This window comes from Hippoglossus stenolepis, chromosome 8 (assembly GCF_022539355.2).
Source record: "Hippoglossus stenolepis isolate QCI-W04-F060 chromosome 8, HSTE1.2, whole genome shotgun sequence".
Taxonomy (NCBI): domain Eukaryota; kingdom Metazoa; phylum Chordata; class Actinopteri; order Pleuronectiformes; family Pleuronectidae; genus Hippoglossus; species Hippoglossus stenolepis.
The window spans coordinates 16,345,231-16,399,070 of NC_061490.1; the positions used below are offsets into that span (position 1 = coordinate 16,345,231).

General features: G+C 42.4%; 7 protein-coding genes across 11 annotated transcripts; 6 read left to right on the forward strand and 1 right to left on the reverse strand.

Moving 5' to 3' along the window:
- Positions 1–268: 268 nt before the first annotated feature.
- Positions 269–11,172, forward strand: efna1b (ephrin-A1b). The gene is made up of 4 exons (XM_035164229.2): positions 269–545; positions 9,194–9,489; positions 9,590–9,781; positions 9,902–11,172. Exons 1-4 carry the CDS (start codon positions 448–450, stop codon positions 10,021–10,023), a joined length of 708 nt encoding a protein of 235 aa, XP_035020120.1. The 5' UTR covers positions 269–447; the 3' UTR covers positions 10,024–11,172.
- A 2,240-nt stretch (positions 11,173–13,412) lies between these two features.
- On the forward strand, positions 13,413–18,643 carry slc50a1 (solute carrier family 50 member 1). Its single transcript, XM_035164836.2, has 6 exons — positions 13,413–13,645; positions 14,013–14,090; positions 14,615–14,738; positions 14,848–15,009; positions 17,375–17,494; positions 17,595–18,643. Exons 1-6 carry the CDS (start codon positions 13,578–13,580, stop codon positions 17,700–17,702), a joined length of 660 nt encoding a protein of 219 aa, XP_035020727.2. The 5' UTR covers positions 13,413–13,577; the 3' UTR covers positions 17,703–18,643.
- Positions 18,644–24,991: 6,348 nt separating this feature from the next.
- trim46a (tripartite motif containing 46a) lies at positions 24,992–33,186 on the reverse strand. Of its 4 annotated transcripts, XM_035162449.2 has the most exons (12): positions 32,990–33,186; positions 31,896–32,154; positions 31,227–31,377; positions 30,310–30,508; positions 30,079–30,225; positions 29,897–29,992; positions 29,236–29,489; positions 29,027–29,148; positions 28,587–28,916; positions 27,699–27,928; positions 27,527–27,594; positions 24,992–26,849 (listed from the first exon to the last, which is right to left on the reverse strand). In XM_035162449.2, exons 1-12 carry the CDS (start codon positions 33,047–33,049, stop codon positions 26,402–26,404), a joined length of 2,364 nt encoding a protein of 787 aa, XP_035018340.1. In that variant the 5' UTR covers positions 33,050–33,186; the 3' UTR covers positions 24,992–26,401. The 4 variants fall into 4 exon arrangements, with proteins under 4 accessions (XP_035018340.1, XP_035018343.1, XP_035018342.1 ...); XM_035162452.2 differs by lacking the exons at positions 24,992–26,849; positions 27,527–27,594 and adding an exon at positions 28,264–28,343 and having other exon boundaries at positions 27,791–27,928; XM_035162451.2 differs by lacking the exons at positions 24,992–26,849; positions 27,527–27,594 and adding an exon at positions 28,264–28,343 and having other exon boundaries at positions 27,861–28,057.
- A 438-nt stretch (positions 33,187–33,624) lies between these two features.
- Positions 33,625–35,922, forward strand: tmem107l (transmembrane protein 107 like). 2 transcript variants are annotated; one of them, XM_035162822.2, is made up of 5 exons: positions 33,625–34,093; positions 34,204–34,271; positions 34,350–34,450; positions 35,073–35,169; positions 35,507–35,922. In XM_035162822.2, exons 1-5 carry the CDS (start codon positions 34,007–34,009, stop codon positions 35,574–35,576), a joined length of 423 nt encoding a protein of 140 aa, XP_035018713.1. In that variant the 5' UTR covers positions 33,625–34,006; the 3' UTR covers positions 35,577–35,922. The 2 variants fall into 2 exon arrangements, with proteins under 2 accessions (XP_035018713.1, XP_035018714.1); XM_035162823.2 differs by lacking the exon at positions 35,073–35,169 and adding an exon at positions 35,244–35,340.
- Positions 35,923–36,720: 798 nt separating this feature from the next.
- krtcap2 (keratinocyte associated protein 2) lies at positions 36,721–39,342 on the forward strand. Its single transcript, XM_035164383.2, has 5 exons — positions 36,721–36,871; positions 38,100–38,254; positions 38,439–38,502; positions 38,672–38,738; positions 38,839–39,342. The coding sequence occupies exons 1-5, from the start codon at positions 36,868–36,870 to the stop codon at positions 38,957–38,959; spliced, it is 411 nt and encodes a 136-aa protein (XP_035020274.1). The 5' UTR covers positions 36,721–36,867; the 3' UTR covers positions 38,960–39,342.
- A 1,228-nt stretch (positions 39,343–40,570) lies between these two features.
- s100a10b (S100 calcium binding protein A10b) lies at positions 40,571–42,346 on the forward strand. Its single transcript, XM_035164384.2, has 3 exons — positions 40,571–40,729; positions 41,867–42,021; positions 42,118–42,346. Exons 2-3 carry the CDS (start codon positions 41,884–41,886, stop codon positions 42,268–42,270), a joined length of 291 nt encoding a protein of 96 aa, XP_035020275.1. The 5' UTR covers positions 40,571–40,729; positions 41,867–41,883; the 3' UTR covers positions 42,271–42,346.
- A 4,053-nt stretch (positions 42,347–46,399) lies between these two features.
- s100w (S100 calcium binding protein W) lies at positions 46,400–47,649 on the forward strand. Its single transcript, XM_035163880.2, has 3 exons — positions 46,400–46,547; positions 46,911–47,059; positions 47,203–47,649. The coding sequence occupies exons 2-3, from the start codon at positions 46,919–46,921 to the stop codon at positions 47,389–47,391; spliced, it is 330 nt and encodes a 109-aa protein (XP_035019771.1). The 5' UTR covers positions 46,400–46,547; positions 46,911–46,918; the 3' UTR covers positions 47,392–47,649.
- Positions 47,650–53,840: the final 6,191 nt, after the last annotated feature.

The following is a 53,840-nucleotide window of genomic DNA, read 5'->3' on the forward strand; positions in this document are numbered from 1 at the left end:
ACGTTGAGTTGTTTATAGCTTTTTATCTTATCGACCCAATATTCCGCTTTGACCCGTATTTGTTTATTACGCTCATACATTGATCATCATGTGTAGTGGTGAGGTTGTTTTTGTGTTTCTCTGTTGTAAAGCGCGAGCAGCTGGAGCGCGCGTCTCCTGTGGCTGCGGTGGGCGGGGTATGCAGATTACCTCGCTGCTGTTGGCTGGCACCGCTTTGAGGGGTGGAGCCAGTGCCATACAAAGTACACAAGTTGCGCCCCAGTGGATCAGTCAGGAGTTGAACAGTGTTGGGTGACATTCATCAGGTTGAATTGCATTTGCTGCCACATCAGAAGCGTTCGAATCCACGTTTTGGTGCCCGTGCTTGTATTTACGCATCCAGATCTTCGGTAACAGAAGCTGTTCACCTTCCGAACTTGTTGTCGGTTCCTGCGGAGAAGAGAAGCGATGGAATTGGCGTGTGTGGTGTGTTTGGTGCTGTGCGTCGGCGCCTGGTTCGCCTCAGCGGAGAGACACAGCGTCTATTGGAACAGCTCAAATCCAAAGTAAGTGCCGACCTGTGCTTTTTACGCACGAGTGTATCTCTATGTATTTGTGTACCTGCCGCGGGCTGCGGGCGTAATGTGTGTGTAGATGAAGAGTGTGAAGCAAACACTGTTCTCACTGTGTGTTTGAGTGTTTCCTGGTGCGCCCAGAGGCGAGTGGATCTCATTTTCACGTTCACACATGTTAAGTTCTCACCCTAAAGGGCGCATTGTCCATGAGTGGCCCCGAGGCTGCCCACGCTCTTAATCCGCTTAATTCAGCTTTTTTGTTTTGAATTCGTGTGACAATTAAAAGGTTGCTGTGACGGCTGAAAGCAGCTGGAGTGTGTTCAGAGTCTGAGCGCAGAGCAGCAGGAGGCAGTAAAAGCAAGACGGGATTGGGAGCGAATGCCCAGACAGATGGACAGATTCACCACTATATTTAACCGCAACGCATAGACACAGACATACTGTAGTAGAAAATAGACTGACGAGTATGAACTTGGCCAGGGACGCTGTCTGCACCTGTGTTTGTGTGTGTGTGTGTGTGTGTGTGTGTGTGTGTGTGTGTGTGTGTGTGTGTGTGTGTGTGTGTGCGTGTGTGTGTGTGTGTGTGTGTGCGTGCGTGCGTGTCATCAAAAGTCTATTAAAGAAAATGACTCGCAGCAGAATAATTTCATTATCACTTTCATATAGGTGCCAAATCCAAGTCAGTGTGTTGAAGTGGTTTTTCATTAGAGGGGGGGGTATATTGAGAGATAGTGAGTGTGAGTCAGATGAGAGAGGCGCATATTGCTGTGTGTTTTGTTTTGAGGTCAGAAATGTAATGCTATCCGACCACTCAGTGCGGATCGATGGAGCTTGACAGACGCGCAATAGCGCAGCGCGATTTATTGAGCTTTTAGCGTGGAGCGGCTGATCCCGCCGCTTGAAGGACAGTATTATTTTATAACGAGGCTGAAACACAAGGACCCGCGTCCTCGCTCTCCTGCTGCTCACAGGGATCGATTAAACCCCAACACCGAGACAGAAAAAAAGGAGCAAAAGCCATTATGGCCCTTTAGTCTTGTCTTGATTACATTACTGGCTCTCTAATTGCCCTTTAACAATGACAATGGATGGCTTAAAAAAGACCCCCTGCACCAAGGGAAACAATTGCCCTGATAATTGGATAAGGAGTCTAATGGAAAGTCTTGTTCCTAATGAGCAGTGCTTGTGTCATGGGTAAGTCCATGTGTGACTCAGAGACCTGGGTTGGGTTCACCTGAGTTTTACACCTGAGTCACTACAGACAGAGGGAGGAGGAAGTAGACCAGGTGAGACAGAAGGGAAAGGAGGCTTCACAGAAGGAAACAGTGAAACCAGAGTGTTTCTGGTCAAGCCTGGGTGGGAAAAAAGAGGGAACAGGAGCTTTAGGTCTGAGCTCTTTAGAAAAAGGCTGATAAGCACAAAAAGAAAGCAGAGAGAGAGAAAGAGAACTGGGGTGGTCTAATACAAAGTCAGATCTTAAAGTCTGCTGTCTGTAATCCAGCCCCTGGACAGTTTCTGCTGTTGAATGGAAGTTGCGTAACGAGAAGGAATATAAGACTAATGCCTTTTGCTTGATGGCTAGAGCCTGACACAGACACAAACTTCACACATCATGAAACATTTATAACAAACGTGTGACATGTGAATTAATGTATTCTGTAGAGGCCTTTTCCTTCTCTGCTACATGTCAATTATCTCATATCCTATATTGCTTTTCTATTTCTCTGTCATTTTAATACCCACACACACTTAGAGGGATTCGAGGAAATACTCAAATTTGTAATGGGGGGGGGATAAAGGCAGCTAAAAGCCAAAAGTGACTCCATAATCGTCTGACCCCCACATGCCACTGGTAGAGTATTCAATGTTTAGCCACACATTACACTTTAATCGTTGTTACTCTCATATAATCCCTTCCTCCCCCTCCACCTGCCCCTGAAACCATCCCCAGTGATCAATCAGTCACCTGCTCGGAGGATTACACGGATCTATCGGAGGCCTTTGGCGGCAGATGACTGTGGATAATTGATGCTAATTGATTCTTGGTGTGATTGTGTGGAGCAGTGATTAGTCTTAAGGTGCAGGACAGTGAGCAGATGGCAGCAGTCTGTCCGTTCACAAAGGGGACTGTAGAAGTGTGTGGCACTGGCAGGACGTGTGCGTGTTTGTAGCATATGTGGATGTTCAGGAACTTGTCAGGTAGTGATTTTGGCTCAAGCCTCTGTTTTTAAATCAGAGTAAGTGCGTGTGTGGGTGAGTGTGCATGTCTATGGGTGTTTAATAACATAATGATTCTGGCACATTTCCAGTTGTGTGTGTGTGTGTGTGTGTGTGTGTGTGTGTGTGTGTGTGTGTGTGTGTGTGTGTGTGTGTGTGTGTGTGTGTGTGTGTGTGTGTGTGTGTGTGTGTGTGTGTGTGTGTGTGTGTGTGTGTGTGTGTGTGTGTGTGTGTGTTTTTCCACATGACAGGTGGAGAGACAGTTTTTCTCAGTCTGGTCCGGTCTTGTCATTTTAACTACGTGTCTCTGCCTGTGTCCTCTTAATGAGTTTGTGTGTGTGTGTGTGTTTGTGAGACAGAGAGTTTGAACTTGTGATGCCCTTTACCAGCTTTTAACTGGAAGGGCTTTTTATTTTTGTTATGGACTGAGAGTACGTGATTGTGTGTGCGTGTGTGCGCCTCCACGTCAGAGTCCAACAGGGAGTGGCTGTTACCGTAGGTAGTCTTACCGAGACGTGATAAATGTGTGACTCACACTTCCATACACTGGGGGGGCGAGAGGGAGGACTTGGATGTTAATATTAGTTACAGCCAGCATTCTACCCCACTGTTACTATACTCAACTCCGTCAGCTGTGTGTGTGTGTGTGTGTGTGTGTGTGTGTGTGTGTGTGTGTGTGTGTGTGTGTGTGTGTGTGTGTGTGTGTGTGTGTGTGTGTGTGTGTGTGTGTGTGTGTGTGTGTGTGTGTGTGTGTGTGTGTGTGTGTGTGTGTGTGTGTGTCTCTGAACCTGTCTCTTCCTCTTTCCATCTTCACTCCTTTTCCTCTGGGTCTCCTCCCAGGCTGACCACCGGCCACAACCCCTCCACCTCTTCACCAACTGATTCAAGCACATTCAACGTCTATTCTTTTCCGCACAGATATTGATGCTGTTAACACTCTACTTCACTGCCTCTTTTCTCCTTGTTATCTCTGTGTTATTTATCTGCTGTCGTCCATCCCCGATAACCTCTTCTTTTTTTTTTTCTCATGCTCCCAGATACAGATTTGTATCTGTACAAATATCTTTATCAGGAGTTTGGTGTAACGTACGCGAGGCCTAAAGGATGAGTTTAGGGTGAGAGGGGGTTAACCCACCCCCTTCAATTCATACATTTTATACATTTTGTTCCCTCTTTCCGTCTCATTTTCCACCCATGTTTTTTGTACATCTCACCTCTACCCCAACCTGTCTGTTGTAATCTCTCTCACACACACACACATACATTCTAACATAGATTATAGAAGGTTCATAATCTGACCATCTGACCCATAGACACAAAACCATAATCCCACTGGCTTAATTGTACATATATTTATGCTTCTGTGATGACTGTTCCATCACATTATGTCCTCTACAGTGTGTGTGTGTGGGTGTGTATCTGGGTAGGGGGGGGGGTTATTGTGTAAGTATTATAATATTGGTCAACCTGTAATTGTCACAGTGTTCCATTTCCACCATAATCCCTCAGATGGGATCAATCCTACCGATCCTATCAGAACAATCAATTCCGAGCACCGCAGGATATCTCCGTTCATCTTCCTTTGTGAATCCTGTCATTCAATATAGGGACAGACTTTGTGTTGATTCCCTGCTGATGTAACTGTCGTCTTACCTACCATACGAAGGAGGATGTACCTGCGCGCATCACAGCACACAGCAGCACTTGGGGGGGAACTTTTACTGCAGTTTATAAACCACAGTCTTCACTTTATATATCTGCGTTTCGGCTCTGTAGACCTCCTCCTCCCTCGTCCCAGTATCCATGCACCCCTGTTTTCTCTCTGCTCTTCCTCTCGCTTCCTTATCTGTGGTCCAGACTTCCTCCCTCCCTCCCTCCCCTCTCTCCACCAGTCCCCCCTCGTTTCTCACAGACCTTCCTCTGTTTTTTTGCCCCAGTAGTTTTCCACCGGAGGAGGACAGAAAACCTCTCAGGCCCGGCTCTGCTAACACTAGGGTCCTGCGTTATCGTAGTATGTGTGGGCATGCATGTGTGAGTGTGTGTGTGTGTGTGTGCGTACAGTGCTCATTCATAGCATTTCAGGCATACTTTGGTATTGCTGTCCACTTCTAGCCCAGCATCGCCCCCTAAAGGGCAGTATTATCAGCAGGTGGACTTCTGCTCTACTATGAGGATGTGTTTTTTTTTCCATCAATTAATTCACAAATTTATTCCAAATAAAAACTTTTAACATTCTATTTAAATTCTTCCTGAACTTTCCCCCCCATCTATCAGTTAGACGGACATACACAGGCGCACAGATTAACTCCCCCCCCAGCATATTAAACCCTCTATTCATCGCAGACAGAATGGGAGGCTACGAAACGGGGCACGGGGTGAAAAGATTTTAGGGGCAGGCGAGAAGGAGGGGCCCCCGGGCGCAGGGTGAGAGAAGGGTGAACTAGAGAAAGGGAAAGTGTTGAGAAATTAGCCCTGGATGAAGAGCTCCGGTATATTATGTCAGCGTTAAGAGACAGGGCAAAATAGAGGAGTGGGAAAAGGGGGATGGGCTGATTTTGGAGGAATAAAGAAGAGGCAGACGGAGGGAGGAGAGAGTGGACAGTGATGGATGGAGGGAGGGGACAAGTTTGGAATTGAATAAGTGAGAAACGACAGCATTGACGTTTTTTTAAAGCTTTCCTCCTGCAAGGGGAAGAATGGAAGTTGAATATCTCGGAAGCTAATATGGAAAGACCTTTCAGATTGCAAATTAGATTGGCTTTTATGAAGCATCCCACTAGTGAGCAGCTAAATGCATTAGAGCTAGTGACAGCTCCTCGGCCTGTGTGAAAGGAGGTGTGAATCTGCCATACCACAGGAAATTAATAGGGTATTGAGTGTGTGAAGCTGCGACTGGAAATCTGATGAGTGCGCCTTGTTAGAACACAGTAAAACATCCAAAACCGCAGCCCCCCGTCGTGACATTCCAGCGCGTGCACACTTACTACTGATTACCTGTGGAGCAAATGGTGGTGGTGGGGGGGGGGGTGCATCTGTTCAGTGTGTCAGTGGCGCTGACTCGCTCCGTGTGTGTGTGAAACAAATATCTGCAGCGCTGACTAAGATGGTAGTGTGTGTGAGAAGTTACGACTCTGAACCCCGACCCCTTGACCTGGCTGCCAGTTTGAAATGCTCCCAGGAGAGGGAGTGAAGGACAGAGTTCCAGTGTCAGTGGTTTGACTGAAGCCAGTGTAAGCTCAGGGGACAAATGGAGGAACAACAGGGTTCTCAGGGAGAGCGAGGGGGGAAAGGAAAAAGGGATGGGAGGAAAGTAGAAAAGGAGAAGTACAAGGACAATGGTTGGACTTCAAAGTTCCAGTGAGGAGAGCAAAGTGTTGAACAAACCACCTACTGTCATGACCAGCAAGACTACAACTATCGTACTTGTTTAGGCCCTAACACACACACACACACACACACACACACACACACACACACACACACACACACACACACACACACACACACACACACACACACTGACGCAAAAGCTAGAGTAGCTCCATAGTGAGAAACATCCACCTTCAACCTTGGCTGTTTACCCACACCTCACTCACATGTAAGAAATCGACACACACACACACACACACACACTCCAACACACAAGAGGCTCCAGTAGGCCTTGATAAACAGATGTGCTCCTCAGCCTGAGGCGTGAGACGCCCTCAATAAGGGTCTTCAGAGAATCCCTCTCCCATGAAAACATGCACATACACACAGAGACAAACCAACACACGGGGAAGAGGAGGAAGCTGCGTGGAAAGTAGGTTTGCAGCAAACTTACACACCTGGCTCTCAGTCTCGCATACAACACAACTATCACGTCGACGCGACTCTCACTCTCCTGAGAACTGCCAGTCGGGAGGAGAGGGGAGACGCAGAGGAGTCTCCAGCGTTTGGGAGCTTTGATGAGTGAAGATTTAAAGGTAGATAGTGTGAGGAGGAGTGGAAGACATTTGTGGGTTTGCACTTAAACTCTGACCGAGTCCAAAACGGGGCTAGATTTTTCCTTCTTACTTTACTGTTGCGCGAATGAACAGGATATAAGCAAAAACATCCATAAAAAAACATGGACAGTCATATGAGCACACTCATTACACACATCCACAGCAGCCAGGGCAGTGAAAGCTCCACAGGGGGTAAGGTACAGGGGTTGAAGGGGTTCTGTAGCCTGCAGCCATTCTGTCTTTGGGGAGGGAACGGGTATAATTACACCCCCATTCATTCCTCCTCCCTAACTTTTCTACAGAACACATTGGCCCCAGACCCCTAACAGCTTTTAATTAGCCAGACCAATGGAGGGCAGGAGGAGGAGGAGGTGAGGAGACGGATAAAAGGGGAGGGGTGGGAGGGGGGTTCTTAAACGTGTGAGACATGAATGAAATTAGCAACAGAATCTGTTACTGGTAGCTTTTGACAAGCCTGTTTTTTGTCATACCGAGAGGGGACCAGGCCACTAACAAGGACGTGGGGTGTCTGATGCCATACAATTTAAAACTACTCTTTACATCAGAGGGAACCACTAGAGATCCTCCAGCGATTTGTTTTCTCTGACTCTGTTATTACTGGTTCTGCTCAAAGAAAACACAGACGAGAGGAACAAGGTGAAAGCCGAGATTATTTTTAGCCAATTAGGTTGCAACAGATATTTTCTTTTTTACTTTCAATGAAGTACTTAGCCGAGCGCACACACACGCACACACACACCCACAGACACACACCCATGAATACCTACATAGGACTGTGCACGCACTTTCAAAGAAGCTTTTCTTAGAGGGAGCAGCGGTTGTAAGTGGAGGATGGTGATCAGCTTATTAGCCCTGGATAACAAGTGTAGAGTTGTGCTCGACTAACAAAGCGTGTTTTGACAAGCAGGTTAGCGCTAAATGACACACACACACACACACACACACACACACACACACACACACACACACACACACACACACTGGCAGGAAGGAGGGGTCAGAGGCCCACATTTGGAGCCAGTGTGTCTGTGACTCGACCAGGGGGTCCGAACAGAGGCCACAACAACAGGAGCCACAACATGCTTTGATGCCGGGCTCACACACACACACACACACACACACACACACACACACACACACACACACACACACACACACACACACTTGCAACACACATTAACAATGGCTGACACAGGAGGTGTTTTGCTGTCACTTTCACTCTCTAAAACGACGCTCTCACACCAAAACACAAGCAGTCATTCGTTTCAACCAAGTTTTTTTACCCCCTTAAGGATGTTATGGGCGTCGCACAAAAATAAAAAATATGTCTTCACCTCCCAGCTCTTGGCCGATCGCCCAGGATGTCAGCCAGCCGCGCATCACATGAGGACAGCCTCACCTGCATCGTGTTTACTTTCAAGGAGAAACATAGTCGTAACGTGGGAGTAAAAGTGAATTTTACAGGGTTAGAGTTCATTCATTGCTGTTTATTAACAATAAGTAAAAGTTCTACTTGACACAACCCCCCCCGAATCCGCTTTATTTGTTCTCACTGGGCAACATTACCATAAATGTGCATCCATGCAGCAGGACTGTACCGGATTTATCATTATTTTTCACCATCTCGGCTTCATTAGGACACAGGGGGGAAATAAGGATGGGAAGTGAGCGAAGAGGAGACAGGAAGGCTGAAAAAGAGCCATAAAACTAAATGAAGGGTAAAGATGAAAAGAGAGAAGGGGAGCAGCAGTCTGGCTGTCTCCACCCACTGTGTCTCTGTCTTTGATGAAATTGGAGAGAGATTGAGAGACAGAGATGCAGATAGAGACGGCAAATTAGAGAAATTACAGTTGTGCAGTCACAAATAGAAGAAACAAGAAAGTAGAGACAGCTGTAAAAGACTTGGCAGAAAGAGTCACATAGTTGTACGGACAGAAAAGTGGATGTATGGAAGAAGTGAAGAAATGTGTTTTGGGCTCGGGGGTTGCTCCTTTCATTTACAATGTTTTCTGCCGGTAAGCAGGTGAGAAGTGAGTTTCTGCTGAAGGCTAAATTGTCGGAGAGAGAGAGAGATGGTGTGTGAGTGGGATGGTGCAAGTGGCTGAAGTAGATCCTGGGTGTGTTCTCTTACCCAAAAACAAAAGTGAACAAGTCCGACCTGCTAATTCTGTCTCAGTGGCGGGTTTGCACAAGCACACACGCCTTGTTTGTGTGAGGGAGTCTGTTTTCTGTTGCTGCACGTTTCTATTCGTGATTAGCCCTCATTATTATTCCCTGTTTTCTCCATGAGCCTGGGCGTGTGTTGTACACGTGTGCGAAGAAACAGACGATATCTGCCCATGTAATTCATGTGTTATGTGAATTAAAAAACGAGGACATCTGTCACTAACCTCCTCTCTTCCTGTTTCCCTGCAGCTTCCTGTCGGACGAGTACGCAGTGGAAGTGCGCATCAATGACTATTTGGACATCGTCTGCCCCCACTACGCCCACGGTGAGGTGTCATCGCATGCAGCTGAGCGCTATGTTCTGTACATGGTGGAGAAGGAGGACTACGACGTGTGCAAACCTCACTCCTTCGACCAGCTCCGTTGGGAGTGCTCACGGCCCTTCGCTCCCCACGCGCCTGAGAAATTCTCTGAGAAGTTCCAGCGCTTCACGCCCTTCACCCTGGGCAAGGAGTTCAGACAGGGAGAGAGCTACTATTATATCTGTAAGTATCAATAATCATGTACCACTGGCTTTTTATCTGCTTGTTGTGCTTTCGGAGGTTTCTGGTATTCAAACATTTTCCTCTCTCCGTCCTTCTTCAGCCAAGCCGATGCATCACCACGGACAGGACTGTCTGAGGCTGCGAGTGGATGTAGCCGGAAACAAAGGCGCTGTGAAATCTCACATCGACAAATCCAAGGCGGCGGAGGAGGTGGGAAAAAGTTTAGATGGAGGAAAAGTCAAGTTTCCTGCCACCGGAGGAGTGCACAACCCCTCGAACCGGCTCCCAGCAGGTGAGGATTCGCATACAAAATACCAGACAGATGCGAAATAGTCACAGCAGGGCCGCGTCTCAGATGAGCTCAGCTGGGTAAGTTCTGAAACTGAACCTCACCTCCCTTTTCTCTCCTCAGATGACCCTGCTGTGCTGGAGCCAAACGTCCAGAGGAGCGTCGGCAGCTCAGGCGTGCAGCTGGTTTCCTTCTCACTCCTCCTCACCATGATCCCAGTCTTATTAGTCCCGATGCTGCACTAAAGCTGAGCATAACAGAGACTATACCACACCAATGCAGGTCATTGGGACCATGAACACTCAGAGATTTCTTTTTTATACAGATTTTTTTATACAAGCATGGACAAAGCTTTCAGAGTGTGTGTGTGTGTGAGTGTGTTTGATGTGTTGGTTTGTGTGCATGTGGAACGTGGATCGTTCCAAAGAAGAAGACCTCAAAGACGTTTTTTTTTTTCTTACTTTATTACGAGGATGGAATTCTCGTTAACGACCATTTAAGATCATCTTCAGCCATTATGGACAAAACGGATCAACACACTTGAATAACACGGATCAAAGTTGGATTGAAAACAAAAGGAACACGTTATTCTCATTCTCATTTCAGATCTTCATACCTGTTGGTACAGCTGTGCATGTATTACTGGTCTCAAACTACCAATAATGTCATTTTTTTTCCCTTCTTCGTGTGGAGAAAATATTGATCATGTACTGGAAATGTTGTTGGCTACACTGCCAGCGTGTTATACAATACATTATGTAGTATTTTAGTTTTGTCATGTAGCACTCAGCTCCCTGTTGTATCCCTGGAAGCAGACAGGTTCTACAGTTTAGTACAGAAAGTGTCACATCGCACATTTTTCACTTGTAACTCAACACAAGTAAACAAATTAATGACTCGTGTGCAAACTAGAAGTTCTCAGTCAACATTTTACACATTGCACTCAATATGAAGTAAAATGATTTATATGTTTCACACAAAGTACATCTGAATTAATTTGGATCCTTTTGTAAGTAATGAATCATAATCCATAATGTGGATGATGAAGTGATTTGGAGCCGCGGATCAAGAAAACAAACCAGATTAAAACCTAAACGATAGCAGGATTGTCAGGGAGCTGAGCCTCTTCCGTACTCGTCGGTTCTTCACTCATGTCTGCGCTCTCGACAGTATCATGGTATGGTACACTGGCGGATGTTTGCAGATGTGATCCCACTTGCACGTTGTCAAACCTCAAACTGAAGAGACTTCCTGCGTTTTATTTACAGTTGTTTTTTTATCTATCATTTTGTAAATGTTTATATGTAAATTTGTACATAGAGAAAACTCTAAGAAACTGTTTTAAAATGTAAAAAAATCTTTAGTGAAATAAAGAAATTGTGATGTTATAAAAATATCTCTCTGACTTCTTTTTTAAAATCAATTTATGTATCAACCTACATTGGATCTTGAAATCCCACTGAGCTTATTGAGATTTTGACGGATGGCAATTTGCCAAAGGCTCCTACCCGATGAAATCTCTCCAGCCAGCTTCAGATTTCCACCCCCAGGTCTTCCCCAGCCTCTATTTTCTCAGCCCCCTCTCCTCTGCCCTCTACGTCTTTCATCCCGGGTGACACAGCTTGCCCTGGCTTAGATTTCACAGTCTGAAAACCAAACATGAGAACCGAGAGGGGGACGATGAAGGGGAGATAGCGCGGGATAGTGCGGGGAGAGAGGCCCACAAGCAAACTGACAACCGGGTGCGAAGGTGTCACTCTCACCTCTTTCGCGCACTCTCTTTTTTTTTTGTTTGCCCTTTACATCCTCTGTTGAGGGAAAGCTGAACATCCGTCCACACAGTGGTACGTTGGAATGAAAAGGAGCAGAGGGCTTAAACCTCAGAGCTGACTGAAAAATGTAAAATGTCACCATGTCCTGTAAAACCATGCAACATATATACGTTTCAAAAACCAGAGCATAAAATAGAACTGTTTGTTTTTCCATAATCGCGTCATAGTTTAAATTCCCTGTAGTGATCACACGCTCTTAGATATCTTGTTGCAATGCAGCACAATATATCACTACACGACAGCGTTCTATTGAAGGAAGAGACCAAACATGGAAGTAGTTATTATTCAGTTCTATATGATGTCATATAGAAATGTTCAAAATTTAAAATCCTTAACTCGCATGCATTGTTGCTCAGTTACAAACGCACGTCCATTAATTATTTGCCATTGAATAAATGGAACAAGATGGATTGATATAACCTTAAAGAGCTTCATTTAAAAATCATCTTCACAAAAATGAAATAAATAACAATGTGATAGACAAAGCAATCCAGTATAATACACAGGAAAACACTGGAAAATGAAATGTCAAACAGATGCAATCTCATAAAGGACTGAGGGGAAATGGAGGAGAAGAGGTGAAAAATTACACATTACACATAATTACAGTTAAAGGCCAAATCCAAGAGATGTTCTGAGAGATGAAACTGGAAAAAAAAGGTCTGTGGCAAAGGATTCACAGTGTTTACAGTGTGTGTGTGTGTGTGGGGGGCGTTTCAGGTACTGTGTGTTAAAAATACCTGAACTTTGCTGATTGGGAAGGCAGCAGTAGTTCTATGTTTTGATTCACATGATTAAAATGAATCCTTATTTTAATTTCGATGTGATATTAATGAAATGACAGATACCAGCTCAAATCTACTACAAATAGAATGAAATTAATCAAATTATAGTTGTGCACCCCTGTTAATTTTTTATTCAAATTTTGAAGCCATCAATATATACCTGCTTTTATGGAAACTATGGGTCCAAAAGTTTACGGCTTTTTCTACTTGTGACCGCTCGTTATAATATAATTTGTTGCAGCATAAATATAAATATATATAAAATGATATCAACTGGTTCAAGATGCTACATCAAGAGTTTGAACTAGGTCATAAAGGGGGAACGCCTCTCTACACTGGTTCCCTGTCAGCTACAGGATTCTTAAGATTGTGTAGAATGCACTAAATGGTCTCACCCCGTCCTATATGTCAAAACACCATGAAGTCGATGAGGGACTAAGAGTTTGGGGAACATGGCCTTCTCCACCGCTGTCCCCAAAACTCTGGAACTCTCTCCCTCAATAGAAATTTTCAAAAAAAACATCTGAGAACAGATTTTTAATCATCAGCCTTTCAATGTGCCTTAATTGTTGTGTTGCTAGTATTATTGTTGTTACTGTTATGATTGTTATTACTGTTATTGGTGATGGCAGTGATAATAATTGTCTCCTTTTTAATGTCACTGTTATTTGTGTGTTGTAACCGGTTTCTTCTTGTCCAACACCTTTCATTGGACTGTTAACCCTGTGTTAACCTGCATATGACATTAACCTGCATATAAATTTTCATTTATTTTGCACAAATATCAAACAGCCTCTGTCTTTCTATCCTTCTCTTCTCTATTTGTGGAGTGATGCTTATTCATCCACTTCATCCTCTGCTCAAATCCAACATCTTTTTTATTCATTTATTTTCTTCAAATCCAACATCCTTTTAACAAATTCTCTCTACGTGATGACGTGGCGCTAAACGTACACTCGCGTTGCAGTATCCCATTGGACCAAATCCACCCCACCGGCTTCAGCAGGGAGCCAATCACCGGGCAGAGATCTTCGGCACACTGATTGCAAACACGGAAATACAGCGAGAGGCGAGAAACGACAGCGGAGTTAGTTTATCTGTGGTTTCAAGCAAATTAAGCTTTCGTGAGTGAAAGAATACGAAGCAGAGCTGGTTGTGTGCTGGACGTTTCTCTGTCGTCCCATGGATTTGCTGCAGCTTCTGTCATGGGCCTGCATCGTGTTCACGGTCGGGATGTTCTCGACTGGACTGTAAGTTTGTCCTGGTGATTGATGGCTGCTCCACATCCTGGTTTACTCCTGTTTGCTTTAGTGAGGCTGCTGGGAAACACGACAGCGGTGACGTGGGTGTTGGTGGTGGCTGCTGCATGAAGTTGTGTTGTTGTTGTTGTTGTACCACACAGATACAAGTGTTTCTTTAAAGTCACAAGTAAACCAAACGTGTATCTCTGAATATGTTTCGTTCTTTATTTCTCTCTGTTCAGACGAGTGCTCTATAAATCAAGTTTATTATGATTGTGTGTGTGTGTGTGTGTGTGTGTGTGTGTGTGTGTGTGTGTGTGTGTGTGTGTGTGTGTGTGTGTGTGTGTGTGTGTGTGTGTGTGTGTGTGTTTTCCAGGAGCGACCTAAAGAAGATGCGAGCATCCAAAAGTACTGACAACATCCAGTTTCTCCCTTTCCTCACCACATGTCTAAAGTGAGTGTGTTTTTGCACAACCCTGAATCGTTCTCTGGTCCTGTTCAGACGTGGTATCAACATCTGATCCAATCACATCAGGAGATGGTCTGCAACAACTTACTTTTAAGCTTCTCTCCCCCACCTTAATATCAAATCTGACCACAACACAATGACTGACACTTTTCTACATAGCTGCGTGCATTCATCCATTCAGCCCCTCCTGACTCTGCTTTCCCTCTCTCTCTGTCTCCCTCTGTCTCCCTGCACAACACTCACAAACTAGGTTAAAACAACATTTGTTTTTTTGCGAACACAAGTGACATAAGTGACTATTTGCATTTGGGGCTGGGAAGTGAGATCCGATCACAAGTGTTCACAGGTGCCACATGCAGGACGCATTTTAATTTCAGGTGTTAACACATTTGCATAAAGTTGTCCAAGTGTGATCTGATCTCTCAGGATGGATGTTAATACCAGGTCTGAACATTAGCTGCTGTCATCAGTTCAGTGCCACAGGTGTCATGCTTGTCTTGTTTCCATAGTAACCTAGGTTGGTTGTATTATGGGATTCTGAAGCGGGATCAGACGATTATCCTGGTCAACGTTATCGGAGCTTTCCTCCAGGTCGTTTACATCATCATGTACTTAAAATACACCAACCAAAAGGTCAGTGTTGCTCTGCAGAAAACACCCAAGTGAGGGGAGATCCAACTTGTTTGAGCTGTGAAAGTCCTGCACATCTGTCTCTCAGCATCTCCCTGCGCGTCTCTTTCAGAGGTTGGTGATGTCCGAGACGCTTGCAGCAGGTGTGGTGCTGGTCGGCGGTTGGTTCTACTTCAGCGTGTTCCTCCCCGAGGGAGAGACTCAGCTCAGCCGGCTGGGCTTGACCTGCAGCGTGGTCACCGTGAGCATGTACCTGTCCCCGCTCACCGACCTGGTACGACTCGCGTGCATCACAGACAAACACCGCCAACAGACAAAGTCGGATAAACAATCCAAAGATAACAGTCTGTTATCTGGAATACACAGTGGGATGGTGGGGTGGAGAAAAGTATCAAACAAAATCTGCTAATATGCACAAAGTGAAATTAGTTTATGTAAAGAAAAGTAACTGTCAACACTTGGAATATATATAATAATAAGACTTTTATAAAACAACAAATGCCAAATATGTGTTTGTGCCAGGCTCTCAGATTTGAGAATTAACTTTTTGACTTCCCTGTTTTACATCACAGTCAGATATTAGAGGACAAAGCGAACCCATTTATCGCTTAAATGTGGGCTTTGGGAAATTATGATTTTCTTCTTCTTTGTCTTATTTTTTACTTTTAAATAGCTGCATGAGTATTTTTTTCCCATTACATCTAGTCAGTAACAACCATAACAAATTGGAGTTCATAGCATAGTAACATCAAGATAATGTTGTTTGACTTTGATATAATTGTTCCCTAATTATTTTCATATCTTATTTTGCATTAGATTGAGTTATTTTAAGTATCTTTCATTTTAAAACGATACTGAAAGTAGTTCTTCATTGCACGATGAATCTTGTCTCAGTCTCAGTCAGCTCATGTCTCAGTGGAAGCTGTTTTTCATGGGAACTAGTCACGGCTGCTTTAATGCTCAATAAAACCCAGAAGAATCAGTCAAATGACGACTGGCTGCTTTTCAAAGTGCAGCCATAACATTGTATGGTCCATAATCTTCAGACCTTTGAAATGTGTTGTTCATGCTCTTAAGTAGCTAAGTAGCCGACTAAAGGAGTAACTTTTAATGATTTATAAATATAGAGTTAATGTTTCCAGTAAAAGTACAGACTTTCTCAGAAGGAAGTCATTCTGTTCACAATCCAGTAAATCATGTCTAGGGCTGTAATTCCACATACTGAATGTCAAGCTTCACAGTATTCACCCAGCACTCTCTGTATACAACTGTAAGCAGCACATTATTTCCCCTCTTCTTCATGTCAACTCTGCACGTGCAGCCATTTACCGGTGAAGGAATAAATCCCTTGTTCTCTCTCTTTCCTTTTTTGTCTACGTATCATCTTTTGGGTCCGTCCACCATCCTGTTTGTCTCCTTCCCTCCATCTGCCTCAGACTTCCAAATGACCCACAGAGAGTTTCCTGCCTTTCTTTTCCTCATCTGTGTCTTCCTGTTATTGCCCCTCTGACTGTTTGTTCCTCATCCCCTTGGTTACATTTAGTTTTCTTTTTACAGTTTACATAATGTAATGCTGGTACTACACCTAATGACTAAACCCTAAGCCATCCTCATACAGGTTATTCCAGCTCACTGCAGATGTGCTTTTGATTTTTTAAAGGGAAATTCCATGTTAAGACAATATTCATAAAAAATCATACCTGTTGATAATAGAGTTGTAACGACCAGATGTGAGAACATCAGATGGAAGAATAAACCGTCATAGAATTACTGTATGTGGGATTTAAACAAATGCATTTAAAAAACTTGTATCAGACTGTACAAACCAGCTTCTCAGGCTTTAACCCTCCAGTCTTGCCGGTAGGCTTGAACATTCCTGGTTTTCCTTTGCATATCAGTGCCATAAATAGGGCAGACTTTTTTTTTAAAATCTAGATCCATGAATAATTTTCTCTGAAATTGGTTAAAATGTCCAAAAAAAAGCTCAATCTCACGTTGTTAAAGAATGTGATGAAAAGTTCCTAGATCTGCTCCTCTGTCTGGATCTGCCCAAAATTAAAAAGGTTCTTTCATGGCCCGAGTCCCATCTTTAAACCTGGTTTTGTGAAAATATGTTCAGTATTTTTTTGCGTAATTCTGCTGACAAACAAACAGACAGACAGGAAAAAACACGATTAGACTTCTAGCAGACAGACATCATCATTAAAATGAATTTGGATTCATTATTCTGGGCATCACAGATGTGGAAGTCTAATATTCACATTTCTTCTTTTAGCTCCGTTTTAGTTTTTCACCAGATCATGAGGAGAAATAAGTTTCTCTTTGTCTGCTAAATGCTCCACTTTTTGCCAAAAACAACCTTGTACAGCATCTGGAAACAGGATTGATGAGACAAAACCCCCCAAAATATAAATGTGGGCTGGAAAACCTAAATCTTAAAAACAATAAAACGCTCAGAGTGGCAGTGAAATGCAGAGCTATGCTATAGTTGTATTTGCTTGTTACTACAAATGATTCTTTTCACATTGCACATTGCAGTCATTTGATTCTCTGTAAATACAAACACATAAATGAATGCAGCATTTAAATAAAGTTTCATTGTTAACTAATTGTCACTGTGCTGCTCTCCTCTCCTTCAGGTGCAGATAGTGCGTAGTGGTGACGTGCAGTGCTTGTCCTTCCCCCTGGCTGTGGCCACCTTCTTCACTTCAACCTCCTGGGTCCTTTACGGCCTGCAGCTAAACGATAACTATATTGTGGTAAGACGCTTGTGAACGCAGCTTTCATCATTGTTTGATTTAAAGGAAAACTGCCATTGTTTATGTCTTTTCTTTTTCTCCCCGTTTGTGCTCATCCCAGGTTCCAAACACTCCAGGAATCTTCACCAGCCTCCTCAGATTGTATCTGTTTTGGAAATTCGCGTCAGTCAATCAAAGCTCGCCTTCCTATAAGTCAATGCACATATGAGAGCAACATGTGAGACGACACATTTGTAGGTTGCAGCGAGGCTCTTGTCGATAGTGAGACAGGGTCACATGATGAGAAACAATCATTCCGCGTGTGACTCCACTTATGAAGTGGAGATAATGTCTTGCTTTTGTTGTCTTAGTCATTTTGGGGATTGATATGAAGGAGTACAGTTACGTGGTTTGATGAAAAAATCATGATGTTTTCAAATATGTTTTTTATTTGGGGTTTTTCTGCATCTATTTGTTAAACTTGTGACCTGTGTCTCCTCTTCACGTCTTTCAAGTGCCTTCTGTTAGGTCATGTTTGCCATCAGTGTCCAATGGCATTTATTGATCTATAAAAAAAACTATCTGTTCACAATCCAGTGAATTGGACCCAATCTTCGTCACCTTGTATGAGCCAAAGATCTTTTGGAGTTGCAACTTGTTGGCTGCTATTTTTATACAAAATATAGTTTCCCTGTTAAATGGTACACATGTAGTATCAAACGATGTACTGTACAGTTTCATATTTCTCACCAGCGCCGGGTGTGGAGATCCGTATGTCTCTCTGAGTTGTTACTTTGCATCACCATGTAGACTGAAGTCAGTAAGCTATATTTGTCCAGAAATGTTTTCTATATATTTAGTTTCTGAGTCTTTTTGATACTGGATGTGTATGTTGGGCTCAAGTCCAAGATCAGATATTATCTAGTTTTTTTGTTAATTCTATTTTTTATATATATTCTAATGAGATTAAATCAAATGCAGGATGAGATTAACACTATGAGATATGTTTACAAAAAATAATCATACTTATCTTTCTTGTGGCTTTCATGGGTACTTACATTGTGTCTGTTTCCTTATTATTATCAGTAGTAAGGACGTGTGTCACGCAAATTCTTCTAAGGGACGAAATATCTTTAAGGTGTTGTGTAAATAAATGTTTATCATAACCATTAATGACTACGTTTCTGTTTTGAAGATGGTCAAAAGGAGAAAATCGGTGAAGCATGAAGGCTGCACTTGACCCTTGAAGTACAAAGATTCATGCTGCAGTCTGAGGGTTTTTGTTTTGAACGCAGTAATGAGCTTACATGCAGATGTGTGGAGATAACTCTCTGTGTGTGTGTGTGTGTGTGTGTGTGTGTAGTAGGCTGGTTGTGTAAGAGACAAAAAGCCTCGTTTGATGGTGCAGCAGTGTGAATGAGTTTGTTTGTGTGAGTATGTTGATACAGAGAGGGCAGTGGTGGGAAAGCCCATGCCAGAGGTTCTCATCCCGTGTGTGTGTGTGTGTGTTACACTGGCCTCTCTTCCTGAGCTCAGAGAGCCTGCCCCTGAAAGAGCATAGTACAGACACAACACAGCATTGTGCTGGAATCGAATGTTATGCAGGAGAGGAGCTAAGCTGAGAAAAGACTGCGAGTCGGAGATAAATGAGTTACAGTTGAAAGACAACAAGAAAGAAAAGGGGAAAACTTTGAGCAGGAGATGGAGGAGGCAGAGAGGCAGCGTGCACAAATGAGATAGAAGTAGGGAACAGTAAAACCAGGGAGAAGAATCAAAGGATATCAGCTGGAAATTTCCATTTGGTGTGTTTTATTGTATTTGTAAAGTTTAGTAAAAAGTCAAACAATATTGTACAGCTATGCTAAAAACTAGCTGTTGAAGTACGGTCATGTGTGACCGGGCCCTTGTATCTAAAATGGATGACACATTTCCAACTCCTCCCACTATCCAGAAATGAAGCCAACATATCATGGATAGGAATGCTGCCATCTTGGGTCAAAGAAGTCATTTGGAGCTAGAGTCTGATGAGGGATGGAGCCGCGATAGCGAGGACACGCCTATATACATGTGCTCGACCAATCGTGAGTCAGTCTCAGCTGTCTATCATGAAGGTTCACCGTCTTTATATAATCAAAGGAACTACCTAAAAACACTTTTGGCGAGCCATCATGTCGTCCATCTTTACAGTCTACGGTAGGGACAGTGCTGCTTTGAGTTATGTCACCATGTTAACATGCTCACAGTGACACTGCCAACTGCTTAGCATGCAATGTTTACCATATTATCTTAACATCTGCTATTTAGTACTACACACAAAATACACCCAGATGTCATTAGGTGTAGTCATGAACAACAGTAGGCTACAGGGTGAATAAAGGACAAATGGACTTAACTGGACAAATTGTTAAATTTCATAATCCGATGAAAAAGCTAAAATTTCAGCTAGTGGCTAATTGGCTAAACCAATCTAGGTAGCCACTATCTCTCTAATGGAAAAGTCACAGTATCACCATGGTCAGTGGGTTTATCCCCTGGGTGCCACGAATATCTTTTCAAAATGTGTTGCCTCCCAAGAATAGATGTTCAGATTTCAGTCTGGACTGAAAGTGGTGAACAGACAAAACAAGTCCGAGTCATCACGTCTGCTTTTGACTAAAAACCAGTGAGTTGGGCTAAACAACCCAGATTCAGTCCCAGATAACGTGGAGACAGGAGGAAAAGGGAGGGTGTGGAGGTTTTAGCAGGAGGACACATGAGTAGCTGAGGAGTCCAGGAGAAGAGAAGGGAGTGTTAGGTGTTGTCTTCTGCTGAAAAGAGACAGACATCAATAAGGTTGCAGGGACAATGCATTGGAGTCAGTCTGGCCCGACACACCCCTCATTAGGAACTATGGCTGCATTGTGAAGAGACACTGTGTTAAATGTTGGACGGGAAAATCAAAGCCCGGCCGTGCTGATGTGTACAGGACTTTGGTCGACGGCCAAGTAGTAACACGAGGCCTGTGTCTTGTGTATGAGTGTGTGTGTGGTGGAGTAAGGGTGAAGGGCCGGTAATCAGCCGAACAATGAGAACAGCTCACAAACAGGATCCCTCTGTTTCCTGGAGTAGAGACTGTCTCCTTGAACAACACACACACACACACACATCGCACACATCCTTTATGCACATTGTATACACACTATGTTGCCTCTTACACAGACACTCTTGCAGTCCCTCCCCAACAAACACCATGTGTGCATTCAGATGTCTATTTTGGTCATTATGGGCGAATTCTGTTCTTTGGGGTTTTGTTTCCGCCGTAATTATACACAACTAAGTCTCCGCTTGCATGCAGTCGGCAGCCAGACATTGTGCACACTCAGCATATAAACACACACACACACACACACACACACACACACACACACACACACACACACACGGAGCACACTGGGAGGCAGTCAGCAGCATGTGCACTTTCTGCCATCAGTAAAAGCACACCTGTCCCAGCTGCTGTTTTGAAGAGAACAAGAGAGAAAGAAGGAATGTGCTTCTCTCAGTTTTCCAGACGACCTCTCACCCATTCCAGTCGTCTCTGCTGCACTCCTCCCTCGACTTATTTATCTAATTATTACCATGAACACTATCTCCCCTCCCCCCCCCCTCCACACTGACATCTCATTATTCTCCTTCTCATTGTTGTTTTTTCTTCGCCTTTCCCTGAAACATATCTCTTACTCATGTCATCTTGCTCAGTTTATCAGTCTCGTCCTTCACCTTTTGTACCTTAAAGAAAATACTGAGTTATTCCACATTCTTGCTCTTGCCTTGATGGAATAGTCTCTGAGTTGACGTCCATGTTTTGTAACCTTACACTCAGATCCTCGGCGGTGATAATCAGGCCTGCCTAGTGAAACTGTCAGCCCAAGATTTATGTCGTTTTTATAAGCAGAAGGGCTGTCTCACCTGAGACCCAAAACAAAGCTCCTCAGGTTTGTTTGATATGCAAGAGATTTTACTGATTGACAAACTGCTGCACATAAAAGCCTCTCTAACACAGGAGCTTTGAGTCATAACTTTTTCATTGCATGCATATGTATGCACTGCCTTGTTTGTAAATGCAGTTGGCGCCGTTGGTATTTATAGGGCAACCATGTGCAGGGAGCAGCAAGTGACTTTCTATCCCCAGTTCTACCTGGTTCTCCGCCTTTGTTTTGGTTTTATAATCAGCACTTTTCTCCTCAGAGCCCGGAGGTGGCACAGCTGAGGGGCTCACACAAGAACTCAACGCATGCATTGCAGGTTACGCACAGGGACCACCTTCCCTTTTTATCATACAAACACAACCACACATGCAAAAATGTGACTCCTCGGCTCTTTCAGCGGGGACAGTTGGTGCTAACAGATCCGTGCTGGGTACTTCTGCCACGGAAATAGATTAACAGGCCAAACCTGCAGGGTGTCCTGGGGGTCTGAGTGTGCTTCACTATGTCCTGTCCTGTCTCAGTCTTCCAAATTGTTTTGCTCCCCTAGCCTTCCTCCTCTTCCTCTTCCTGCCTCTGCTGACCTTCAGAATGGGAGCAGCGAGCGAAGTGATATGTGGACAGCCAGTTATTAAGCTGTCAGCAGACAGACCATGGACCAAAACACTGTCAGCGAGGATGAACTTACACATTTTACCTTAAATCACTTGTCAGGTATCCTTCTGTTTTGCCAGCAGAGCCCATCAGAGATTTAATAACTGTGCTTGACACCAATGAATCTGACAACAGCAGCATTACGTTTTTTCAAACACAATATTTAATTTAACTGGTATCAATAAAAAGTTAACACTGTGTTTTGCTGGTTCAAATGATTATTTTATCTCACAGACTTCTCATTCTTATTGTGTAAGCGATTATTATACTCAAGTGCAAACGGCCACAGCTCAGCTTGTAGTTTAAAAAAAAGATGGAGCCAAACAGGTGTTACAGTACAGTTAAGGACTTTATGAACAGCTAATATTTTTCCAGTCTAAAAATGACACTCACTCACACATAAATACTCCCAGAGCCTGCGGGGGCTTTGGCCCTGTCTGAGCACGCTCGCTCCATCCATCCATCCAGGACACACACATGAGGCAGATTTGTGTCTGTGTTTGTGTGCTGAAGTATTTTTGAAAGGCAACCGTATAATGTGGATTTGCGTGTGTGTGTGTGTGTGTGTGTGTGTGTGTGTGTGCTCATAGCTGCAGACAAAAACAGTTTTGTTTTGATGTTATTTACAGATTGGCTCCATTAGGGGAGATGCATTTTGTTTGACAATCACTGTTGGAACAAAGTATTGTGGGCAAACAGTGTACATGTTTGTGTCGTGCGTGCATGTGTGCAGCAGAACACACTTGTCCGTTAATGTGCAGCGGTGCTGGGGAAAGATGGAAGACACAGCTGTTCAGGGGACTGGGACTCAACATTTCTGCAGCTTCCTGCACTGTTTGCACATTTGAAAGTTCGCTGCACCATATTCAGCTTAGAACTTATTCTGCATGGCACTCAGCATTTTTACCATTTTGCTCCAGTCACGCGTTTAACTTTGTGATACAGGAAACATTCAAAGACAAACAAAACAGGTTAGTCTTATTATTGTTACATAATACAGTTGAGCTGCTTACTCATCCCCATCATCTGCTCATCTGACACGGCAATGACACAACGACACACAGTTGAATACTCAGGTATTTCACACACCTACTGGTTTGCGTGCAAACACACAGAAAAACATGGCTTCACCTTTGTGGGGAGGAGTTCTGTCATGTAAACACAGGTAAACTAAACTTGGCTGTAGCTAAGATGAAGTGATGCAACCACACTGGGATCGGAGCCCTGAAGAGGCAGGAATCGAGACGAGAGCGAAAACATATTGTTTTTATACACAATCAGGTTTAATGGTGCCAGAGTGTTAATGAACAATCACTGGCGACTGATTTCGATTTTTATAGATTTTATATTTTATAGGTTTTCTTTCAATTTGTTGTCGTGTTATGGCATTTTTGGTATGTGTCGTGTAAATACAATGGCGCTAATTAAGATATGAAACTGCCTGCAAATGAAAATACTATTAAAAAACGATTAAATAAGGAGGCTCCAGGGGGAAACCGGGAGAGTGAGGGAGCCATTGTATTATTCCAGGTGTAACCTCTTCATGTTCAGTCTGTGAGTGGAACACAGCGGCTCCAGGAAGAAGCTGAAAACTCTTCAGTGTCTGACATGTCAACACAGATCTGTGGTCAGACGAGTCCGTGTTGACACATCGTACACCTGTTGCTGACTTTACAACCTCCCCACACCCACTCCACCACCACCACCACCACCACCCGTTTCACTTCAGTGTTTGCTATAGTAGACAGAGGGAATCAAAGCACAATCAATGTCGACCCCTATTGGCAAAGTTTTGAACTGCACACCCCTGAAGCGGACAGATCACACTAAGAAAAGCTCCATTCGATGGTTTGGTCGCAACAATTTGCTGCGAAGGTCAAAAGGTTAATGACAAATATGCAGCAGCTCTGTATCTATATCTTTCTGGAACATCCCATAGTTGAATAAATCATGGAAGGAGCTGCAAGGCATATTTGTATTGGCACTTTCATCCACTGTTGACATGTTTAAAAATATTTTGAAATCTCTCTTTTTAAATATAGAATCATGTCTTTGCTTTTCACATAAGCTATTGTTTGCCTCAATTCTTCTTAGTCCCCAGTATTTGTGTGTTTTGTCTCTGTTTTCTGCGTTTTTGGTTTGTTCTTGCGGGTAAATCTGTTCACATCTCTACTATGAATCTTTTGTTTGCAATATTGACCTAAGACTTATTGACAGAACAGATGTTTTATCCCAATAGGACTTCCCAGGTTTAATAAAGGTTCAAGTAAATGAAATTAGAAAAAAGATAGATCAATAACAACCAGTCACACTGGCTCAGTAGTTGTGTGTCAGGTGTTGTAAGGTGTGCCATGGTTCTAAAAAAAATAGGATTATTATATTTAAACCCTGTGGCACACAAGATCCACTTTACCTGTTCAAGCAGCTCTGGAACATTGGAGTGATTAAGGGAACACTCATATGCAGGGGCGGCACCACACGATCATTGGTGTTTGCGTGACATTCGAACAAAGAGAGTCTATTTTTAATGAACTCAAGCTGAATACGTTTCATGTGTTTCCAGTGAGTAGAAAAGCGTGCGACAATCGAACCGACGTTTGTGTTTGACATGTTTGTAACTTCGGTGGTGGGCGTTAGCAGGGCGGTGACATGACAGGTGTAAGAGGTTCACAACAAAGAATATGATGCTAGTGAGGATTAACATTGAAAGGTTTGTCTGTATAGGACGGCATAGACTAAAGATAAAGTTTCTGGCAAGTGATGTAACAGTAAAATGCCACTAATTTTTTCCTACTGTTTTTGTTTTTGCAAGAGCAACATTTACTCATCATACATTAAATACAAATACAATTCACTTTAGAGCTTCTAGTTTGCTCATTCATCGACACAAAGTGACTCCATGTTAGTTTTCAGTCATTTATTGTGTTTGTCGTGACATGATAGAAACATTCTGCAAAGTCTAAATTTGTAGATTCTGATTTCTGAGATGCTACAGTCTAAAGTCATTCAAGTGCTGCGCTGTAACGTGAGAAGAGGAGTCGACATGAGTTGTTCAAGACAGGATACACACACACAAACACACACACACACATACACACACACACACACACACACACACACACATACATACAAACACACACATCAGAAAGCATGAAAGTCACAGCCAGAGCTCTCCCTCTCTCAGTCAGACACACACACACACACCAGAAAATCATATTATATATTAAAATACAGTCAGAGCCAGTTGATTTGAAAATATTAGAATAAAGACAATCTCTTGCATTGAAATAAAACATAACTCGACTCTTACATTCCCTCAACGTAACTGGGAGTCAGTCAGTTAGTAAATGAGCGACTGTCAGTTGCGGTAGGGAAACGCTGTAAGAAACCAGAGCTCTTAAATTAGACCTTCTTCAGCTGGTTGTCATCCATCCACTTCCTCCAGCTGATCATTAACATGTATGTGCAAATCAGTCAGACTCCATATACGGAACGAGGAGGCCATCTACATTTTCGACTTTTCCCAAAACGTAAAACAATGAAACGCATTCACAGGTTTGTGAGTAAACCAGCGTGACGAGAACATTATTCTTCACAACCTTGTTTTTACAACTCTGATCTCTGTAAATCTGAAAACGCAGAGGCAACAGTGAGACGTTTACTCAGCCGAAATGTCACGCACATCCTTCTGAAATGCAAAACTGTGACTGTAAAAAAGTTGTCAATGTCCTGACACGAGCCAGCAGGGGTTTACCAATCACCGACCAAAACATATTCACACTCTGTAACTCTGCACTATTTACACATTGTTGACACATGTTGAGGCTACATACGAATTGAGATAGAAAATTAGACATACAGTTCATCTGAGGTGCTTTTACAAGGTGACAGTTACCTGCATTTCTGTAAGTTACGTATCCAAGTTACACTTGCATGCAATTTTTTTGATGTCTGGGAAAAACTAAGACAAGTGTAAATGGACGGCAGATTTTCTTACAATGCAAGTCATTGTTCTAATCTGTTAGAAAGGTGCTTGACTCACCCTGTCCACAGAATTCTGCATAGTCGGATATCACTTCAGCCACAATGTCCATAGTCAAGGAAAAAAAACATTATCAAGCAAGAAAGAGAGATTTGATATTTTCAGGTGCAAATGCAAAACAATATCAGATATTTCTCGTGGGATCTCCCTATCATTGACAGTTCATTTAAGTATCAAAGGCTGTCAATTATGAACTCACACACCTTCTCGTCCTCCAACAATATGATGAGTGATCTCTGAGTGAACTGTGTCCATAAACTGCCTCCTTCTTTACTTGCTCACATTTGTTGCCCGTGTCTGGATGGTCACCCTCCGTGGCGGCGGCTCCTCGACGCTCCGACTGGCCACGAGGTCCTGAAGCTGCAGGGCTCCCCCGCCGATGAAGCAGAAGGCCGGACACACCGGAGCTGAGCAATCCACGTGTGTCTCCCACAGCATCCGCAACGAGTGGGCGTCGTAGAAGGTGACCCGTCCTTTATCGCAGTCCAGACACACTCCCAGTCGGGGCGGCAGAGGAGCCGTGTGAGGGTGAGGCAGGTTGCTGTGGCTGCTGCCGTGGGAGTGCACTCCTCCGTGGCTCTGGCTGTCCGCCTGGCTCTGGCTCTGACCGTGCCCTTGTGGGAGCAGGATCTTGCCCATGCCTATGGTGAGGAAGCAGAAGGGAGGGGAGTCCTGGCCGTCTTCTGCTCCACTGTCATGGCCACTGTCTGGGTCACAGCTGAGGGAGGAAGAAGGGAGGAAGAAATTAGGCTGAACAAGAGAAAAGCTGAGTGACGGATGAATATGGTCATTATGTATTTAAAACAAAACACAGAAAGACCTGAGGATCAATCACGCTTGACCTGAGGATGTGAAATACTCCACCTGCAATGCTTCTGTCTTATCAGAAAATTGTCTGGCTTTATACCCACTTAAAATCTATTAACAGTGCTCTTAATACCTTATATTAGACTGTACATTTATAATATTGTTGTCCAAATTTAATATGGATTTGTAAAAAAGGTTGTGATAAGAAATGATTTAGCATTGCAAAAAAAAAAGCTGAATTGGAAAGTAAGTTATCTGATGATATCAAGGCTTAATGCTCCTTGTTTTAGTTTTACAACTCTTAACTTCACCGTTTGGATTCAGCCTCTCCACTCTCATTTACAAGCTCGTGTTTACAAGTTGTTCCACTGCCCCCAAGTGGCCAAAACATCAAATAAAACTCCAATAATCCTGATGTAAACGTGCGTTAAGCGACAGTTCTGGCGTGGCTCGTAATCCCCCTGTATGTCAGTGAATGTGCTACCAATAAATATGAGGTCCCAAGAAATCCCATTCATATCTGCTGTTCTTTTCCAGGGCATGAGAAACAAGGTCTCGTGTATATTTAGGAAGGAGAGCTTTAGTTACCGAGGACTGGCCATGTCCTGAGGGAGGTGGAACCACTCCTGTAGCTTCGTCTCCTGGCCTACTCCCACCTGCAAGAGAGAGACACACAGAAAGATTCAGTCGCATCCACTTTGAGTCGGTATGTAAGGTAAAGCTGAGGCCGATATAACTAACAAACAAGATTTCCTCTCACCTTTACCAGGTAGGACCCAGGCTCCACAGAGCACGCCCAGTAGTGTCGGCCCTGAGTGACGGCCAGGTCAGCCACCAGCAGGTCCGACGTCAGGTGGCAAGAAGTGAGCGTGCGGTCAGCGACCTGCAGGAGGGAGAGGCCCGGCACGCTGCGGGCGTAGGTTTGGCCTCTACCCAGCGCCAGCCTGTCAGAGTGCAAACCCCAGCGAGAGTCCAAGGAGAAACTCAGCACTGGGAGGAGGTGAGAGAAGAAGGAGTGAGGAGGGAGAGACATGGCGAGGTAAGTACGAAGGAAAGGAGTCAAGGAGGGAGGAAGGATTTAGATCCTATAGCTGGGACAGATTCAAAACTACAACAAGTCTGAACACATCATGGGACAAGAGGTGAAGAAGAGTAAAAGGCAGATCAAGAGAGAAAGATGCATTAAAGAGGGAAATAGAAAGTGACCTAACAGTTAACATGAGAGACAGAGTAGAGATTTTTTTTACCATATGTAGAACCAACAAGATCGAACGATGGATAAACTGTATAAATAAAAGTATAGTTGAAAGTGCAATGAAACAGACCTGCAGCAAGAAAGACAGAAGCACAAAGAGTCGCACCAGGATGAAACTGGAATGACGAACACAAAAAAGAGGGTTTGGAGCTAAAATGAAAATTGGGAATGGAGGAAATCAAGGGATGGAGAGAAAAGAATGATCAAGATTAGTCAATCAATTAATGGCAATACTGGAAAATATGGAAGTTCAAATCTTCAAATCATGAAGCATACTACTTATTCTTGTGTCAACAGTTTTTACAACGTGCAAAGATGAAGAGTTTTTTGTAGTGTATGAAATGTAAAAAATGTAAAAGTGATGATACGATGTAATACGTCTGCATATCTCACCAGGTGCGGGGGGTGTGTGGAGGTACACCTCTTCGCTGTACTCTCCGAACCCGGCCTTGTTGCATCCTCTCACCCTGAGCACGTACACGCTGTCAATCTGCAGCCGCTCGATCACGGCACTGGTCCCTCTCACTTCATCCAGGCGCTGCCATGACGTTGCAGAGTTGGGGGATCTGGTGCCGCCCCACGTGGCTGCGGCTCCTCCCGCTCGTCGCTGGTATTCAACAGAGAAGTGCCAAGCTGGGGCCGAGTCCTGAGGGAGGCGCCAGCACAAGAACAGCTGGTCGTAAGCCAATGTCTTCTGAGTGTCGATGACTGGAGCCACTGGAGCTGCGGATGAGCCAAAGGCAATGGAGAGATTTCATTAATTGGTTTATAAACAAAGCGTGATTTCACTTTTTGGCAGAATTAATATCATGGGGACAAAGAACTTGGCGCACCACGGATGAATTCCAAGCTGTTGATGAGTTTGACCTCTTTGGACGCATCCAGGTGAAAATGTCTGAAGGAGGAATCTGCAGCGAAGGTGAAACACTGCAGGTTTTCGATGGCCTTCACCAGCCTGGAGGGGGACAGACACAGGGACGAATGAAGAAGAGAGAAAAGGAGACAAAACGGTCAAAAAGCTGGTGTGTTACAGTTACAATACCTGCTGTGAGTGACTCTGGCAGCCTGTACAAAGCAGGGTGCGTCAGTCTCCTTGAGCAGCTCCTGTGTGTAGGCCATCAGGCCCGCGTGCTCCATCAGTCCACGCCTCTCTGAGACCTGAGCAGACAGGGCCTCCTCCCTCCTGCTGCGAGATCCCTCCACGGCCAGAGCCAAAGCTCCCTGACGCTCGGCTACGGCCGCTCCCAGATCCCGGATACTGTGGATCAGCTGCTGCAGGGCTACTGTGCTGTTAGCCTGCAGACAGACAGACAGGGAAGGACCCTGATGAGCTGGACGGATATGATAAAGTACAGTGACAGATAAGGAATGACAACACAGAGATTTAGCTATTGCCTGCAGAGTGGGCCATTGCACTAGAGCCCTGGGCCTCTAGAGGGCGTGCTAACACTACCTGTCCCGTTAGTTGCAGCAGTTGACACAGTAAAGTGATTTAAATGGAATAAAACACAATAAAAATATCTTCAACTAAATAGTAATATTGTTGATCAGTGTCAAAACCTTTGCTTTTTTACCGTTTTCAACACACTGTGTTCAACCTGATAGAGGACAGATAAAAGGATTCATTGTGTAGACCACAGTACAGTGTAAAACAAATTCTGCTTCAATTGTCCAAAGACAAAGGCAGAGAAAATCTGGTTCACCTCCGTCTGTTTGATGGCTGCTTCCAGCTGAGTGATCTGACTCTGTATTGTCTCCTGGTTGGCCAGGATGAAGTTGACTTCCTTGTTGACCTTGTCCTGCAGCACCAAAACAAAAGTAAACATTTCAAAGCTGGATCCAGACTATAATCCTGAGACTGCTCAAACAGACCCCACACGCTCACCTTGAGGGCCTGGTAGGCCTGTGCGATAGGCAACACTTTGTGTCCATGGTGGACACGTCGGAGCTTGCAGAGCGGACACAGCAGCCTCTGGCAGTTGCGGCAGTACCACAGAAGTTTCTCCTGCTCGTGCTCCGTGCACATTAGGACCTGGAGCACAAAGGAGGATCAGGCACAAAGACAATAGAAGGAGAGCTCCTGTGTGTCATGTACAAAACACAGAAGTAGACTAACCTTTGGCCTGAAGTTGTTGGTGGGAAGGATGTGTTCGTGCTGAGCCCGGGGAGTTCCCCAGGGGTGGTACAGTTTGAAACACTCGTTGCAGAAGTTGGACTTACAGTCGGCGCAGCCTTTAGTGGCCTCCAAAGACTGAGGGGGTTTACAGAAACCACACACGATGGCCACACTGCCCAGACTTATCGTTTGCCTGTACCTGGAAGGCAGATAGGGATACACAGAGATTAGGGCAGAGCTAAGGCAGTTCTGCAGCAGCAAAAACAGAAAGCAAAGAAGTTCTTCAAACTTGAGAAAGGGAAGATGCTTGTCCCTGCTCTCTTTTCACAAGTTAGGAGTCCAACTCTGTTACTGCCTGACCTAGATACAGCAGCAGCAGCTGTTTTGTTTGTACATTCTGAGCAGTAAAACATGCAGCGTCACACTCTCCAAAAGAACGATTACCTCATGAAACTGCTGCGCGTGACTCTATGAAACTGCCTCCTGCAATCTCAGATCATTTTTCCTCTCACTTAATTAACATTTAAGACGGATATGCAATATTTTACTCTCCGTTATCCAACATAACTTTTGTAAAACTTAACCATTTTTGCCAGAGTTGTTGTCAGAGACTGCAGTTATTTTAGATGTCCCTGCAAACTGCTCTTAGGTTTACCTTGAATCTGGGGTAAAGGAGAGATTCATTAAAGCATCTCCTTCCGGCGAATGATTTCCTGTCTCATTTATAAAGCAGTATTGACTAGGCGCTTTATTTGTTGCATTTCTTTATTGCCCTTTGGAGTGGTTTGTTCTTGATTTCAAGCTAATACTGATCCAAATAAAAAACACAAGTCATGTTCTAGACAGCAGTAAGAACTCTGATGGGACCAGACTGTACCTGTGACCCTGTCTGCTACAGTACACACACACACACACACCTCTCCACAATGCGCTCCAGGGTGAGGTTGCGGAGGCATTCTGTCAGGCCTTTTTCTCCGAGCTCCACGTCCTGCTGACAGGAAGGACATGGGAACAACATGGGGGGAGGGGCCGCGTCTTTCCGCCTTCGCCCTGGGTAAGTCCCACACACTGGGAGAAGGACACAGGTGTCGCCGAGATGAAGGAGGAAAAAGAGACGGGTTGAGATGTCGAGAAGTGTGTGTGTGTTTGTTGAATGGAAGATTTGGTTTGCGAGGAAAGACAGATAATAAAGAAGACTTGTGAGAAAATGTGAAAAGCAGAGTTGCTGTTCATCCCTCGTATCTATGCAGACCACAGGGATAAATAAAGGTCAAGTCACAGCGGAGAAAAAGCTATTTGCTTACACACACGCTCTGAAACACACCTGCTCGACAGATACTTGCTGCTCTCTGCCTCCGTGGCCCTTTCTCTACATGCAGTTAAATAAGTCATGAGATTAATGTATATAGGTCTGCAGCAAGATAGTGATGAGTCAGCTAGATCATCTATTTGACTTGGATGCAGTGACATCACACGCCATCATCATCTGAATCGTAATATCATGATGTCACTCCTTTTTTTCCTCACGTGAGGGCAAAGCTTATTGTGAATGATGAACACAGATAATCTCCAGATCCTTCCACTACCTGTTCTGAGGACCCGTTCCAGGCGGTCGGGGGTCCTTGGCGTGGGTCTGCGTGCCTGACGCGGGGAGCGGGTGTTGGGCGTGGAGGCCGGAGAGTGGGGTTCTGGAGGGAGCTCAGGTGGAGGATATCCCTTTTGCACCAACACCTCAGCCGCACACAGCAGACACACACTGTGTTGACACGGCAGGAGGATGGGCTGCTTCACCATCTCGTCACACACCGGGCAATGCAGCTCCCGCTCCATGCTCTTCATGTTAGACTGGAGGGGAGAGAGTTGTGTGAGGAGTTGGACCAGATAAAGGCTGAGTCACTGGTATGAGTACAGAATCATGTTGCTCTTTAGATTCTGCAACCTCCTGTGGCCTGAAAAAAGTGTGTGGGAGTCAAAAGCGAGAGAGGGAGCTGATGCAGACACTTGGTACACAGGCTGGTGTTTGATATACGGAGCATAGGGAGGACAAAATAACTCCCCCCTGCTTCAGGCGTTAGCCACTCTCCCTGAAAATGACTGGAGTCCTCTAGCTTCACCTATCATTTGTGAAAAAATCATATGTAGGATTAGGTACTACAAACACAGGACACCCAATTGGTAATCGAGGGAATCAAATAAATTAAGCCTTCTGTTTTTCTCTGGCTCAGTTTTACACACGTATCACTGCTTTAGGCCCTGATTCAGTGATGCAGCTGCTGAGCGCAGCATCCCGTCTCTATGGCAACGCTCATCATCTCAATACCTTCTCATCATGTGCGCATTTCCAGCTACTGATAAGATATTCTATCGATTAGAAGCATCACACATTCACCGCTTTACCTGCCGCGACGTTTCGCTTCTGTGGATATGGGCTGTGTCGCGTGTCCCCCCACCTCCACGCTCAGAGAGGAATCCATCGCTCTCTATGGTTGATTTAACGCCAAAATAATCTTCGAAAGGCAGAAGCGCTTCACATTCCTTCAGCACGTACGCTACCAATTGTGTAGGAAAATGGCCAAATTCTCTGACACATAATGAATGAGGAAACGCTGGATCTCCCTTAAAGCACACACGGTCGCTATAGTTGAAATAAACAGGGTGATTTAACGGGCGTCATACTCACACTGATGCGAACCAGCGCGTCCATGATCGAGGTAAAGGTTTGTAACTCCGCTTCTGCCATGATTGATGACACCGTCTGCTGCGATGCTCTGCAGAAAACCCACCAGCACGCCGACGTTAAATGAAACCTAAAGGCCTGGAGCTGAGCATCCCCATCGGACTGGAGCTCTGTGCGTGTTCCTCCGTGCGTGATGATGTGTCGTCTGTCTCAGAACAACGAGTCGTCGTCGTGGGGGAAGAGGGGAGGGAGGGAGGGAGTGAGGGGTGGGGGGGTGAAGGTACAAGCTGTATCATCACAGCCGCATAGAGCTAAATATATATAAACATATCACATTGCTAGATTTGCTATTTAATTGTGTTACAGTGAAAGCTATATATATATATTTATTTGACGATATAAAAACACCATGCCCGATGTCATCGCAGTGTTCTTATGATAATTGATGCTTGGCGTTTATTATAAGAACATAATATTTATTCATCCCTGTTTAGCCTCTTGTAGATTTTTATTTTTTTAAATTTTCATCTATCACACTAACCTCAAATCCCCAAATGTTTGTGGCCCAGTTTTTATTATCGCCAATAGGTGGCAGTGTCGTAACCAGTCCGTTCTCGATTGTCGTCCGGACGCGGAACCTTTGGATATTAGTTGTTCAACCCGGGAAGTTTTCACGAATGGACCGACTCGGCGGTTGTTGTGGCAACCGTCTTTTAGCGTGAATAGCAACAACGTGAACATCGTATGTATGGTCGTTAGTTAAGGAAGCGAATCGTTAGATAAAAAATAGTTTATCTACGTTTAACTCGCGTTTAACTCCGACCCATGTTGTTGTGTTCGTTCGGGATACAGTTAGCTAGATCTCGCACTGTGGCTAAGAGCTACTGTACATTAGCCGAACACGGGAAGTGGTGCAGCAGCGAGACTCTACTGCAGGAAACAGTGGGATGAGAATAATCTCTGCTTTGCTAGTTTCATGTTGTATTGAGTGTAAACTGAGAAGCTAGTAGCAGTGTTAGCATGTCGGCTGTTAGCAGTCTCGTCCCTGCACGGTTTCTCACCATCATAGCTCATCTTGTCATCGTTATCACCATCTTCTGGTCAAGGGTAAGTTAGAGAGACAGATTTTCACAAATCCCAAACCTTTGTCACAAGTTTAAATCATAAAAGTGAGTTTTTTCTTGCTTAATAGTTTGTGTGTTGTTTTTGTTTTTCAGGAAAACAATGTAAAGGCCTGTTTGCCTTTGGATTTCACGCAAGAGCAATATGACACTGAAGACAGAAAGTAAGAACACATTTTGACTATTTCAACACACGGCAGTAAAGAAAAGCACAGCCTTCAGTATCTGTGAATTTGTTTCAGCTTGGTGGTGGGACTGGCCGTCACCCTCGGGCTGTTTGCCATCGAGCTGGCTGGATTCTTCTCAGGGGTTTCCATGTTCAACTGCAGCCAAGGTCTCCTGTGTATCCTTTACTGTGTCGTAGTGGGTCACTCATTCATTATTACTGATATGTGATTGGGATGTAATTGATTTGGCAGAATAGAAACTAATAGAAATCAACAGGGGAGCTCGACAATAATATATCTATCTGTCCATTCATTATCTGTATACCGGCTTTATTCCTTGAGGGTGCAGTGCTGGAGCCAAATCCCGGCTTCCAATGGGCAAGAACAATAATTTATATTTTTGTTTAAATTTAGTTTCCTTGGTATGTGAATGGTCACAGGTCATACGAACGCAATGTCCCTAGTTTGATTCCACTATTATGGTTAGTTATACTCCTGTCTGCCTTTGTTTCTCACCACTGTTTAACAGATGCAAACAAACCAATACTAAACTCAGAATTACACACTTTAACTAAGTTCAGAGTCCAGGGCAGAAAAAAGGGACAAGACATGAAATTTGATCAGAACTTTACAATGAAAATGTCCTCCACATGAAATATGTGTCAATCTAAATATCTCTTGATGAGCCCCCATAACATGTCAAGGAATTAAAACTGATTTATAAGTGATATAAATAAGTCAGTCTAGTCTACAGTTACAATTCCATGACTCCACCCTCTGTGTAATCGCCTACAATAGCAACAGGAGTCCATGCCAGTGCCTCAGTGGCTCTGCTTTTCTTTCTTTTTGAGCAGTGGGAGTGTGAAATCTACTGGTGGATCCTTGCCATTTGCAGGTTAGTGTCACATGTACTTAATATTGTGTGTTTATTTCCCAAAAGTGTTTTTCCCTGACAGATACTTCACCCAGCTCTGGCAGTCCACTGCAGCGCATCTGTCTCCTTGTCTTTCTTTGTATTTGAGAAGTGGGAGTGCTGGACATATTGGGTTATTTTTGCTGTCTGCAGGTTGGTGCGTGTGTGTGTGAGTGTGTGTGCACACGAGTGAGTTGATGCTTGCATTTGTAAAAAGAGTAAAGTCAAACAGAGCAAGTATAAACAAATAATGCATTGTGCTGGAACTTTTCTGTTCATGTTTCTCCCACAACTTCTGTCTCTGTCTGTCTCCCTCTAGCGTGTTACCTGCGTTTGTGGAGATTCTTCTGTTTGTAGCTGTTTTTGGTCTGAAGAAGAAGCCACTATGAAAGACGATCCAGATGTGAAGTGCTACGAAATACAGTCCACATCTGTCTCAATGAGTCAAAAGCAAAACCAAGAAATACCAATGGAATATACAAGCCACTCTATCTGCAACATTTGTATTTTTTGTATTTTGAATGAAATAGATGCAGAGTGTTTATTTTTAAAAATGTTTCAGTCATTAGGTTAGAAAGGATTTGTGAGAAAGTCAGTTGTAGCTTTTGTAACTTTGTGGAGAAATGAATACTTATTTGTAAATAACAATTAATCTCTTTGTTTGTCAAATTTCTGTGTAAAATCTTAGAATGCTATTTTCATTCCAAATATACTTTGTACAAGTTCTTTCTTAAACTGTCGTTTGTCTTTTGCTTCTGTCTCTCAACTCTTTTGGTGCTCTAGTCTATTTTTGTCTACCTGACACACTTTTTTCATGGTGCACATACAAACACTGTCTCTTTCAACCTGACTGACGGGTCACTGCCACAACCACGGTCTTAATCCAGTGTCCATTCAACCATTTGAAAAGTGGGTTAGTTTACAGCCTTTTGAACACTTGGAAAGTACAATAATCAAAACTTCACTTAAAGTTGAATGTGCAGAATGGCAAGACCAAGTGAAGTAGGCAAAGATTCATACATTTATAAATTACTAAAATATTAATAACAATTGTTGAAATTAGTAAAGGAATATATGTAGATTTAACATATACAATACTCAATAACACCAGAATAAAAGATAATCAAATAAAGACCTCAAATGTAACTCACTTATTTACAACTTTCTTTCATAGCAATCTATTCCTTTCTCTGTTTTTACTTTTGTAAGTCATTCACAGAAAATGGATATTGCAGCAGGGCCTATTTATCCCCTTAAATATCTACAATTTTCTCTTTTTAAACAAATAATCATACTTATTCGGAGAGATTGGCAGAAATGTAGATAAAAAGCTGATCTCTCTCTCTCTCACACAATGTTGAGCAAAGGGAAATTCCTTTAAGAGGAAGCACACCAGATTTAATAAATCTTTCCTGACCCAGGCCCCATCTCTCAATATGTATCTAAAAACCTTTTTTTATATACAGTCTATGGGTGAAACTAAAGACTTTATACAAACTGGGTCAACAGTCTAGGGTCCATGATCTGATGCCGTCCCCGCCCACTGGTCCCACCTCAAATGTACACCGGGTAGTCCTTCGTTTTTTTTAGTTCCCACAGCCGGAGCGTTTTCCTGTCTCTACGACATTAAACTCAATTCTCCTCAGTTTCATTTGAAGGACTCTGATTCAACATCGACTCATGGGTATGTGTGGATTTATTTACTCATCGGTCCAGTGCATTTGAGAAGAGAGTTGGTATTTGCACAGGAGAGTTCAGATGTTAGCTTGCAGGTCTACGGTGAAGCTAACGTGCGGAAGTGGGTCACAGTGTTTGACTGTTAGCTTCAGTAATGTTCACTCAGTGTGTCTGATATTAAACAGCAGCGAGACCTGGTGTGTTTTCACTGTGTGTGTAGAGTTTTATACATTTTATATTAGCCGGGGCTGGTAATGTTGGCTGTTAGCATGAAGCTAACCGCTACACGTCGGAAGGGTTTGAGTGTGAACACTGACGTGGCGCTTCATTCAGAGAGCTCAGCACGTTACTAGTGTGAGAGATGGACTTTAATTTAATGTTTAAAATGATAAATACCCGAGTTGACGATATTACTACTGAGATTATGATGCCACGTTTAAGATTCTTCCCATATCCTGTTCTCACGATCCTTAAATCTGCTGTTGAAACCTGCTCCTTCAGGAAAAGGTGATTCATGTTAGTCTCCATTTAATGTGAAACTGGAATATTCATGTAGCTCCATCATTAAAGTGTCACACGAAGTTCCCAAACTGCAGTTGCATTACCTCCTCATACAGTCTTGCTAATAAAACAGTTTATTGGGAACACTGATCTGAAATCAGTGCAGTTCAGCGTTCAGACAACAGACCTGCAGTAAATCCTTCACACGTTTTTTAAAATTTCCAGTTTGTGTTGAAGCTGTTTTAGCGATGTGTTGATTCAACTGGGTGATTCCCGTGAAGGATGGAGTCTGTGTTGTTGTGCCGTGTTGGCAGGTGTTCCACTTCAGGTTTCAGGTCAACAGCAGCATGAACCACATCCTGCAGGAGGATCACACAAGAGGGCTGCGCAGTAAAACAATATCAATAATGATCCCAATATCAACATGACAAAGGTTCAGTGTGTAGTATTTCTTATAAATGTGTAAGTACAGTGAGGAGGTTGAACACGTGATTGATCTACCTCAGATTTGTAAAATGTTTTGCTGTTTATCACGTGTTTGTAATTCTCTGCTAATAAAGAAGTGTTAAAAACCACATCTTTAACTCGGGAGCCATTTTTATCATGATTTTTTATTTATATAAACACTAGGGTTTATTGCAGGACTGTTTAACAAGGTGTTCCTAAGAAAACAGACAGTGCAAGTCGACTCGCCTGATATTTTCCTGATGATGTCATTTCTCTGGGCTTTGCAGCGGCGAACACAGGCACCTCCCTCGTGCTGTCCAGTCTGCTGTCAGTGCTGGTGTTTGCCGGGATGCAGATGTTCAGTAAACAGCTGGGATCTACGGAGTGGCTCACCATCCTGGGAGGTTTCCTGGGCTCGGTCCTCTTCATCTGTTCCCTCACTGTATCCTTTTGGTGGCCTTCATGATTTTTACGCATTGTTTAAAATAGCTGTTTGTTATTGAACAAATTTAGGGTTATTTTGATGACAATGGAGCCTTCATGAAAATAAAAAAAAAGATTCAGATTGATTCAGTCTGTTACATAGATAGAAATATCCATATGTTCTTCTTTAACATTTAATCCAGGCCTTTAGTAATCTGGAAAACCTGATTTTTGGGAAAGGATTCCAAGCCAAGATTTTCCCAGAGAGTAAGTGATGAAGTTAAACTCGTGTTATCAGCACACTGTGTCGTTTACCCTGATAATAACCTGTGTAATTCACATTTGATCATTTAACCACATTACAAACAGTGTGTGCCCTTTTATCAGTGAACAGTTTTGTAATTGTGGTTCTGCTCTTCATTCTCTCGACTTCCAGTTCTGGTTTGCATGTGCCTGTCACTGTTTGCCTCTGGTCTGGTTCATCGTGTCTGTGTCACCACATGGTAAGTGATAATAAAGGCTTTTTTCAGTCGCTAAAAAAAGTTAATAAAACTTATTTTTAAATTGTGTTCCTGAGCTGTGTCCGTCTTTTTTTCCCTCCAGCCTCATCTTCTCCCTCTTCGCCCTGTACTACATCAACAAAATATCTGCCGCTCTTTACCAAGCAGCTGCTCCTGCAGTCACACCGGCCAAGGCTGCCAGCAAGAGCAAGAGGAAGAACTAATGACCCTGTGGGATGGCACTGGAAGTTCACCAGGCAATATTGTCCAGATGCTGATGGACAGTGAAACACAACTGTGTATATTTTGTCAGAATAATTTCTCCAATCCACGACCCTCTTTCTAAAATCGGCTTATTTCAGTGAGTGCAAATTTGTAACCGTTACGACATAGTTTTTGTTTTACAGTGATCTCAAATTTGAATTGTTCTTGGTACACTAAGGTGAATGAACAGCTATCTACATTCCATTGAAGACCTTTTCCTCAGCACTGTTTTTACACTGGTAACAATGAGATTCATCAGCCCAACCATGTTATTTGTATATTCATCAGCACATCAAGTTACTTTTTTGTTTAATTCATTTTGTAATTAAACTCTGTAAAAGACTTTTAATGTAATGTTCTTCTTTCAAACAGTGTCCAGTTTGAATGTGTCAGGTTATTTGTTCAGCGAGGTGTGGCGCTGCCTCAGCTAACAAGGACACACCTTCACCAAGGCCCCACATGCCCCTTAAAGTCAATCAAATAAATTCAAATGTCGAACACTTGTAAATATCAGTCCTTTGGGCGAAGTTAACAGTAACCTGCTTGGATCCCTCTCCCACACACTGTGGTCTGAGCCTCCCGGACGAATTTTAGCATCGAAAGCTGCTTCATGGTCCTGGGCCATGATAACAAAGCACAGATGTGCAGCACGAGCGTCTCACCTTGAGTAAAGAATATCCCGAGATCCATGACTGTGATGCACATAGCAAATGTTCTAATGTTCACATGCTCAACATCTCTGAGCATGTGAACATGGAGTTTGGTGACAGTAAAGCCACTCTCTTGCTTCGTAGAAATCTGGAGGGGTGGAAAGTGAAATCACTGATGTGCCCTTGAGCAAGACCTCACAGATAAATGATGCCTTCTCAACAGTTCCAGGGAAGCTGCTCTGAGGCCAACAGATCAGTGTGTGCTTGTTCTGGACAGCTTCCAGGTGTGAGTGTCTGTGTGAACAGGGCGTTCCGGACAAAGACAATGGAGTTTCCTAAGATAAATAAAAGCTGTGAGGAGGATATGACTGTCTCCCTCATTTTAAGAGGTAAATCTTTTTTATGTGTATTGTGTGGATACTCACTTATTACAGACGCTAACAAGCTGTGTTGGACTTTAGTTCTTCCCTCAGGCAAACTATTACAAAGCTAGTCTCCCTCTGACACCAACGAGTGTGGTATTTCTCAGCATTGTGTCACTTTCCTCTGCTCTTTATTGTTTGATTATGATTAATTTTTCTGTAACTTTCTGCGCCAAACTGCGAGAGGTGACGCGCCTCATACTTCTCTTCCTCTGATTTCCTGTGGCACATTTTAGGCGCAAATAGGGCGGAGGTGTTAGACGCGCCTGTCACGGATATGACATCATCTGGAGAAATGTCCGAGGGGAAAAATATTTGCATTAGCAGAAACTGTGTCACATGTGAAAGTTGTAGATTCAGCTCAGTGTCTCAGGAGGTGACAGCCCCTGTGCGTAAAAACAGTGGATGGAGTTTGTACATGGCGTTTCCACATTGTTTGCTCTCTCCTCTTTCTCTCTCTCTCTCTCTCTACCTCTTCTCTCTGTATATACCTCCCTCTCTCTCTCTCTCTCTACCTCTTCTCTCTGTATATACCTCCTTCTCTCTCTCTCCCTCCCATCACACTGGGCGTTGCCAGCAGACTATAAATGCTTGGATAAACTTTGCCTGGAGCTTCTCTCTGAACTTCTACTCCCTGCCACTGCGGTTACGCGTCCTGGTAAGTTCATACTAACCATTTCAACACTGGCGTCTTAATTGTTACTGTCTTATAGAGGCTAAAACTGATTCATCTCAGTTAGTGTAAGGAGTTTGAGGCTTGTACAATAAATGCAGGAGCTGATTTTAATGTTTAAATGTAAAACTTGTCAAATCTGTGGGCTTTGGCTTTTTTTGCGAGTTTCTCTCTCCTCGTCTGACAAGTACCGACAGGTCCTCTGTTTGTTCGTCCCTTTAGTTGTTTGTACTTTTACATCCCACTTCGTTCTTTCCCCTCTGAAAGTCAACCAAAAAAGGGCGAGTTGAAAGGAGAGGCAGCTGGGGGAGGCAGGCAGGAATGATCTCACTCTACAGATAAGGATTTCACTGTGTGCCAGAAAACTATGTCTCATATTCAAAGAATGTGATTTGAGCGCCAAGTAAAACCAACATCCTCACTTACAAATTATTAACTATTATTGTAACTTATTTCCTGCTGCTTTGACTGCAGCTTAATGCTTTGCAAACATTAATAGAGCACAGTTATAAAAGTAAGAGGAAGGTTAATTCATTGTATAAAGTAGGGCAGGGCCGTGCAGAGACCTTTAGAGGGATGGGCACTCAAAGTTATAAAAGGCCACTTGATGGAACAAGATTTTAAAACAGCAGGAATAGACCAATATCATTTTCACTATTAACTGTTGAAAAATAGAAACCTTGTATTCAAACAGAATGAGACATGAAATCGTACAATAAATAAATACATGATACTTAATGCACAATCTTCCAACACCATTTCAGGTTTTTAACAATATTTACTTTCATGAGAAATGACAGAGATGAAGGGAGCTGCAGTGACGATTGTAATGATAACAGTATTGCCAATGATGGTGATAGTAAGTGAACTTACCCTGTCGCACTGAGCATCAAAGTGCACATCATGCACGTGAATGTAAACTGACCAACGGCAGCCAGGTCATTTTATTTATAGCTCGATCTTCATTAATTGTCAAATGACCTTGATAAAGGCCACAGGCATGCAGGCCCTAAACATCATCCGTTATGCTGAAATCCTGCAAAAGATGTTACGACTCTCACAGATATATTAAAGTTTATTTTCCGTGAAATTAATCTCCAGATTTGTCTTTTCTCCTTTCAGCACAAATTTCCGGAGCCATGACTAAATTGGAGACCTCCATGGAGTCCATCATTAAGATCTTCCACGACTATGCCAGTGAAGACAAGGAGGGGAGGACCTTAAACAAGAAAGAGCTGAAAAAGCTGCTGGAGAATGAGTTACCCGGCTTCCTGAAAGTAAGACCCCTCAGTATTCCATTAAATCTGATCTCTGGCCTCAGTACTGGTCAATCTGCTTAACTCACTGCTCTGGGTTTAACTTTTTTCCCCCAGAGAAATCCAAATGCAGTGGACTCCATCATAAAAGATTTGGACCAAAACAAAGACGATAAGATAAACTTTGAGGAATTCATCGGGTTCGTCGCCGGCCTCTCAAACGCCTGTGAGAAGTGTTACGACCTCTCTCAAAAGAAGGCCAAGAATTGAAAGGCAAATACTACGGGAAATATTAATGCTGAGTTTTTTCTTGCAAGATTCATAAATAAAACTACATTTGACAAGATTTCACCTTCTGTTCGTACATTTTGTACAAAATACCTTTTTTTCCTTGTTCTTGCTCTTTGCCTCCAATTTCATGAACACCTGCATCCAGTTTAGTCAAGAGAAGTTCTGCTAAATGCCAGAGAAATATCTCAGAAAGAATATTGATGAGTTCACATCTGATGCACATCATTCCACTCATAAATCCTGCTTGATAGTTCTGCAAAGACAGCAGGTTTAAGTATGGGAATGGCTCAATATGGGGGTGTGCCGGTATCAGATATGTTTTTTCCAAAGCCTGAATCTACTTGTTACTGTTTCATAAGGGCCTTTATACCCATGGGAGTCAAGGGAGTTTTCATAATTACTGTCATTCTTTTCCATGTGTTTCTGATGATATTTGGTTTTCACCAAACAGATCATAGAAATCTTGTTGTGATAAAAAGTCACTAATGTATATCTCACTTTTTTCTCAGCATGTCTATTCTCAATCACCCAGGGAAGTGCAGTTGTTGCTGTTGATGCTTTATATCAAGCTGAATTGAAAAGGTTTTATTTTGAAAAGCTGTGAACTTGGGTGTGAAGATTGTGTCAATTGCTTAACAGACCTCAGAAATAGCCGACATGCAATGTATGAAGAAAAAAAACACAGATTCGATTCAAACTTAAATAAAAGCCATGAACAGTAGTATAGAAAATTCTGATTAATTTATGAAAAACATGGACTATAAAATTGTAGTTGCAGATAAACCAGGTAGGATGAACACAAAGTTTTCTAACTTCACTCTGCACCATAGACTGTTTTTAAAAAGCTCTGCACACAAAGACTAAAATGTAACAGTACATTGTTAACATGGTCACAGTCAAGTTTAAAATGTAGACTGTGTTTTTAATGCACATTTTCATGTAACAAGATAAAATAAAAACGCCTGTTGCATCTACATCAATAACCAAAGAATTCATGCAGGATAACAGAGACAGACCAGTGATTCGGAGACAGTCCCAGTTACAACTTTCACTAAAGCTTAAGACAGTCGTGTAAGATGAAACTAAATCAATTACTTGAACAAGTTTTCATCTATCTGCATTGCTAATGTGAAACTGTGGTTAATAACCGTCATGTTCATTTATGTCCTGTTGATGTATCGTACTTTGCTACATGCCTACCTGCACCGAACAGTGGATATGATCATAGTACTGTTGCATCAGTGTTTTGTTCTGTTTTTTTTCCTGTTGCTTTGCATGAATTGTGCTCGATGCACGTTGTGTGTTTCTTAACTTTCTACTACATTCATTCTATGACATCTTGTCAAAGGGTTAAAAATATCTGTCCACAGAGACGGGATTCATGTGTTTTGTGTCCCTTTTTCTGGTAAATGTTTCAAACCCCACAAATGTCTCTTTCCATCAAATAGAACAATAGTTGGTTCGTTTCTTTGGAATCTGGAAGTGGAAGGAAGTTCCAAAAACTCATCAGCAGAAATAATCATTTCTGATCATTCTTAGAAGTTAGTGATACAATTTATGAATTGGCCCTTTAAGCAAAGGGTTTGTGTAGTGTCTTAAATTCAACACTAGATGTCATGACAATCTGTTCAGACAGTTCACTCAGCATTCTCCTCTTGTTTCCTCTCTTATTTCTAATTATTTATTTCCAGTAAATGTTGCAGGGTTTAATCAGGTAACATTTTTTAAATATAGGAATATTCTCTACACTTATTCAGCTGTATGGAGGTGATGCTGACTTCTTTCAAATAAATGAAAGGTTTCCTCAAGAGTATTTGACAGAAGTTGAGTGTGTATTTTCTGAGCTGCTCTTTTCTCCCACAAGATTTATGGATATAATCACAAAATATATATCACTCTGATTATGACTAATGGAATAATCTGCCTTCATTGTTACCGAAAGGTAGAGAAACCTGAACGCCACACCCATAATTTTGACACAAATGTATGAATAGTCTTATTTCACATTTTTTATCATTTATCATCATTGTATCGTCTCAAATCATATTTTATCGTATTGTATCATATTATATCGTATATAAACGTATCGTATTTTATCTTATCATATCCGATCTTATCTTATCATCTCATGAACATTTCTTCCATTCTCTGTGACTCACAGCTTTTGTATGTATAACTTGTTTTACCACTTTTTCATTGTATTCTTTTTTTTGCATTTGGACGGGCGTTGCCCCATCTTTTAAAAATCTGTTTTTCAAAACACTATAAAGAACAAAATGTAAAGAAGAGGATTCAAAGTTATTTCTAATTGATATCCAATCAGTCTACATGTTCATGATGACTTACCACTGCCGAGATAAAGAACCTCTCCAGCAGGGAGGCTGTAACTCATACCTCAACCAGCAGAGTGTGGAGAGATGAACTTTTTGTTGTTTGCAACACCACATGATCCTCCGTCTCTATTTTCTCTCCCTCCCCTGCAAGGAGAATCTGATAGTGTTTGATAAGTGGAGGTAATATGGTCTAAGTAAAGCGAGGCCGGCCCTGGACACTCTGAACTGAGCTGTAAAAAGGGACTTGGCAGGAGGCGAGAGAGGCGAGGAGAGCAGCGACATGAAAGTCTGCCTTTGTGCTTCCTTGGAACAGAGATGTGGAAAATGGAGACTGTGTTACGTAACAGTCGAGCAGGATGAATGGAAGCGCCTCGCCTCAGAGTCAGACATGTTCAAACACAGTGGAAACGCTCATACTGCTGTAGTTTAACTTTTTCAGCTGACTTTTGTCTGCTGCTGGTTTTATTAAGTTAAACTGTTAACTCAGTAGCTTAACTGTAAAGAATAGACAAGTTAAATACTCAATTTGTTTTCATTAGGTAAAAGATCAATCTAAGTTACAAACATTCAAAAGTGTATTCACCTTTATTCAAAATAGCACAGAGAATTAACATGAGGAATAAGAAGTTACTTTCTAAACGGTTACAAATAAAAAAACAATATTTTTCTACCATCTAGTACCATTTCATATCTGTTAACGTTATGTGCAATTGATTAGAGGCAGGTTTTTGAATATATACATGTGAAAGGTAAGACGTGATCAAAAAACAAGGGCAGGGTGGGACCATATGATGTTGGTATAAGAGCCATGAGTCATTGAGAAAAGCAAGGAATTCCCTTGTGGTAAAAGTATTTACGTTCCCACAGAACTTTGTTGACAGAAGGCAACAGGTTTTTTCAGTCATGTTAAGTGTAATGTACATTTAGCACGGGGATGGTAGTTATACACCAGCATGAAGTATTGTTTTGATAAAGAATCATTCATTGAATACATTGCAAATAGGAAATTACACATAGCCGTACTAATGGTAAATGGACTGTATTAACCACTTAAAGCACATTACAGTACAAGTCTCATTCACCCACACTTTCATACAGGGCTTCACACACCACTCGTACGCTGTCAGCACAGACGTCAGAGGCAATTTAGGGTTCAATATCTTCTCCAAGGACAACTCAGAACTGGAGGAGCCAGGGGATCAAACCACCGACCCCCAAATAGGTGGACAACCGCACCACAGCCGCCCCAATTTTTTATATATATATATATATATATATATATATATATATATATATATATATCCATATGGAACAATAGCAAAACTGTAGTGCAAATGCACACACACACACATCTCTGACTTTTTTTTGGAATGAAACCATACTCGTGCTTTTCATTTACTTTAATGAAACAAAAAAATTACAGCACACACACATACATGAAATCTGCATGTAAGGCATACATGCAAACATAAACAGGGTCCTTCAGTGATTATAAATGTTCTATTTTTATATCACTGTGTGGCTCAGCTGTGAGAGTGAAGAGAGTGGTCTGGGTGGAGTGGGGTACATTACACAGGCATGAATCACTGCTGATGTTTGTATATGTGTGTGCGTGTGTGTCTTTGTGTGTGTGTGTGTGTGTGTGTGTGTGTGTGTGTGTGTGTGTGTGTGTGTGTGTGTGTGTGTGTGTGTGTGTGTGTGTTTGTGTGTGTGTGTGTGTGTGTGTGTGTGTGTGTGTGTGTGTGTGTGTGTGTGTGTGTGTGTGTGTGTGTTTGTGTGTGTGTGTGTGTGTGTGTGTGTCAGACGAGTGCCTTCTCTTTAAGAGGAGGCTTTCCCACTCGCTCTGACCACACTCTCATCTGGGACCAGGCTGGTGAGACAGACGTGATATTTTCTTTGCTTCTTGTGAACGAGGACTCTGAGGTGAGCGCGGATGGAAACTATGAAATGCTGGAGGAGGGAGTTTTTTTCGGTTGGAAAGACCGAGCGGACGATTCAATAGAATAGAGAGAATATTGTGTAGAAATGTTCTTTACTAACGTTTTTCTACAGCTCTGAACATTTGTTGTACTGTTTATTTTGACTTTAACATCCTGTGTTTATGTCATTGTCTAAAATATACGTCTATAACTGATTTTATCAAGAGATTTCATGAGGCCTGACAACACAGTGCCTGGATAATCTTCTTCTATCTTGTTCTTTGTTGCATTATTAGTGGTTTTAAGGTATTTTATTCTGCTTTTCCATTGATTCATCTGTAAAATCAATTACAATCTTTCCCCTCAGCTTCCGATATGGCTCGTCTGGATCACGTCATCACAAACATTGTGGATATATTCCTGGAGTACGCCGACGATGAGGGCAAGAAGCGCCAGTTAAACAAGGAGGAATTAAAGAAAGTGTTGCAGCAAGAAATACAAAGTCCCGAGTTGAAAGTAAGTGGTGCAACACACTCAGGTTACATGATACACACAATTATCTATAATAAATATGCCCCCTGCGCCTTATTCACTATATTCTGACATCTGCTTTTGTGCATTTCCTACTCATCATCTAACTATAAGAATCTATTTTCAAGGGTAAAATCAATGCAGATGACATTGAGGAAGCCATGCAGATGCTGGACAAAAACCATGACGGTGAGGTCAACTTCCGGGAGTTTTGTCGGTGTGTGTCAGACCTGGCCAAGTGCTACTACAACAAGAAGACAGGCAAGGGAGGCAAGAAATGCAAGGGCAAAGAACATGAATGTGAGCAAGAGGACTGAAGATTAACTCTTAAAATGTTGGAAGCTCTGTAACATATTAGAAATATTCTATATATATATATTTGGCATGTACACAACTTAGATGTCATGTGTGACCCAGTCTTCCAGATGCTATTGCTATCAAGCTATTTTGCACGTTTAATAAAACTCAAGCCTGTTTCTTGTGTCTAAAAAATGCATGCAACATGTGATGTTCACTTGTCTTTCAATAACCTGCTTCCATTCAATACAAACTGAAAATAAACTTTCAAAAACGAATGAATTTGTCGGGGGCTTCCTCTGTCGTTTAAATCAATCACTGCATGTCTCGCTGGAGAGTATCTGGTGTTGTTGTTGTGAAAGGAAACAAACACTGGCTCATGAAACATTCAGCAGACATCACTCACTGTGTTCTCCAGTGCACACGTCACCAGCAGTGCTTCATTATAGGAAGTGTCTCCTCTATGACTTTATAGTTGGATGCATCGGTCGAGGAAGTAGTCAAACATTTTACTCACCAATAAATGGACAGAAATGTACCCAAGTAAAAGCAAAAGTACAACATTAACTTTTCTCCATTGGTAAAAGTACTTCAAGTATTGAAAGTAAAGTTCTTGTCACTCTGACTGGATCAATTCTCCTCTTGGTATGGATTGATTACTTTTATATAAAAAACAGTGTGAACACGTAACTCAGTGCATTTTCAAAATGTAGTATTAAGATGTACTATTTGCTGAAACATGTAGTGGAGTATAAGTGAAGAGAGTACCTGAAATAAATCTACTAAAGTAAATTCCAGATACATGAAAAACGTACGGTAACGAAGTAAATGTACTTCATAACAGCCCACCACTGCTGAGATGGACTGTTCTCCGTAGGTTGAAACTGTGACTGATGTCTTTGTCTTCCATAAAAGTCATGTGTCTCAGTCTAGATTCTTCTATCGCTTCATAAATGTATGTTAAATTAAAAACAAAAATCCCAAATCATCAGAAACAATAATGTTAGATCTATTGTTTGGGGGCAGAGTGGACAAACAACTTACATGAAACTGTCCTTAATATCATGTTGTATTAAATTTTACATCTTATACACTGGATTTACATCCACACCACAAAGTGTTAACCGCCTCACATTCCAGCCTGTGGAGAAAAAAACTCGCCTTTCTATTGGTTGTCATTTTGCCCTGCCTTCCTGACAGGAGTTTGTGATTGGTTGCGGGGCCTGTTGGGTGGAGCATCCTGCAGTCAGAAATGTAAAGAAATGAAAGAGTTATTATTAATGTGACTCTGTGAGCACACAGTAAAGTCAGGACAGGTCGTGCAGGTTCACCGTTAATCTCATATAAGACGGGGCGAGCACATAACGCTGAATATGACAATAGGATTTAAGCCTGAAGATTGAATATGTGCACCTGCACCGCCTGTGTGTGTTTGCAGAGGGGTTAACTTGTGCATTTTGGACATTTTTCAAACAACAAAGAGTGAACTACTGCATGTTTCTGATGTAATATCTGGAAGTTTCTTTGTATGAATGAAGCCAAAGCACATTTATCAAATAAGGAAATGAAATGCCTTGCATCGTAACAAATGTTTCTGTTATTCAAATAGTTTATATTTCCGCTCACAAGAATACAGTTTTTTCTAAAGCTGTTTAAAAATGTTGCATCTGGAAGTTTTGAGCAGTCATACAATGTCATGAAACTAATCGGGGTAGAAATTAGGGAATGCTGTTTTTTCATCTCCAGTGGAGGGCTGTTGATTCGAATCCATTTTAAATTGTGCTCTCACCTCTTCTACTCCCTACAACTGCAGATGATGCAATCGATGCAATATCCCCTCTGACTGCCAGGTGGCGCAAGTGCATCAAAATACTGCACTTCTGCACAGAAGTGAGCATCTGCCACCACTGGCCATCTAAGCAAGTTGAGTATCTTTAGTTAGTTAGTTAGTTTGGATTACTTTGATAGATTTAATTTTATCGATGCTTTGATGTTTCCTCATTGCAAATTTATAAGATTTATGATTCTTGACTCTCTGTTATTACAGTTTGCTTCATGTGCGTATTGGGTGGTTGGTGGTGGAGGTCAACCAGTATAGTTTCCCTTTGTGTTACAATTGTATGACAAGTGCCCTATTAAAGATGCAGTCATGGAAATGTACAGGCGTGTAGTTGAGATCTAGTTTAAAAACAAGTTCAAAGATGGGTGTGGTCTGTGCCTTGATTACTGAGTGCTCATGTGATAATGTGGTTTATACTATTGAGTTCTCATTGGTCTGAACCCATGATGAAATATCTTATTTGTTTTATGGACAGTTTCATGTTGTCAGATAGGTCATATGAAAAGGAATTGGAATGATATTTGTTGCCAAAAACTGCCACCAAGAGCGTATGTTTGACACACCTAGACCTAGACATAAAAATAAAGCGTTGTGCTAACTAATACTTATCATGGAAATCTCGTCCAGTCCCAACAAACCAGTTCACCAGTCCCTTTGTGCGACACTGTAGATAGAGCACAAAGCAACTGGTGAAGCTGTTTGTACAGCGAGAAACCAGCTTCACCAGTTGCTTTGTGCCACAGGTAAAATATTCATCATCGCTCTGAGGGTGGCACAACAGTCCCCTTAAATTCAATGAAGCTGCACCAAATTTCACCAACTCATACGTATCAGTTCCTTAAATGAGCCTGATTTATTTTATTAAGAGTCGTGAATTACTCCCTGTAAAAAGGGTGAAAGTGTGGAAACACGCCCTCTCTCATCCATCCTACCAAGTTTCATGGAAATCTGTCCAGTTCTTTTTGTTAATCTTATGTTACAAAACAGAGAGAGGTGGAAACATTACCCCCTTGGCGGTGCGTTATCAGTTAAGTGGAATGAGGATATTTTCACTGATCTCAGCCATGTTTGTTTCCTCCCACACACAGTGACACTGAATATGACTATGCATGCAGTGATTGTTATAAACAGACAAAGGAACACACAACACATTCAATGCCATAGTTTTATTCTTTCTTATAGTGAGGAACAATGAAAGTCACATTCTTTAGCTTCCGTGTCAAATTTGCCACCGGTCTTCTCTTTACTTTCCACAGGCTGCCTCACAGCCTTTCTTCTTGTTGTAGCCGCATTTTGCCATGCAGCTCACATGCTTGAGAAACTCATCGAAGTCGATGTCTCCATTACACTTCTCTCCCTGGCCCTTGTCACAGGAAGCCATTTTAGCCTAGAGAACACATGATTAGATCAGCAATAATGTATGTGAATGGTGAAAAATATAGATGTACATACATGTGTAACTTCATCCTGAAGATGAGCATGTTGAGTCTCTTACCTTGGCCTCAGGGCAATCCATTTCTTTATCCATCATCTTCTTTAACTCCTCCTTGTTTAACTTGCCATCAGCATTAGAATACTCCACAAACACCTCCACAAGGTTCATAATGGCTTGTTGCAAACGTGCCATGGCTTCAGCTGGAGAAAAAGATTCATGCTGGTGTTTAGTAAAGAGGAGAAATGCTCAGGAGTTCATGTATTTAAAACGTACAGAGTTCACATCATATAGATATTTTAAGATTTTGCAAACAACATATTGTGGAGTCTTATCAAATGTCATCAAATGTTATTTTTAAAAGTATAAATATAAGCAAGCGATATTAACAACAACAATATTGCACCTCTGTTTGCAATGGCACAAAATAAAGCTATAAGGAAAATATCAGTTTAAGTATTATCAGTACTCACTTTAGAGTTTAAGTTCAGCAGGTGAAGAGAGATCAGGTCTGTGTCAGCGGCTCGGTCTGTGATCAGACTGATGGAAGAAGCCTATTTTTATAAGAGCATATGTTTGACACACCTATACATAGAAATAAATACTTGTGCTGATTCATGCTGATCTGCAGTTCTTTTGTGCGACACTGTAGTTAGAGCACAAAGCAACTGAAGAAGTTGTACAGCGAGAAACCAGTTCGACAGTCAATGTGTGCCACAGGTAAAAAAACATTCATCAACGCTCTGAGGGTGGATTCATGTTTGTGTGTGTCAAAGGTTGGCAGTGTGTGTGTGTGTCTGTGTGTGTGATTGTAATAAACACTCATAAGAAACCCACACCATATTCAATGCCATAGTCTGGTGGTATAGCAGCATTTTGCCATGCAAGTCACACATACGACAAACTCTTTAAATTCGATATCTCCATCATAGTTTCTGGCCATCCTCCCAATGGCCTTGTCAAAGTCAGCTGCATTCGTTTTAGCCTGGAGAAAACAGTATTACAGGTAACAACAAGAAATACATCTAAGTGGAAAATCAGAAAAAAAAGTATATCAATGCATGTACATGTGTAACTTCATCATTTAAGGTGAGCATGTCGAGGCTCTTACTTTATCATCAGGGCTTTCAAGTTCTGACTCCATCACCTCCTTTGACTCCTCTTTCTTGAACTGGCCATCAACGACCACAATGTTCTTAATGGCCTGTTCTATACGAGCCAGAGCTGCAGCTGAAAAAGGTTCATACGGGTGTTTAGTACTGAAGAGAAATGCTTTTATGACAGAATGTGTAGAAAATACATTTTGTGAACATTTTTGTGGAGAAATCTGTGTTTTCAGGTCACTAGTATCCTCAGGGAAGACTCACCAACTTGGCCTTCATTCAGGAATGACGATGACGGAGGAGGAAGCCTCTTTTTAATAAGAGTAAACAAGCACCGTCTGACAGACATGAACACATGTATGTGTACAAAGGAACACACATGCTGATTCATGGGATCAAAATCTGACCTTCGAATTAAACTAAATTATATTATGAAGGTGTTATTTTCAGTGATTCTTTGTAGTATATATTTTTTTATTGAACTCGATTTACAGGGACCGCATGTGTGATGGAATTGAGTTGTTAGTTTAAAATGTGTCTGAAAATATTATATTATTATTCATGATATCACTTATATGAACCTCAGACACGCAATAATAATATCCCGTGTTGCAGTGTTAGTATGTTTTGCAGCCACAGTTTACATACGTTGAAATGTAGGGAATAATAAATACTACATAATAAAAATAATAAATACTAAGGAAGTGTGAATACACTTCACTTATTGGTTTCTGCTGCAGGACGTGTATCAAGTAAATGTATAATAAAGTAATTACATGAAAATAAGTATCTGTATCTGAAAGGCGGGTTACAACTATGATTTCTAGACACACACACACACACACACACACACACACACACACACACACACACACACACACACACACACACACACACACACACACACTGCCAACCTTTGACTGTTGTGCCACCCTCAGAGCGATGATGAATATTTTACCTGTGGCACAAAGCAACTGTGAAGCTGGTTTCTCGCTGTACAAACAGCTTCTTCAGTTGCTTTGTGCTCTATCTACAATGTCGCACAAAAGAAATGGTGAACTGGTTTGATGGGACTGAGCAAAATCTCCATTATCGGCATGAATCAGCACAAATGGTTATCTCTATGTCTAGGTGTGTCAAACATCTGCTCTTATAAAAATAGTCTTCTTCCATCAGTCTGATCACAGACCGAGCCGCTGACACAGACCTGATCTCTCTTCACCTGCTGAACTTAAACTCTAAAGTGAGTACTGATGCAAATTTGAGCCAACAAATTTAAATAATTGTTATCTAATTCTGCAACATCAAGACATTTGATAAGACTCCACAATATGTTGTTTGCAAAATCTTAAAATATCTATATGATGTGAACTCCTGAGCATTTCTCCTCTTTACTAAACACCAGCATGAATCTTTTTCTCCAGCTGAAGCCATGGCACGTTTGCAACAAGCCATTATGAACCTTGTGGAGGTGTTTGTGGAGTATTCTAATGCTGATGGCAAGTTAAACAAGGAGGAGTTAAAGAAGATGATGGATAAAGAAATGGATTGCCCTGAGGCCAAGGTAAGAGACTCAACATGCTCATCTTCAGGATGAAGTTACACATGTATGTACATCTATATGTTTCACTATTCACATACATTATTGCTGATCTAATCATGTGTTCTCTAGGCTAAAATGGCTTCCTGTGACAAGGGCCAGGGAGAGAAGTGTAATGGAGACATCGACTTCGATGAGTTTCTCAAGCATGTGAGCTGCATGGCAAAATGCGGCTACAACAAGAAGAAAGGCTGTGAGGCAGCCTGTGGAAAGTAAAGAGAAGACCGGTGGCAAATGTGACACGGAAGCTAAAGAATGTGACTTTCATTGTTCCTCACTATAAGAAAGAATAAAACTATGGCATTGAATGTGTTGTGTGTTCCTTTGTCTGTTTATAACAATCACTGCATGCGTAGTCATATTCAGTGTCACTGTGTGTGGGAGGAAACAAACATGGCTGAGATCAATGAAAATATCCTCATTCCACTTAACTGATAACGCACCGCCAAGGGGGTAATGTTTCCACCTCTCTCTGTTTTTTAACATAAGATTAA

What these genes read in the sequence shown, in the direction of transcription:
- efna1b (XM_035164229.2), top strand. Translation starts at nt 448, where the DNA reads ATGGAATTGGCGTGTGTGGTGTGTTTGGTGCTGTGCGTCGGCGCCTGG. An exon ending in TGGAACAGCTCAAATCCAAA is followed by an intron (nt 546 to 9,193) that starts GTAAGTGCCGAC and finishes GTTTCCCTGCAG; the next exon opens with CTTCCTGTCGGACGAGTACG. An exon ending in AGAGAGCTACTATTATATCT is followed by an intron (nt 9,490 to 9,589) that starts GTAAGTATCAAT and finishes GTCCTTCTTCAG; the next exon opens with CCAAGCCGATGCATCACCAC.
- slc50a1 (XM_035164836.2), top strand. Translation starts at nt 13,578, where the DNA reads ATGGATTTGCTGCAGCTTCTGTCATGGGCCTGCATCGTGTTCACGGTC. An exon ending in TGTCCCCGCTCACCGACCTG is followed by an intron (nt 15,010 to 17,374) that starts GTACGACTCGCG and finishes CCTCTCCTTCAG; the next exon opens with GTGCAGATAGTGCGTAGTGG. An exon ending in TAAACGATAACTATATTGTG is followed by an intron (nt 17,495 to 17,594) that starts GTAAGACGCTTG and finishes TGCTCATCCCAG; the next exon opens with GTTCCAAACACTCCAGGAAT.
- trim46a (XM_035162449.2), bottom strand. Translation starts at nt 33,049, where the DNA reads ATGGCAGAAGCGGAGTTACAAACCTTTACCTCGATCATGGACGCGCTG. An exon ending in CCAACAACTTCAGGCCAAAG is followed by an intron (nt 30,226 to 30,309) that starts GTTAGTCTACTT and finishes TTTGTGCTCCAG; the next exon opens with GTCCTAATGTGCACGGAGCA. An exon ending in CCACACACCCCCCGCACCTG is followed by an intron (nt 27,929 to 28,586) that starts GTGAGATATGCA and finishes ACCTCCTCCCAG; the next exon opens with TGCTGAGTTTCTCCTTGGAC.
- tmem107l (XM_035162822.2), top strand. Translation starts at nt 34,007, where the DNA reads ATGTCGGCTGTTAGCAGTCTCGTCCCTGCACGGTTTCTCACCATCATA. An exon ending in TCACCATCTTCTGGTCAAGG is followed by an intron (nt 34,094 to 34,203) that starts GTAAGTTAGAGA and finishes TTTGTTTTTCAG; the next exon opens with GAAAACAATGTAAAGGCCTG. An exon ending in TGGATCCTTGCCATTTGCAG is followed by an intron (nt 35,170 to 35,506) that starts GTTAGTGTCACA and finishes GTCTCCCTCTAG; the next exon opens with CGTGTTACCTGCGTTTGTGG.
- krtcap2 (XM_035164383.2), top strand. An exon ending in TCTTCATCTGTTCCCTCACT is followed by an intron (nt 38,255 to 38,438) that starts GTATCCTTTTGG and finishes CATTTAATCCAG; the next exon opens with GCCTTTAGTAATCTGGAAAA. An exon ending in AGCCAAGATTTTCCCAGAGA is followed by an intron (nt 38,503 to 38,671) that starts GTAAGTGATGAA and finishes CTCGACTTCCAG; the next exon opens with TTCTGGTTTGCATGTGCCTG.
- s100a10b (XM_035164384.2), top strand. Translation starts at nt 41,884, where the DNA reads ATGACTAAATTGGAGACCTCCATGGAGTCCATCATTAAGATCTTCCAC. An exon ending in AGTTACCCGGCTTCCTGAAA is followed by an intron (nt 42,022 to 42,117) that starts GTAAGACCCCTC and finishes TTTTTCCCCCAG; the next exon opens with AGAAATCCAAATGCAGTGGA.
- s100w (XM_035163880.2), top strand. Translation starts at nt 46,919, where the DNA reads ATGGCTCGTCTGGATCACGTCATCACAAACATTGTGGATATATTCCTG. An exon ending in TACAAAGTCCCGAGTTGAAA is followed by an intron (nt 47,060 to 47,202) that starts GTAAGTGGTGCA and finishes TCTATTTTCAAG; the next exon opens with GGTAAAATCAATGCAGATGA.